Source organism: Miscanthus floridulus, chromosome 2, assembly GCF_019320115.1.
Source record: "Miscanthus floridulus cultivar M001 chromosome 2, ASM1932011v1, whole genome shotgun sequence".
In the NCBI taxonomy this organism is placed as follows: Eukaryota; Viridiplantae; Streptophyta; class Magnoliopsida; order Poales; family Poaceae; genus Miscanthus; species Miscanthus floridulus.
This window is the reverse complement of record NC_089581.1, coordinates 153,160,154-153,232,242: the sequence shown is the minus strand read 5'-3', so window position 1 is coordinate 153,232,242 and position 72,089 is coordinate 153,160,154. Positions and strand designations below refer to the sequence as shown.

The 72,089-nt window shown below is 47.8% G+C and overlaps 1 protein-coding gene and 1 pseudogene across 2 annotated transcripts; both read left to right on the top strand.

Annotated features, from left to right (window-relative positions):
- Nucleotides 1-38,115: 38,115 nt before the first annotated feature.
- Nucleotides 38,116-42,083, top strand: LOC136537284 (alpha-thujene synthase, chloroplastic-like; annotated as a pseudogene).
- A 6,510-nt stretch (nucleotides 42,084-48,593) lies between these two features.
- On the top strand, nucleotides 48,594-53,377 carry LOC136540163 (uncharacterized). Of its 2 annotated transcripts, XM_066532164.1 has the most exons (10): nucleotides 48,594-49,228; nucleotides 49,356-49,451; nucleotides 50,914-50,998; nucleotides 51,408-51,529; nucleotides 51,651-51,675; nucleotides 51,750-51,833; nucleotides 51,937-51,966; nucleotides 52,058-52,163; nucleotides 52,266-52,330; nucleotides 52,778-53,344. In XM_066532164.1, exons 1-9 carry the CDS (start codon nucleotides 49,136-49,138, stop codon nucleotides 52,327-52,329), a joined length of 705 nt encoding a protein of 234 aa, XP_066388261.1. In that variant the 5' UTR covers nucleotides 48,594-49,135; the 3' UTR covers nucleotide 52,330; nucleotides 52,778-53,344. The 2 variants fall into 2 exon arrangements, with proteins under 2 accessions (XP_066388261.1, XP_066388262.1); XM_066532165.1 differs by lacking the exons at nucleotides 48,594-49,228; nucleotides 49,356-49,451 and adding an exon at nucleotides 49,466-49,963 and having other exon boundaries at nucleotides 52,778-53,377.
- Nucleotides 53,378-72,089: the final 18,712 nt, after the last annotated feature.

Sequence of the window (72,089 nt, the reverse complement as noted above, 5' to 3'; positions counted from 1 at the left end):
CGACGCGGTGCCGGCTGGCTCTCCTCCGGCCGAAAGAAGCAACCTGTGCGTGGTGTTTTATTGTACCGTGGGGTGGTGCATTGTTCCGGATCGGAGGTAGCTCGAGTCGATCTATTGCGTGCTCAGAGAGTATGGCCGTGCTCTAGCGTCTAGCGATCACAGAACGGCGACGGTACGATGTCGTCTCGTCTGCTACTATGTCCGATTTTTTTTTGGAAGAAATACTCATGTCCGAATTGGAGTCACCGTCTCGATGATCGTCTGTGGCCTACTTCTCCTTCTCATGCTTCCTGTGGTTTGTGTGCCTTGCATGCCTACTCTCATCCCGTCACCCGGCCCAGCTTTTGTTCTCTTGTCAACATAACACTGAGGCAGTGACGGTGAGATACAGATATCGAGGGTGTCAATATGGCGGAGTCGAGGGCTGGGTGAACCTTGCTGCGGGCCTGCGGCTGTGCTGCAGCAGCAGCTGCAGTTGGCCTAGGGCCTTGTTTAGATGCCATCTAAATTCCAAGTTTTTTCACTTTCTCTTCATCACATCAATTTTTAGCCGTTTGCATGGAGTATTAAATGTAGGTAAAAAAATAACTAATTACACAGTTTAGTTGAAAATCACGAGATGAATCTTTTGAGCCTAGTTGATCCACGATTGGATAATATTTGCCAAATAAGACGAAAATGATACTATTCATCGGTTTGAAATTTTTTTTTGCAAAGTGAACCCTGCCTAGAGACAATATACCGTCGATGGCAGTATAATTGGCTTGCAGCTGCAGCCGGAATGGCTGCAGTTAATCACTACCGAACTACGTCGGGCATCATTTGCCACGCCTAAGCTTCGTCGGCCACAGGAAAAAAATAAGGAGCTGTTTTGCTGGCACTTAATCTTTGGCATGCCACATAAATTTCAGATCATTTGGAGATGTTTTCTCGCCACAACAATAGTACTATTTAATTACAAATATAATTATATCAAGTTCATGTTACCATAATTTAAAATAATCAATTAAATTATTGATTAATGATTTTAAAGTTTGAATCTGGATATACGTGCATGTTCCATAAAATAGAACGGAGGTAGCACTACGTGGCACAGGCATCAAAAGCTATACTTCTTTGGTACTCTTTAAAACCCAGCAGCACTAGCGCCCCGGACGTCCCGACGCCTGCATCTATCTGGACATCCGCAACTGCTCCGCCCCGTCCGCTCAGATTCGGGCGCCGCTCGCGCCAGCTCCTTTTCCCACGCTTGCATCTGAACCACCCGCTTTAGATCCGCTACCCATGCTGCTCGGATGACTCACCCCGCCTCTTTCCACACTGGTGCGGTGCCCGTCTCTTCCAGGACGCCCGGAAGACTCGTCCCCACCTCATCCACAACAACACCGCGTTGCCTGCGCCTCCTCCACACGTTGGTGGCTGCGGCTTGGCCCAGCCTGCCCTCATGGACATACACTTGAAACAGATGAAATATTTAGGACATACACTTGCAACATGTGTGTGAAACATATGTAACATCCAGATAAAACAATTGCAACATGAAAAAACACTTACCGTGCCAGGTTTATAAACCCGGGGTCCCTCATGGACCGGCTTCCCAGCGAAGGCTCGGCCCAGCAGACAACGTTGTGAACCAACGTGCAACTCTTGGGCTGGCCCAAGTACCTAAACGACAGATCAGAAGGGCGATCCAATCTCCGACTGGAAGGCCTGGCCGAGAAGGAACGGCGTCCGCTTCTGACTCTAGCCCGCCTCTCCGATCAGAGCGCTCGCTTCGGTCTCCAGCCCGCCTCCGGACGGCCTCTCCGACCGGAAGGCCTGGCCAAAACACCACTTCCGACTCCAACCCGCTTCTCCGACCGGGAAAACACCGAACCCCTACTTACAGCTCCTCTTCGATTAGCGCAATTAGAACCGATTGGGACCAACCGACCTGGGGCGCTCGCTCGGTAAGGACCAGTAAACGGACGGAGAAAGTAAGACAAGGCACTCAAGTCAACCGCAATACCAAGGACCATACCCTGTACACCTGCAGGACCATACCCTATGACTTGCTTGGCATGATAGGACCGAAGCAGTGTTGTGGGCGCCATCAACTCCCATACCAGACAAATACGATAAAGGCTCCACATGCCTTTGGGGCATCAACAGTGTTGTGGGCGCCGGTATTTATTATACCAGGCGAACATGGTAAAAACCCTTGCATGCCTCTAGGTATCAACAATGTGGCAGGCACTGACATCTGCCATACCCGAAGAAGACGACACAACCTCCCACGTGCATCTAACACTAAAACAATATTGTGGGCGCCTACCATCATCTTGTACCCATCGGCGTGGGCAACAAGACTTAGTAAGCATACACACTCTCTCCCTCTCACTTATAAGGCCGTCCCCTTCATCTATAAAAGGGGATGCACTCTCTCCAACACAACCCAGTTCATTCAGATCGATCAAGTTCACTAGTACACAACAACAGAACCACCAGGTTCAAACATCGAGCACATGCTCGAACAGATAGCACATAGCGGAGCTCCCATTGCTCTCGGCCCCTCTGACCAGAGTCCGACCGGACCTCTTGTACCCCCATCTTTCTCCTTCTTGTTTGAAACCCCACTACAAACTTCGAGCGCCTAGGCTCAGGAATAAAGTCACTGACCGACTCAAACTGGACATAGGGCACGTTGCCTGAACCAGTATAAACCCTGTGTCATTGAGTGCTAGGCCGCCTTCGATCACAACATACGACAAAACTACAAATATTTACGTGTTGGTCACTTTCTGCATCGACAGTTAGCGCCATTCGTGGGGAAGACGTTGTACGTTCAACACTTTTTGGTCATCGGATGGCCCACTTTTCTGCCACCTTCGCCATGGTGGGCTCGAGCAACATGACTCGCTTGGCCTCACTAGAGTTTCCCGCACTCCCACCTGTTGGGATGTGGGTCCCAGCTATCTTTAAGCCATCCTAGGCCTTCCTCTTTGGAAGCATGGACTACGTCGCTGACTGGCTCAGCGCGCTACACCTCCGTGAGGAGGCACTTGTTCCGGCGCCCGTCGGAGGGGCGCCATCCCTCGGCTCTAGGACGCATGACAACTTCAACGACGAGGCGCCTGCGCTTCATTCCGAGCAAACTCTCTGCTTAAACCCCGCTATGAGTAATGTACATACTATTATTTACTCACTATTTGCTATCTTCCACCGATTATCCAAAGGGACCCCGTTGCCCCTATCGTGACCGCCATGTGACCCGCTGTCCCTACGGCCTCGCGTCCCCCATGGATGCGTACGCTCAGGGGCTCCAAAGGATGCCAGCGCCGCCGCCTCTCGCATCTGAATTTGTGGGGATGGTGAGCTATGCTCCCACTTGTTTCCTCGACCTCATGGATGACGATGTTGAGAGTGACGGCTCCAGCATCAGCGACGTGGCACCTAGCCACCGTTTGTCCCGAGAGTGCGCTATGACGGACGCCCCGGGACAGCCGCCGGTGGTAGCGGAGCCCTTGCAGACTCATACCCCTCCGGACCCTCGTACAGGGACCCCCGTGCTCACACAGGAGCATGGCGAGGAGCTACGACAACAGTGGCTGAACCAGCCGCCGCCTACACCAACGCGCTCGGCGCACCACACTGCGCCCCGTGCACATAAACCGCCGAGCAGTGCCCGGGGTCGCGCCCGCTAGGTCTAGCACAACATCATGGACGGGGGGAACGACCCCCATAGTTCACTCGGGCTGACCAGAACATTGCCGCCGCAGTAATGCTTTTGCGTGGCCTTCCTGAGCCAAACGACCCCTAGGAACAGGCGATCCACCGAAACCTCTAGGCACTGGTGGAAACCGCCGCCGTTCAACAGGCGAAGAGATCCGCATCACAACACCGACTCGTGGCCTCTCTCCCCACCAGGGGTGTGGGGACGCACCAGACAAATCACTCCACCTGCTCACCGCTACAGCCGCCGAGCGCGGCACAGGAGGCTACATCTGTGCCCCAGACTGACCTAGCGCCTGCTCCACACCGACCGCCTATACACGAGCGGCTCGGGCCAAACCAAGACACTCGTAGTGTCATCAGCAACCGGCGTCGGTCCCAGCATGACGATGGCATCCAACAAGCGGTAGTGATGGCATGCGACACAGACCCTGACCAGACCATCGCGAGGAGTGGTGAAATGCAACCCAAGCGCGACTGCCGGCCAAACGTCTGAAGTCCTAGCCCGGATGGCCTAGGACCACGGCCCTTTGCCCGACGCAATCCAGAGAGCGTCGCTCCCGCAGCGCTTCAACGGTGGCCGAGCTAAAGGCAAGGCCAAGCGCCAGGATCAGGATGGGGGCCCCTCCACGCAGAGGGGCAAAAAAGAACAAAGAAGATCGTCGCTGACTGACCAACTTCGTGTTGGTCGCCATGACTAATCACATGGACAAGCAGCCCCAGCAGGGCCTTCCGGACCACTTCAACGAGCTCATAGAGAGCCCGTGCACCAACCACACCTACCCCATCAAACTATACATGGCTAACTGGGCTGCCCAGCACGGCACTAGCACGAGCACGGTCAGGCACGGCACGGCACTATGCGGCACGGTGGTTTAACCGTGCCGTGCTTGATAGTGCCGCCGTGCCGAGACCTCGGCCTAGGCATGGCCCTATGGGCGGTTAGCCGTGCCATGCCATGCTGTCGAGCACGACAGCCCGGCGTGCCCTTGCTGCCTAGGCACTGTAGCTCCACGCAAGGAGCGACCTCACCGTCGCAGTCATCGCTGTCGTTCCCGTGGCCTCGTGTCGCCGTCTGATAGGAGGACGCCATCACTGGTAGCTTCGGCGAGCAAGAGAGGGCCGAGGGAGCGAGAGAGAGAGAGAAAGTGAAGCGACCTGATTTCCATGAAGGGAAATCCACAGAGTCGAAGTGTAATAAGACCGTTGTAGATCATATTACCCAAATTTCCAGTCGAATACCACATCCATACAACGATAATATCAGAGTACAAATAGTGCGGAATTACATAATTTATTACATAGCCGTATTGGCGGAATCACAAGTAGCATTCATTCAGAACAACTTGAAGATAAGATCGCCAAACTCGAGCGTAGGAACGAACCCCTCAACCGTCAAACTCCTCGGAGCTATACTCCTCAGTAGAACCTGTGTGCCAAAATTTATCAGTACGATTTGTACTGGCCACTCCCACCCTATGAGCATTGCTTTGTGGAAATTGGATGCAAGTTGGGTATAATCAAAAGGAACCTATAAAGCTGGGGTTTCCTATGTATTAGCATATCAAGTATATAATAATAGTTGGTCAGGTTTTAACACCATTCCCACACACATTCCATCCCATTCCCATCCAGAGCCAGGTTTTGATCCAGAGATCGATATACCACCATCTCCACACCATCACCACATCACTACCATACCATCGCTCAGTCGATAGGCCGACTCCCTCTCGGCACTGTCTCAAGGCCCATAGCCCCTGGCTACGACCGACACTCTCTCACGAGGAAAGAAGAGAAGGACTCATCTCATTATCTAGTTTAAGCAAAACCCAGGAAAGGTCCATAGTCGACAAGTCGGCACATGTATCGATCGATCAACCATACACTCTACAGAGGTTTTACATATCCACAAGATCTGCCTTCTTCGCCAACCGTCGTCAACTGGGCTGATTCTAGCCGCTTGCTAGCCTAGGATAATGCCACTCTACCATTCAGCCCTGGTACACCCCAAGTCTAGTCTAGGGTGGCTGAAACTGTGAGTCATGAGCCGGGTCCACAAGGTCTCCATGAAGTCTTGGAAGGGTGTGGGGGAATCCTCCATGCCCCGTACCTCCTTACACTGTCCGCTATCAACCTAGCAGTAGTGGCAATATCCTACCAAGTAGTCCGGCCGTCCCGTACCATATAGGGCGAGTGGTACATAAGGCTTCCCAATGAATCTGAGTACTAGTAAGTCCTTAGGGATGACCAAGCTAGAATGTCTTCATCAGGGTTTCCATTTACCGTGCCACCACAGCACCTCCATCCTGGGCTCCTCCCATCATAGGTTCACACCTAGGACCACCTCATATACCATTTACCCACCACATGTATCCATTCCAGGGGTGCCCAGGTAGCACCCCACGGCAAGACTTGCCCTAGGCTTGTCGTATACTCCAACTTGGTCGACACAACCCTCACCCTCCACACACCCAAGTCACACACGCAGCACTCTCCCCATAGTCCAGATAACACTAGTTTCCACCACGCATTAATGTAGTTTAAGCGTAGTAGAAGTGTAAGCAATGATATATAGCAGTAAGCGTGTGTCTAGCCTAATAGCAGGGTATGCAGGGGTAAGGTTGCGTCAAGGTAAAGGCCATCAAGTAAGCATACTACCATGCAAGTCCTATCATTGTATGATTATAACAGTAAGTAAAGCAATAGCAGTTCTATATTAGCCATGCGTAATAGGTGCTACGAGATTGGGTGGGATGTGGCACCTTCAGTGTAGTCATCTCTGTACTCCTCACGGTACTCACGATCCTCGTTCGTCTGGTTCTCCTCCGAGTCTTCATACGTTCGAATTATAGTTGCATTAGCGACGTCTATAGATTAGCACAAAGAAGCAATAAAAATTCAAAAGAGTCAAATGCACTCAAACATGGGTTCATTGCGTAAAGCTCGATTTTAGATGAATTTTGGTCCTAGTTTCGTATTTTTCTGAGGTCATATGATTTAGTTATGAATTTCCGAAGTTTTAATCATTTCAGAAAATGGGAAAATGCTGAATTAATCCTGGGCTAACACGTGTCACGCTGTGACTGGTCCACGTGGCATGTTGACATCAGCATGACGTCAGCATGATGTCATCGTCTCGGTTCTTAGTACTGACAGGTGGGGTCCCGCATGACGTCATCGTGACGTCAGCATGACATCACTCAATGACAAGTGGGTCCAGCGGCGCTGTGTCGCTGACTTGTGGGCCCGGTCATCGGTCAGCGTTGACCGGTCAATGGCCAATACAGGCTAGGCCTCGACTGGGCTGGTTGGGCCTAGATACGGGCTGGGCTTTGGCTCACCATGTGGTGCGCGCTGGTGTGGCCATGTCGTCTTACTAGGCCACTAACGGGCCATGGTCCACGGGCGCAGGTGAGACGCGGTTCATGGTGAACCCGCCTGTGTTGGTCCATAGGCCACAGAGCCGGTCTATGAAGGACTTGGTCCACTTACTCCTTCCCAAGGTTTGGTTCATGTGCACGACGTGGTCGTGGTTGGAGCTCGATGGAGCTGCTCGGGACGTGGTTGACGTGGTCATGGTCGGAGCTCGGCGGAGCTGCTCGGGACATGGTCGACATGGTCGTGGTCGGAGCTCGGTAGAGCTACTCGGGACGTGGTTGACGTGGTCGTGGTCGGAGCTCGATGGAGCTGCTCGGGACATGGTCGACGTGGTCGTGGTCGGAGCTCGGCGAAGCTGCTCGGGACGTGGTTGTCGAGGGGAAAAGCCCCTTCTCTTCCCCGACGGGGCTCCCGCCGGTGGTGAGGTCACCGACGAGCTTCTCGAGCGGTACTGGTGTGTGATTAAGGTAGCCAAAAGCATTGCCAAGCCTCGTAGAGTGCAGCGGTGGGGTCAAGATGGTGGTTGTGGCAGAACCTCCTAAGAAATTAGGCCCACGTGCACCTATCGTTGTCTTAACAGACCTCGGATAGCGTTCACGAGTTTCCAACAACTCAACAGGTCTGTCGGGTGTCCTCGGGAAACCCGAATCATCCATGATTCTCTTTTCAAACAGGATCCCAATCACAGACATTACAGATTACAACAGTTTATTCAAATATATATATTAGAGTAAAAGATAGCAGAAGTCTTAAGATAACATAGTTTACAAACCAGTTGTTTTCAAACTTACAATACCATAAGTGTCATACAACCATAGTAGCGGGATAATATTACATTAACATTATTTATCATACAAACTAGTGCCTTGTCCAAAGGCCATTCATCATTCCTCATCGTCATTGACTTCAAACACAGTCATGCAGCAGGGACCAAAACAAGCCTGCGCATGCGACTCACCTTCAACAAGGGTTAACAAACCCTAAGTACAAAAGTACTCAACAAGACTAACCCGACGTAAAGGGGGTGTAAGACTTTTAGAGATGCAGGGGTTTAGGGCAAGGTAAGGATGTAGCAAGATTCAAAGTCCTTTGCCAAAAGCTCACTATTCTTATCCTATTTTCAAGTTTTACCCCTAAGTCCTTTTAGTTCATTATCTCAAACTAAATGTACGTTTCCCATATTCCAGTCCTTCTCATTCCATTCTTTTCTCATATTTTAGTAATTCACCAGTCCTGCATTGCTTCTGTAATGAATTGAGTCTCCATATCCGCGGAGCACCGGCAATTCGAATTGATTCAAGTCCCAGCTGGGGATTCCTTATCACACGACATATGTAGAACTTAATCTTGCATATATCAACCTCGCTACCGGATCCTCCTATACTAAGCCATCTCCACACCACCCGAGAGTATAGCACACCTCAAATCCGGCCACATTCCAGCCACGAGGGTACACGCTACTCCTGCCATCTCTCCACTCCCAGTGTGTGGGCATTCATCTTAGTATCGGATTAGCCGAAGTAGGCTTACCGGGGTATGTGACCAGTACTACAAAGTGTATCGTTCAGAAGATCCACAATGAGTGGCCTTTAAGCGACATAGTCGGCAACATTACCCAACATTCAAGATAAGTCACCCGACTAGTCTCTAGTTCATTCTACCTTCTTTCTTTCTTTGGCCAGTATGCCATCTTTGATTGTATCGAAACTTTTACTTTGAAAGCCTACCATAAAGCATACTAAGCATTCTACGCCTTTGTAAATGAAAACATCTTCGAGGATGGTAAACAATTAACAAGGTAGGCAATGCATCAAGTAGGTAACATTTGAATTAATCAACTTAATGCAATAAGTAACATAGGTGATAAACATTTCAAAGTAAACAAGGTAATGGTTTAATGCATAAACCGGGGCTTGCCTTCGTTGATGATCTCAGGTTCTGGATCAGTACCACGATTACCGAATCCCGTGACAACCGGGGATTATTCTAGAACTTGCTCAACTAGAATCGTTTCACTCTCGGGTTCTACACGAAATGATAACATATGCTTTAACATAATGATAATGTAAACATGATGCTTTCATGGTACATGAAATATAAAAACACCCCGCAAATGATTTTCCTTCATGGTACAGTTGCAAGCCAACAAAACTAACTTGTAATCCTACCATCAAGAACCACACATGTAATTTGACCAAATGGATCTTGAAACCCTACTTGTCACAAAACATGACAAAAACAAGATTCAACACTAATAAAACACTTAGGGTTTGCTTTTATTTATTTTTGAATTAATTTGGAAATAAGCCCAAAGATGAACTTGTTCCAAATGACCTCAAAATTTTATGTAAGCTTTCCCATGACAAATTAGTGTACCAAAACAAATTTCATAATTTTTGGAATTATACAGTGGCCTACAAAAATCATGGAAATTGCATTTATTAATTAATGGACTGAATATTTGAACATTACAAATTTATTCAAATTTCAAGTTTAAAATTTTTAAACCATACTAGAGCATGTACAGAAGCTACACACAAAATTTCAGAATTTTTGGAGCTATGATTATTTTTCTACAAATTTCCAAAGATTCAACACTATTCAAATTCAGAAAATAGCAAAACATCACTGTTCTTCTCCTTCCTTCTCACTAACAACCCGACCCCACTCGTCAGTGACTCAGACAGGTCACGGCGGCACTGCCATCACTGGCCGACCCAAAATGCGCCGATGGTGACGCTCCGGCGAGGCAAACCGCACCCAAATGATCTACACACTCCTACGAACCCATCCCCGCCCTTTGAATGGCAGAAGGTGCACCGGAGAAGACTCCACGCCGGCCATGGCGGCTCGAGCATGTCGGCTCCCGGCGTAACCCCAGCAACGACGCAGTAGAGTCTAAAACAAAGTGAGTAACGCGTTCAGTATCTCACCACGATCACGCCGGTGCGGTTGGTGAAGACGGAGACGGTCTGGAACAGCCTGGCCACGTCGAGGCGATGGTGGTGGAGCTCAGCCGGTCTTGGGGAAGAAGACGTTGCGCCGGGCGATTCTGGCCAACCCAGGCGACGTGAGCAAGCCGTAGAGAAGCGCAAGACTGAGGCGATCGCGTTGGCGTAGCTGGGCACAACGGAGACTGCTCGACGGTGGCTACGGCGAGCGGCGGAGCTAGCTGGTGGCGGAGCAGAGCAGAAGGGGAAAACGGGGACGACGGTGGCGGCTGCTGCTATTTATAGCCGGGAAGGGGTTGCCCGACGTCGACAGCGCACGCACGGACCCGCCACGGTACCAGCTGCATGTCAAAGCACGAGGAAGCGGCGAAATCTGATCGGCAGTGACAACCGCGTGGCGCCGGCAGCAAGCAGAGAGGTGGCGCCGACTTTTCAAATTTTTAAATATTTACAGAATTACCACTGCGTTAATTTTGCAAATTACTCCCAATTTTTCTAAAGAAGTTGAAAATCTCCAAAAATGAAAGTTGCTCAATTTTTCAAACTCTACAACTTTGCCTCTAGGAACATTTTCAAATTCTGCCTCCATTTTGAAATTTGAATTTGTGGTGCATTTGAGTATTTGAATCATTTCAAAATTACTCCAAATTTTATATGTAAACTTGAAAAACTTTGAATACCAAAGTTGATCCTTATAAATTAATCTTCAACTTTGCTTTTTACCTCAACCCCAAATTCCACATAGATTTTGAATTAGACAAAAGGGGCAAAAAGGACTTTTGTGATTTGAATTTGAATTCAAATTTGATTTGTCTTCCTTTTACTTAAATTTTGATTTTTGACCAGTAACATGGCCCATTAGGGTTATTTGAGTCAAATGACACATGACCTCACATGATCACATGAATTTTGACCCTTGTAGTCATGATCTTTATTTAGGGTTTTGAATCACATCACACATAAAATAACAACCTACTAAATAAAGCTTATTTAGTGAATGCATTCAAAAATTTTCTACTTTATGAATGCTTTGCAATGCACATGATGACATGTCAAGTTTTAATGCTAGGTCAAAACACCAGAGGTGTTACAGTGGCTGGGGCTTCCTAGGGTTCCGGCCATGGTGAACGGCGGCGTGGGTTCGTCGGCGTGCATGGACAGGGCTGCAGTGGTAGCGAGAGCCCAGTTGGAGGAGCGTGTGAGCTCTATGGTGCTTCTACGGCCATAGTGGGCATGTTGAAGGAGCTCCTGGTGCTCCCAGTGGCTCCAGCCATGGTGGTGGGGGCAAAGCGGAGGTGGTGGTGCTCCGACGAGGTGCGGTGCGACAACGCAGGGCTCCGGTGGGCTTCTTCCTTGGCTAAGGTGAGCGCAGTGTGTCTCTCGTCATGGTGGAACCAGTCGGGTGTCAACGTTGCCTTTACCACAACGTAGAAGATGCGGTGGTCTCACCATGGTTGTGCTCTCGGCCATGGTGAGTGTGCCTGTGTATGTGCGCTCCTGCTCCGATGTACAACGTCGTGGCTGGGGTCCTCCTTTTGGCTGATGGCAACGCGCATGGCGCATCCTAGGTCTCGGCAAGCATGGCCATGGTGGTCTCCCTAGCTAACCAGTGGGCTAGGCTGGAGCTCGAAGCTTCAACAAGGTTTCGATCATGGCTGTGCACGTTCCATTTGGCTAGGGAGGTGGTCTTAGCAAGATGGCTCACCGCAGGGTTCGTGGCGGTAGGATGGCGGTGCAGTGGCGAGGCGAGGCCGTGATGAGGCGATGTAGTGCCATGCTGAGCAGCTACGTCGTTGTAGCTGATTGGGGTAGCGCTCCTGGTTCCGGTGAGGTCCTCCCCGCAGCGGCTTCCTTCTCCACCTTGCTTCTCCCTCCTCCCTCTCTCTCGGCTTGATGCTGTGTGGTGTTGTGCCACCAGCAGCGGTGGTGAACGGGCTGAGGGTTAGGGCTCACAGATGTTGGCTTTTATAGCCGAGCTCCAAGGGCTCCAATGGCAGATGATGATCGGGCGGTGGTGATGCGTGCGGTGCATCCGACGGCTCGTGTGTGGTAGCGTAGGCGCGGCGCAAGGGGGAACAAGGTCATGCGATTTGCCTGACCCTAGGCCCACACCTGCTCCGCGGTCGGCTCCTGGTCGCGTGGTGGAGGGAGCATGGGGAAGACGACGATGCTATAGCTGGGCGGCTGATAGAGGGGGCCTGTTTGTCAGCTTGTCCTGATGCGGTGGCGTGTCGTGCACGACGGCTGACGGGCGGGTCCGACTCATCAGTGGCTTGTGCGCGCGCGGGCGGTAGGGTGATGTTGGGCTAGCTTCATGGGCCGCGTGAGCAAGTGGGAGGGCAGGCGGCTGGCTAGCTAGGCCGGTCGAGGCAGGCTGGGCTGCTGCTGTTCCCTCTTCTTTCCTATTTCCTTCTCTTTTATTTGTTGCCAATTTGGCTAGGGTTTGATTTATTTAGTTTCATGTACAAGTGTGCACCTTGATTAGGTGGTACTTAGGTGATTAATTTATTGCATAAATTAATTATAAGTGGTCACTTTTATTTGCACAACAAAAGATCAATAAAAGGCAACTCACTTGTTTAGAATTAAAATGCATGCAAGAATGTATGTGTTAGGGATTTTAAACACACACATATACAACAAGTGACATGCTATGCTTATGAGTTTGTTGGATTACGACTAATGCAATACTTAGGGTTAGCTCCTACAAATGTCACTCGTCATCACATAGGGTTTTAAAGAAAAAAATTTTGTAGTTGGGATTTTTGGTGTGTGGATTTTTGGGTTATTACAGTCCTACCCCCTTAACAGAATCTCGTCCCCGAGATTAAAGCGGAACGTACCCTTCGAACAGATAAGGATATTGTAGCTGAAGGTCAGACTCTTTCTCCCATGTTGCTTCTCTCTCTGTGTGATTGCTCCATTGGATCTTGCACATAGGAATAGTTTTGCTTCGGGTGTCTTTGGTATCTCTGCCCAGAATTCTAATAGGGTGTTCTTTATACTTAAGTGTATCTTGAATGTCAAGTGTATCAGTTGGAACTACTTCATCGGGCACTCTCAAACACTTGCGTAGCTGTGAGACATGGAACACGGGGTGCACACCCGCCAATTCCTCAGGTAGCTCAAGTTTGTAAGCGAGTTTTCCGATCCTTTTGCATATTTTGTATGGGCCAACAAATCTAGGGGCAAGCTTTCCTTTCACATGGAATCTGATAGTTCCACGTAGCGGGGATACCTTGAGATAGACGAAGTCTCCCACATTGAACTCAAGTTCTCTTCTCCTTTTGTCAGCATAGCTCTTGTATCGACTTTGAGCAATCCTCAAATTCTCCTTCACTTGAGCAACTCCTTCTTTTGCCTCTTGGATCTTAGCAGAATCAAAGAACGATCTTTCGCATGGTTGAGACCACATCAAAGGTGTCTTACAAGGTCTACCATACAAAGCTTCAAACGGCGACATCTTGATGCTGGCTTGGTAGCTGTTGTTGTAAGAGAATTCTGCATAGGGTAGGCATTTCTCCCAATCAGAGCCATAATTCAGTACACTAGTGCGAAGCATGTCTTCTAAGATCCGATTCACTCATTCAGTCTATCCATCTATCTGTGGGTGATAAGCGGTACTGAAATCAAGTTTGATTCCAATGGACTTATGCAGAGCTTCCTAGAATTAGGACACAAACTGAGGACCACGATCAGATACAATACTAGAGGGAGCTCCATGCAATCTGAGAATATGCTCAACATATAGATCTGCTAACTTTTCAGCATCGGTCTTGGTCCTAACTGGTACAAAGTGAGCAACCTTGGTCAAACGATCAACAATCACCCAAATGGAATCATTTCCTTTCTGTGAATGGGGCAATCCAACTATGAAATCCATGGATATGCTCTCCCATTTCCACTCAGGAACGTCAAGAGGCTTCAGCAATCCTACATGCTTTTGATGTTTAGCCTTGACTCTATTACTGGTGTCACATCATGCCACATGTCCTACAATGTCTGTCTTCATGCCTTCCCACCAAAAGTGTTTCTTCAAGACTTGATACATCTTTGAACCCCAGGGTGAATACAGTACTTGAAATTGTGAGCTTCTGATAGAATTTCCTCTTGTAGCACTGGGTCAGATGGAACACAGATTCTGTTCTTGAACTAGATGGTTCCTTGTTCATCTTCCTGGTGGTTGGTCTTGTAGCCTAGTTTCATCAGACTACGGAGATATTCGATCTCTTCACAACTTTTCTGAGCTTGACGGATACGATCTGTGAGATCATACTGTATGCAGAGCTCATTTAACAAGCCATGCGGTAGTATCTCAAGTTGGAAATCATCAATCTCTTCCTTGAGCTCCGGTGGTACGAATTCAGTTATCAAAGTGTGACAGTAACTCTTGCGACTAAGAGCGTCTACAACTACATTAGCTTTTCCCGGATGATAGTGAATTTCCAGGTCATAATCTTTGATCAACTCTAGCCATCGGCGTTGCCTCATATTTAGATTTTCCTGAGTGAAAAAGTACTTCAAGCTCTTGTGATTCGTATAGATATCACACTTGTTGCCTATCAAGTAGTGTCTCCAGATCTTCAAAGCATGCACAGCTGCTGCTAACTCAAGATCATGAGTTGGGTAATGGTTCTCGTGTTCTTTCAACTATCGAGACGCATATGCTATCACTCTTCTATCTTGCATCAGTACATAACCAAGTCCTTGACGGGATGCATCACAATAGACCATGAATTCTTTGCTGATATCAGGCAATGCTAGCACAGGAGTTGTGGTAAGCTTCTGTTTCAATTTCTGGAAGCTTTGTTCACACTCGGGTGTCCATTCGAACTCCTTAGTCTTCTTCAGAAGGTTGGTCATTAGATGGGCTATCTTGGAGAAGTTCTCAATGAATCAGCGATAATATCTAGCCAATCCCAATAAACTTCTAACCTCTATCACATTACAGGGTTGATCCCACTCTTTCATAGCTTTAATCTTGGCTGGGTCAACTGCGACACCTTCAGCTGATAGTACATGGCCTAGGAAGGCAACTTCCTGTAGCCAAAATTCACATTTGCTGAACTTTGCGTAGAGCTAATGTTGTGCTAATTTCTCAAGCACGGTTCTCAGATGATGTTCATGTTCTTCGGCGGTGGGTGAATAGACAAGGATGTCATCAATGAATACTACCACAAACTTATCCAGTTCATTCATGCAAACCTTATTCATCATGTTCATGAAGTATGCAGGAGCATTCGTGAGTCCAAAGGACACCACAGTGAACTCATACTGCCCATACCTAGTCACGAAAGCTGTCTTCGGAATGTCACTCTCTCGAATCTTCATCTGATGATAGCCAGATCTAAGATCAATCTTGGAGAAATACTTGGGACCTCGAAGCTGATCAAGCAGATCATCAATTCTTGGTAGAGGGTACTTGTTCTTGATGGTGATTGCGTTCAAGTTCCGGTAATCAATGCACATTCTTATTGAGCCATCCTTCTTCTTAACAAACAGAACAGGGGATCCCCAGGGTGAAGCACTGGGTCTGATATATTCCTTCGAGATGAGCTCATCAAACTATTTCTTGAGCTTGGCTAGTTCATCAACTGACATGCGATAGGGTCTCTTGGCAATGGGTCCTATTCCCGGCAAAAGATCAATGATGAACTCTACATCACGGTCTGGTGGCATACCCGGTAATTCTTCAGGGAATACATTGGGATAGTCTCTGACCACAGGCACATCATGAACTGTCTTCTCCTCTTTCTGCGATTCTGAACTCACTTTAAGGGCACACAAGATAGAAGTGGACTTTCTGGACTGAGGTTCACATCTAATAACTTGGCCCGATGGGTGGGTCACTTGGACGTATCTAGGTGAACATGATATGATACCTCGGTGACTGGTTAGCCAATCCATACCTAAGATAACATCTTGGTTTATGGAAGGTAACAGGGTTAGGTCGACTTTATAGATAAGACCCTCAATGGTAAGACTCACTCCCTTATAGATGTGGGTGCACTTCAGGCCTCCTAAAGGTGAGCTGGTGATGATAGGCTTTCCACATGGGGTTACAGGCAGGTCATGCTCTCATGCAAACTTGGATGATATGTATGAACAAGTTGCTCCAGAGTCAAATAGAACTGATGCAGTATTGCTATTAACTAAAAACATACCGTACACAACATCAGGGGTAGCTTGTGCTTCCTCAGCATCTAGATGGTTGAGATGTCCATGGGTAGCAGATCCCTAGAACTGAGACTTCTGAGTAGCTAAGTTCTGAGGACACTCAGCAGCTTTGTGACCCGGTTGGCCACAAGCAAAGCAGGTGAAAGGCGTACCGCCTGTAGGGGTTGGCGTGGGTGCCTTCCAGTTTCCAGTGCTTGGTGCGGAGCGGTTCTGTGCTGTGCGTTCATTCATAGAGCAGGAACGGTTGAAACGGTCCTGAGCGTTGCGGTCCTGAGCGTAACGGTCCCGGGTGTAACGATCCTGAGCAGGGCAGGAGTATTTGGCGGTGTAGCCTCCACTACCCCTACTTGATCCAGGGTTGTCATCCCTATTGTGGCAAGAGCGTTCCCTGGATAGTGCATCTCTGCGGAACCTCTTGCGATCACGTCCACGGAAGGACTCCTTAGGCTTACGCTTCCTCTCCCTATACTCCTCTCTAGCTTCAGCACGGTCCTTCTCGATCTGGATGCAGCGATCCACTAGAGCATGCAACGTGCTACTCTCAATACCGCCAAACTTCAGCTTGATGTGCGGGTTAAGTCCCTTGCGGTAATAGTACAACTTCTCCTTCTCAGAGTTCACAACATAGGAAGGTGCATAGCGCAGAAGATTGGTGAAACGAGTAGTGTACTCAGTCACCTTGTCCTTTCCCATCTTGATGTTGCGGAACTCCTCGGCTTTGGCCTCCATGATACCCTTAGGAATGTGATACTCAGTGAATGCTTTGGCAAACTCATCCCATGAGATGTTGGTAGGGTCCTCATGGGAATCACTAAATCTATCCCACCAGGCGCGTGCTGCACCTATGAGCTGGTGTGCGGCTGCTCCAACACACTCATCGTCGGTGAAAGTAGTGAGGTCAAGCTTCTTCTCCATCTCCTTGAGCCAGTCATCGACTACAAGTGGGTTAGGGTCGGTGCCATCATAGGTAGGTGGCCTTAGCTTCAGAAACCCTTCCAACTTCCTTTGGAAGTCATTCAGCTGACCTCCCTGGCGACGGTTTGCTCCATTAACAAGAGCTGCAAGAAGTTGGGTCTGTTGTGCCATCACTTCTGCCAGGTTCGGTGGTGGTGGTGGCAGAATGTTCTCCTCAGGTGGCAGGGTATTCTCCAGGTTGAAGGGTATCCCTCCATGTCCACGGCCATGGCCATGGCCACGGTTGTTGCCACCATGCCCCCCATTTGGTTCAACTGGTTCAGGGGTGGGCGCACGTCCACGATTCATTAGGCGATTAGATCGGCGGTTCGGCATCTGCAACACGGATCATAGAAATTTTAGTGTTTGTGCCATAAGTGCTTATAATTTAGTATGATTACATGATTTTGATGATTTAAAGAAAACATTTATTCTGTCCAACACTCATTACAAAGAAGCAATAAGATCCATAAGATGCAATAAGATCCAAAACATTCATTACATGGGTTTTATTACATAGCATCATCTCCAGTAGCTACACTTGGAGACTCGCGAGAATCGTTCTACGCATAGTGTCTCATATTACATCTCATAAGGGGTACATCATGGGGTACAACTTATGGAAGCCACTGACATGACTCATGACCATGCAGGGTCATCTACTCTAACTCGTACACCACAGCTGGGTTACGACTGTTCTCGATCTCGATCTCCTCGTCAAACTTGTGAAGTCGGGACACGTACTTCAAGGCCTCGGCGAGCTCCTCAGCAGGCTTGGCTCCAGGTAGGGTAGGGTAGGCGTTTAGGTTGAGGCAAGTCGGGGCTAACTCAAACTCCTCTATCCTAGGCTTCGTCTTGCTATGAATCTCCTTGGGTAGCTGATCCCACATACCCTTCATCTCCCTGAGGCGCTTCTTATCAGACTTCTACCAAGCCTGCCATGTCCTTTCACACTTGTCCTGTAAGTACTTGTTCTGCCTGAGTACCTCGATCAGGTGACCCTGGTTGCGAACGGCCTTCTTCCTGAACTCCTCTAGATCCTGAGTCATGGTCTTGTTCCGAGACTGGATTTCAGCATATCAATCCCCTTGGACCTTTCTCTGTCTCCTCTATGGTTGAACTCAGCCTTCTTGTCGTCCAACTCTCTCTGCAACTCCAAGACCTTGCTGTTGAGGTAGAAGTTCCTGTTGCCTAAGTCGATGGCTTTGTCCTGTAAGTCTACGACCTTGGTTCTATGGACTTCTTCATGACGGTTGAGCTCGTCCTGTAGCTTGGCAACTGTCCCAAGTAGACTAGCTCGCTCTTGTGCTCCCTACGAGTCTCGCTCCTAGTACTCCCACAGAAGGGCCTGGTCCTGACGTCTCCTCTGCTCTAGCTAGGTCACGTACCTGTCCTGCTCTAGTAGGTGAATAGCTAAGACACGAAGGCATCTGTCCTTCTCGGCAAAGATAACTCTGCCGGCTGCGAAACTCTACTCACTAGGGGTAAGGCTGGGGTCGAGGGCCTGGGGAAGTAGACAAAACTCGGTCATCTTCAGGTGCTCGTAGTGGTCCCTCATCACTCTGCGAAGTGCCTTGTGTGAGATAGCTTGTAGTCCCTCCTCGACTGTGTCCTCTACAGTCATCTCGGTGAAAGCTGGGATAGAAGGTAAGGTAGTGCTAGCTGGGAACTCGACTGAGGTGACAATCGGTCATTCGATTCCTCCTTCCTAAGCTGGCTTCCTGGTGCAGGTGACCTTAACAAGCTCATCGGGGACTCCTAACGTGACGAGAACTCGACAGAGGTTCTATGCAAAACCCCCGAGCTCACGTAGGTCGAAGGTAAGCTTGGCATGGTTCAGAGGTAGCGGTCCTAGAGGCGGCCAGTCGACGTTTGTTGCCATCTGCATGTTTTTAAGAAACAGGTGTTAGCAGGTCAATAATAGATAAGCCTTGCATAAAAGTAAATGCAGGGTCAGTATATAACCGAAAGAAGGGCTGTCCACGTCCTATTCTATCGTCCATTTCTGAGGGTTTCGTCCTATAGTCAAGTATGGCTCTGATACCAACTGAAGCGACCTGATTTCCATGAAGGGAAATCCACAGAGTCGAAGTGTAATAAGACCGTTGTAGATCATATTACCCAAATTTCCAGTCAAATACCACATCCATACAATGATAATATCAGAGTACAAATAGTACGGAATTACATAATTTATTACATCGCCGCATTGGCGGAATCACAAGTAGCATTCATTCAGAACAGCTTGAAGATAAGATTGTCAAACTCGAGCGTAGGAACGAACCCCTCAAACGTCAAACTCCTCGGAGCTATACTCCTCAGTAGAACCTATGTGCCGAAATTTATTAGTATGATTTGTACTGGCCACTCCCACCCTATGAGCATTGCTTTGTGGAAATTGGATGCAAGTTGGGTATAATCAAAAGGAACCTATAAAGCTAGGGTTTCCTATGTATTAGCATATCAAGTGTATAATAATAGTTGGTCAGGTTTTAACATCATTTCCACACACATTCCATCACATTCCCATCTAGAGCCAGGTTTCGATCCAGAGATCGATATACCACCATCTCCACACTATCACCACATCACTACCATACCATCACTCAGTCAACAGGCCAACTCCCTCTTGGCACTGTCTCAAGGCTCGTAGCCCCTGGCTACGACCGACACTCTCTCACAGGGAAAGAAGAGAAGGACTCATCTCATTATCTAGTTTAAGCGAAACCTAGGAAAGGTCCATAGCCGACAAGTCGGCACATGTATCGATCGATCAACCATACACTCTGCAGAGGTTTTACATATCCACAAGATCTGCCTTCTTCGCTGACCGTCGTCAACTGGGCTAATTTCGGCCGCTTGCTAGCCTAGGATAATGCCACTCTACCATTCAGCCCTGGTACACCCCAAGTCTAGTCTGGGGTGGCTGAAACTGTGAGTCATGAGCCGTGTCCACAAGGTATCCATGAAGTCTTGGAAGGGTGTGGGGCAATCCTCCGTGTCCATACCTCCTTACACTGTCCGCTATCAACCTAGCAGTAGTGGCAATATCCTACCAAGTAGTTCGGCCGTCCCACACCATATAGGGCGAGTGGTACGCAAGGCTTCCCGGTGAATCTGAGTACTAGTAAGTCCTTAGGGATGACCAAGCCAGAATGTCTTTATCAGGGTTTCCATTTACCGTGCCACCACAACACCTCCATCCCGGGTTCCTCCCATCATAGGTTCACACACAGGACCACCTCATATACCATTTACCCACCATAGGTATCCATTCTAGGGATGCCTAGGTAGCACCCCGCGGCAAGACTTGCCCCAGGCTCGTCGTATACTCCAACTTGGTCGACACAACCCTCACCCTCCACACACCCAAGTCACACACGCAGCACTCTCCCCATAGTCCAGATAACACTAGTTTCTACCACGCATTAATGTAGTATAAGCGTAGTAGAAGTGTAAGCAATGATATATAGCAGTAAGCGTGTGTCTAGCCTAATAGCAGGGTATGCAGGGGTAAGGTTGCGTTAAGGTAAAGGCCATCAAGTAAGCATACTACCATGCAAGTCCTATCATTGTATGATTATAACAATAAGTAAAGCAATAGCAGTTCTATATTAGCCATGTGTAATAGGTGCTACGAGATTGGGTGGGATGTGGCACCTTCAGTGTAGTCATCTCCATACTCCTCATGGTACTCACGATCCTTGTCCGTCTGGTTCTCCTCCGAGTCTGCATACGTTCGAATTATAGTCGCGTTTACGACGTCTATAGATTAGTACAAAGAAGCAATGAAAATTCAAAAGAGCCAAATGCACTCAAACATGGGTTCATTGCGTAAAGCTCAATTTTAGATGAATTTTGGTCCTAGTTTTGTATTTTTCTGAGGTCATCTGATTTTGTTATGAATTTCCAAAGTTTTAATCATTTCAGAAAATGGGAAAAGGCTGAATTAATCCTGGGCTGACACGTGTCACGCTGTGACTGGTCCATGTGGCATGCTGACATCAGCATGATGTCATCATCTCGGTTCTTAGTACTGACAGGTGGGGTCCCGCATGACGTCATCGTGATGTCAGCATGACATCACTCAATGACAAGTGGGTCCAGCGGCCCTGTGTCGCTGACTTGTGGGCTCGGTCATCGGTCAGCGTTGACCGGTCAATGGCCAATACAGGCTGTTCCTCGACTGGGCTGGTTGGGCCTAGATATGGGCTGGGCTTTGGCTCACCATGTGGCGCGCGCTGGTGCGGCCACGTTGTCTTACTAGGCCACTAACGGGCCATGGTCCACGGGCGCAGGTGAGACGCGGTTCATGGTGAACCCGCCTGTGTTGGTCCATAGGCCACAGAGCTGGTCTATGAAGGACTTGGTCCACTTACTCCTTCCTAGGGTTTGGTTCACGTGCACGACGTGGTCATGGTCGGAGCTCGGCGGAGCAGCTCAAGATGTGGTCGATGTGGTCGTGGTCGGAGCTCGGCGGTGCTACTCGAGACATGGTCGACGTGGTCGTGGTCGGAGCTTGGCGGAGCAGCTCAGGATGTGGTCGACGTGGTCATGGTCAGAGCTCGGCGGAGCTGCTCGAGACGTGGTCGATGTGGTCATGGTCGGAGCTCGGCGGAGCTGCTCGGGACATGGTTGACGTGGTCGTGGTTGAAGCTCGGCGGAGCTGCTTGGGACATGGTCGACGTGGTCATGGTCGGAGCTCGGTGGAGCTGCTCGGGACGTGGTCGTTGAGGGGAAAAGCCCCTTCTCTTCCCCGACGGGGCTCCCACCGGTGGTGAGGTCTCCGACGAGCTTCTCGGGCGGTACTGGTGCGCGATTAAGGTAGCCAAAAGCGTCACCAAGCCTCGGCGAGTGCAGCGGTGGGGTCAAGATGGTGACTCGGGCTTCCTAGGGTTCTGTCCATGGTGAACGGCGGCGTGGGTTCGTCGGCGTGCATGGATAGGGCTATAGTGGTAGCGAGAGCCCAGTTGGAGGAGCATGTGAGCTCTATGGTGCTTCTACGACCACGGTGGGCGTGTTGAAGGAGCTCCTGGTGCTCCTAGTGGCTCCAGCCACGGTGGTGGGGGCAAAGCGGAGGTGGTGGCACTCCGATGAGGTGCGGTGCGGCAACGTAGGGCTCCGGTGGGCTTCTTCCTCGGCTAAGGTGAGCGCAGTGCATCTCTCGTCATGGTGGAACCAGTCAGGTGTCAACGTTGCCTTTACCGCAACGTAGAAGACGCGGTGGTCTCACCATGGTTGTGCTCTCAGCCATGGTGAGCGTGCCCGTGTATGTGCGCTCCTGCTCCGATGTACAACATCGTGGCTAGGGTCCTCCTTTTAGCTGATGGCAGTGCGCACGGCGCATCCTAGGTCTCGGCAAGCATGGCCATGGCTGTCTCCCTTGCTAACTAGTGGGCTAGGCTGGAGCTCGAAGCTTCAGCAAAGTTTCGATCATGGCGGTGCACGTTCCATTTGGCTAGGGAGGTGGTCTTAGCAAGATGGCTCACCGCAGGGTTCGTGGCGGTAGGATGGCGGTGTAGTGGTGAGGCGAGGCCGTGATGAGGCGATGTAGTGCCGTGCCGAGCAGCTACGTCGTTGTAGCTGATCGGGGTGGCGCTCCTAGTTCCGGCGAGGTCCTCCCCGCAGCGGCTTCCATCTCCACCTTGCTTCTCCCTCCTCCCTCCCTCTCGGCTTGACACTGTGTGGTGCTGTGCCACCAGCGGTGGCGGTGAACGGGCTGAGGGTTAGGGCTCATGGACGTTGGCTTTTATAGCCGAGCTCTAAGGGCTCCAATGGCGGACGGCGATCGGGCGGTGGTGATGCGTGCGGTGCATCCGACAGCTCGCGTGCGGTAGCATAGGCGCGGCGCAAGGGGGAACAAGGTCATGTGATTTGCGTGACCCTGGGCCCACACCTGCTCCGCAGTCGGCTCCCGATCGCATGGTGGAGGGAGCGTGGGGAAGACAACGACGCTGTAGCTAGGCGGCTGATAGAGGGGGGCCGTTTGTCAGCTTGTCCTGATGCGGCGGCGTGCCGTGCGCGACGGCTGACGGGCGGGTCCGACTCGTCAGCGGCTTGTGCACGCGCGGGTGGTAGGGTGATGCTGGCTAGCTTCGTGGGCCGCGTGAGCGAGTGGGAGGGCAGGCGGCTGGCTAGCTGGGCCGACCGAGGCAGGCTGGGCTGCTGCTGTTCCCTCTTCTTTCCTATTTCCTTCTCTTTTATTTGTTGCCAATTTGGCTATGGTTTGATTTATTTAGTTTCATGTACAAGTGTGCACCTTGATTAGGTGGTACTTAGGTGATTAATTTATTGCATAAATTAATTATAAGTGGTCACTTTTATTTGCACAACAAAAGATCAATAAAAGGCAACTCACTTGTTTAGAATTAAAATGCATGCAAGAATGTATGTGTTAGGGATTTTAAACACACACATATACAACAAGTGACATGCTATGCTTATGAGTTTGTTTAGTTGGATTATGACTAATGCAATACTTAGGGTTAGCTCCGACAAATGTCACTCATCATCACATAGGGTTTTAAAGAAAAAAATTTTGTAGTTGGGATTTTTGGTGTGTGGATTTTTGGGTTATTACTGAAAGGAAGTCCGCTATTCGGGAGCAGCAACTGGCGTTCGGGTAGCGAGCGAGGGGGAGGTGGTGGCGGCCTGCCCTGGTGACCAGCCTCTAACGCGACAAGAGAGAGGCCACCGGCCTGCTAGGGAAGCGAGCAAGAAAGAGGAGCATCCGGAGTCTGGAGAGCGAGAGAAAGCGGCGTGGGGGCTGCCTCTGCGCGAGCGAGTGATAGCGGTGCAGGGAGGGATGGCTGGATGGGAGGAGTGGTCAGCTGGCCGGCTAGGATGTTTTTATTCTAGGGTTTTCCAATCGAGTACATCCAACGGCTTAGGAAGAATATCAAACATCCAACGGTTCATACGAATCGGGCCAGTATAGTGCCGGCCCAATTTTTGTGCCATGCCCGGGCCGGCACTACGGGCCAGTGAGGTAGCCCAGGCATGGGCATGACATCAGGCTAGGCCAGGCACGGGCACGAGGCCTACCGTGCCTCACCGGGCTAGGGCCGTGCTTTTTCGCACCGGTCCCATGCTGGCCCAGCGGGCCTGGCTCGTTTGGACAACTATACGTCAAACACCTCTACAAGGACTGTGAGCTCCTCAAGCGCCTTCTACAATAGTCCGGCGGCTCGAAGGAAGGAAAAGGCAAAGAAGCAGTGGCCAAGAAAGGAGGCATAGCGGGCAAGGATCCGGACGACTGAAGTTCCATATATGGCGACCGAGGTGATCCGACTGGGCTCTTACCGACTGAAAGATGACAACGACAACGTTCTCACCAACACTTATAACAGCGAACAACTACATCATTTCTTCCTCTAAAATTCAGTCTTATCATTTTTACTTAACGTTCGCTCCTGTAAAGCGCCCCGACCCAAACACTTTTGGCCCGGGTCGCTCGGGGGCCCCACGGGGATGCAACGTCACCCCTCTTTTTACTTTCACATGATAAATACATTTTTTCCTGAACGAAAGGCAGTCCATTCCGTCAATTTCCTTACGTAACTTTGCTTAAAATATTCCGATTGATCATGCCCACCTCTACCTATGGTTATGAGCGACTTAGCCTCACGGGCCACGCTCGGGCTCTTAAAGTCGTAGCCTACGGTGCGAATGGGTAGGTGTGAAAAAGAAGAGAATAAAAAACCAAGGTTATGCTAAGGTAAAAATCAGGAACAGACGGAATAAGCTTCCCCAAACGGAGTAGTTCCATCACAAAAACAAACTTACTGTATTCATAAATACACAAAAATGCTTTACACAGGGGCTCCCCCACGGCATTATCTTCTAACAATTGCTAAAGTATTTCTACTAATTCTACTACAGCTCTACGGCAGCATCGACCACTGGCTCGACTGGTGAGGGAAGGGGCTGCTCGTCCACCGACTAGGCAACATTTGGCTCGGTCGAAGGTAGGGCGATGCCCACTTCCAACCTAGGCTCCACGCCATTCGTAGGCTAGGCAACGTCCTCCCGACGCACGCTTCTGACCATGTCCTCATAGCAAGCATCCATCACCCACTGCGTGGAGACTTGCTCGGCCAACAACTTTACATGTGGCAGCAAGCTCGCCCCGAGTGACTAGATGTCCTCTGTGCTACAGTCATCGGCATACCCACTGCAGATGGTGGCAAAGTCCCGGTTCGGGTGGTATGTTGCCACCAAAGTCAACACCCTCGACGCTCCATAGAACAGCCCATGGGTGATGAGGGCCCAGACCTCATTCGAAACCTCTGCTAGCCAGATGGTGGGCACATTGGTAGTTGGCGCCGACCCAAAGACCTCTGAGATGACAAGCTGGGCAACATTACGGATCTGGTCAAGTTCCCCCTCGAGAGCACGTCGCTATTCAAGGGACTTGGCCAGCGCCTCCGCATTCCGGCCAAACATCGCCTTGGCCGTCTCCAGGTCCTACTCCAACGACTCCACCTTTCCGCCCAGCTCTGGAAGAATGATGACAAGCTCAGAAGCAAGCTAAAGGAAGAAACCAACATGACAAAAAATAGAAAAGGTACGTACCAAGGATGGAGTTCTCAAGGATGGAGAGTCCCTCCGCCTGCCGGGTCACCTCCTCGCGCAGCTGGGCGTTCGCCTCCTCCATCCCCATCACCCAGCCTCGAAGCGTGAGCACTTCTTGGTCAGCTGTAAGGAAAATGGACCCTAGGCCCATTTACTTTGGATTTTGGTGTTTGATGACCAACACAACCAAATTGGACTAATGAATTTGCAAGTGTTTGTTTTGTAGTTCAATAGGGTGCAAAACGTAACTTGGACGAAGGCGACATGATGATCCGATGATCAACACCTCAAGCAAGACCTTAGGAGCACAAAAGAAGACCCAAGAGATCAAGCAAAGTCCAAGCATAAAGATTGGAACCAAGCCGCACGCAAGATCGTGAAGAAACAAGCTCGCAGAGGCAACCAGACGCTAGACCGGACGCTGGTGGCTCGGCAGTCAGGACGACCGGACGCTGGACCGGTGGCTCGGCAGTCGGGACAACCGAACACTGGTGGGTTGGCAGTCAGGACGATCGGACGCTGGACCGGTGGCTCTACAGTTGGGACGACCGGACGCGGGCGGCGAAACCGACCGGACGCAGGGAAGCAGCGTCCGATCGAGTACAGAGAGGTTCCAGAGCGGCAAATCTACGACCAGACGCGTCCAGTGGTAGGCGACTGGACGCTGGCCAGCGTCCGATCAGTATATTGCTGGCTCAACGGTCAGGACGACCGGGCGCGTCCGGTCAGGATGATTCAGCGTCCGGTCAGTAGCAGTTTCGTGGGAATTCGACCCCAACGGCTACTTTCTCAGTGGGGCTTATAAATACAATCCCCAACTAGCCATTTGAGAAGTGTGGAGCTGAGGAAACATACCAAGGGTGTTGATACACTATTTTAGTGATCTCCACTTGCATAGTGCTTAGAGATTCATCAGGTGATTAGCGTAGGTGCTTTGCGAAGTGCTTAGGTTGATTAGACCACTGCTTATACGCTTGCTCTAGGTTTAGGCCTAGTGTTTAGTGAGGTTTGCATACCTCTTACCACCCAGTGCTTACGAGCACCATTGTTGTACATCGGAGGGGCTTGAAGTCTTGCGAGATCATACCAACCGCGTTTGTGGTGTGGCCGCCACCGTGTATCGGAGGGAACAAGGCCCGCGGCGTTTTGGCCAGAAGCTTGATAGTGAAGACGGCGGGGAGCATCCAGGAGAGGCTTGCCAGAAGGCACGTCAGAGACCCACTTGCGCGTGGGGAAGGCCTGAGGCTATCCACGGAGTTACCCTACCGGGAGCTTGGCCCTTGCGAGAGATTCCTTGCGAGGGGCTCCAACGAGGACTAGGGGGAAGCTTGCGCGTTTCTGGATACCTCGGTAAAAATACTGAAGTCATCGATGGGAGTTTGCATATCTCTACCTTGCTCTTTAGCTTCCGCATTTACATTGATTACTTTACTACATTTGCGGTAGAGATAGCAATACACTAGCAAAACCATAGTTGCATATCTAGATAGTTTATCTATTGCATAGGTTTTGCTAGGGTTAGAAAAAGAGGCCATAGTTTAGAGATAGAATTTCTAAGTTGCCTAATTCACCCCCCCCTCTTAGGCATCATGGTCCCTTCAATTGGTATCAGAGCCAGTTGGCTCAATTTGGACTTTTGGCTTAACCACCGTTGAGCCGATGCTATTTAGAGTGGTTGGGATGGATACCGCTAGGCCTTCGCACTTTGACGGCACTAACTTCCCATACTATAAAGCTAGAATGGCTTGCCACCTTGAGGCGGTTGATTTGGGTGTATGGAGAGTCACTCGTGACGGGATGAAACCCATCAAGAATCCCGAAAAACCCACAAAGAGTGATGAAAAAGAAATGCACTTCAATGCTAGAGCTAAAAATTGCTTGTTTGAATCACTTAGTATGGATGTTTTTAACTAAGTATTCACTTTAAATACGGCACATGAAATTTGGTTAAAACTCCAAGAGCTCCATGACGGCACAAGCAATGTCCGTGAGCAAAAACATTGTCTAGCAAAGCAAAACTATAATTCCTTTACTATGAATGATGATGAGCTTGTTCGTGATATGTATTCTTGTTTGAATCTAATTATCAATAAGCTCCATTCTATAGGATTATTAAAGCTAGATGATGCGGACATCATGAGGAAGATCATCTCTGTGCTACCATAAAAGAAATATGCAAGCATCATCACCATCCTTCACAACATGGAGGACTTGAGCAACATGACCCCAGGCATAGTCATTGGCAAGTTAGTGGCATTTGAAATGTCACGTAAGATGGGTCAAGAAGAAGCTTCTTCATCAAGCAAAGGCAAAGCTCTCGCTTGTAGCGAGAAAAAAAAGATGAATGGCAAGCAAGTTGAGACAAGCTCAAGCTTAAGTTCCTCAAGTGAAGATGAAGAAGAAGATGAGGACGATGATGATGATGATGAAGATTCAAGTGATGATCAATCTTCCTCCTCCACCTCCGATCTTGATGAAGAATCAATCAAAGTGATCAACAAGGTGGAGAAGATGATCCAAAGGCTCAATGTCAAGGGTGTGCCCATCCAAATTCAAGATTTTATTTTCACAAATCAAAGAAATGAGTAAAGAAAGAGAGGATGCTATGCATGCGGCGAATTGGGGCACTTTGTGGAAATTTGTCCAAACAAGCCCACACCCAAGACAAAGAAGAAGGCATGCAAGAACCAAGCCCTCACATCAATAAGATCATGGGATGATTCTTCAAGTGAAGAAGAACCCCATCACAAGAGGCGAGGCCGCAAGCACTCATCATCAAGCTCTTCTCGTGTGTGCCTTATGGCACAAGGTAACGAAAGCTCTTCCTCTAGTGAGAGTGATAGTGATGATGATTTGCCTTCTTATCATGAAATTGTGCAAAAAAATCTTAATTATGCTAAAGCTTGCATTAGTCAACAAAAGAAGCTCAAAAGTTTAAAAGAAAAGCTAGATAGTTCACAAAAAGCATACAAAACCTTGCTTGAACAATATAAGAACTTTGCTAATCTCAATGTTGAACTATCTACTAAAATTGAGAAACTTGAGGCTAGTGCAACAACAAATGCATACACAATCAATGATGAGCAACTTGAAAAGAAAAAAGAAAAATTAAAAGAAAAGTTAGTTAGCTCACAAGAAGCATATAATAGTTTGCTTGCTAAAATGGAAACCATGTGCAAACATTGTGATGAGCTAACTAATAAAGTTGCTAATCTTGAAGCCGTTAGCACAACCCCCACCAAGGCATCTAAAAAGAAAAGTTCTATCTTTAACATGTCTAAAAAGGATGCCTCTACTTCTTGCAATGATTTATGTTTAGACTCACCTTTGTGCAACCAAGTTTGTGTTGAGAAAGTTGTTGTAGATACATGCACACAAGAGGTTGCAAAGGAGAATGAGCAACTCAAGCAAGAAGTAGCTCGCCTCACCAAGGACTTGACTCAAGTGAAAGGCAAGGCGAAGCAAACCCAACTTCATCAAGATAACACCGTCAAGGGAGTGAAGAAGCTTGATGAAGGACAAACTGTGGTTTGTTACGTGTGCCACAAGGAAGGTCACAAGTCCTATGAGTGCAAGGTGAAGAATGGGGGAGGAGCAAAGAAGAAAGAGAAAAAGGAAACAAGCAAGCTCTCCAACACCTACACCAACAAGGTGGACAAGAAGGCCTCCACACCTTATCTCTTGAAGAAGAAGAAAAATGATAAGGTGGTGGCCATCAAGGTGAACAAGCAAGCCAACAATGGGGTCAAACGCTTTTGGGTGCCAAAGGAAATCATTTCAAACATGAAGAGCACCAAGAAGGTTTGGATCCCGAAAGGGAAGTGAGAAGTTCGTTGGACTTTGGGGGAATTTGGAGACTTAGCAAAGTATGGGTGCATTTCATTGGGTGCATCATGATGGACAAAATCATTGCCAAGTGGGTTAGTGAATACTATGGACCCAAATTCCCCTTCCCATGTTAGGTAACTAGATATCATTACTTTCAATTGATATTTCCTTCAAGCGGTATATCTTTCAATTGGTATCTTAAGCATCTAGTTATCTTTCATGCCTATGTTTGCATTTACATGCTTAAATCTTTTGTCATGCATTCAATAGGTATATCTTATGGTAGGCTTGCTCTGTCTCATTTTTAACCTTTGTAGCAAACCTACATGGTTTAAAATTGCTTAGAAGCACGGCACATAGCTTGTCTTACTTTTGTTTATCTAATATGTGCCAAAGTCCAAAATGTAGATAATCTTTTCCAAATATCATTTTTAAAAAATGATTCTCACATTCATGAGATGTCATCTTTCAAGTGGTATTTTGATTCTAAAATCAATGTGCATGATTCCTACAAAGTGTTCCACATTTGTGTGCACATATATAGGGGGAGTAATTCTACAACTTGGATGCATTGAGACTAACACTTTTTCAAACGGTATCAATTTTTTCAAACCTATCACATGTGTAGTAGTCTCATTGTAAGGAAATTGGAGTCCCCGGAGTTAAGCATCATTCTTCAATTGGCATCATCATGTTGATTTCATTTCATTTTTATATGCTTTCTCCATGCATTATATAGATTAAACTCTCTTGTACAATAAATTGCTAATTATGCATATGCTTTGCTTTCTACCATATGTATGCATATATTTAGGGGGAGCTTAGTCTATATAATGTGAGAGTCAAATTTTGTGATCCATTTCACTCTCTACACAAAGGATCACGAAATTTGACCCTCCCTTGTGCTACTAATGTCTTCCTTTTCAGTGTTTGATGCCAAAGGGGGAGAATTTGAAGGACCAAAGGCAAGCATCAAGTTGATGTCTACAAGTGGTAATGGTCCAAGAAAAGGGAGGAAAGTGGATTATGGATTAGTCTAAGTAATGGTAAAATTTGTAGGAATCCATAATGCCACATGGGGATTTTTGCAAGGGCAAGATAAGCTTTCATTTAGTTTTAATTGGTATCTTACAATTGACTTCAATTGGTATCCCTTAATATCATATATGATTTCAATTGGTATCTTTAAGTATCAAATAAACTTGCCCTTTGCATTGCATCCTAGCAAGTAGGTAGTTTTTAACTTCCAAATTCTTATTATTTGCTTGCTTTGGTCATGTTGGCATCAATCACCAAAAAGGGGAAGATTGTAAGGAAAATGGACCCTAGGCTCATTTACTTTGGATTTTGGTGTTTGATGACCAACACAACCAAATTGGACTAATGAATTTGCAAGTGTTTGTTTTGTAGTTCAATAGGGTGCAAGACGTAACTTGGACAAAGGCGACGTGATGATCCGATGATCAACACCTCAAGCAAGACCTTAGGAGCACAAGAGAAGACCCAAGAGATCAAGCAAAGTCCAAGCATGAAGATTGGAACCAAGCCGTACGCAAGATCACGAAGAAACGAGCTCGCAGAGGCAATCGGACGCTGGACCGGACGCTGGTGGCTCGGTAGTCGGGACGACCGGACGCTGGACCGGTGGCTCGGCAGTCGGGACGACCGAACGCTGGACCGGTGGCTCTGCAGTCGGGACGATTGGACGTGGGCGGCGAAACCGACCGAATGCAGGGAAGCAATGTCTGATCGAGTACAGAGAGGTTCTAGAGTGGCAAATCTGCGACCAGACACATTTGGTGGCAGGTGACTGAACGCTGGCCAGTGTCCGGTCAGTATATTGCTGGCTCAACGGTCGAGACGACCGGACGCGTCCGGTCAGGACGATTCAGCGTCCGGTCAGTAGCAGTTTCGCAGGAATTCGACCCCAATGGCTACTTTCTCAGTGGGACTTATAAATACAACCCCCAACCAGCCATTTGAGAAGTGTGGAGATGAGGAAACATACCAAGGGTGTTTATACACCATTTTCGTGATCTCCACTTGCATAGTGCTTAGAGATTCATCAGGTAATTAGCATAGGTGCTTTGCGAAGTGCTTAGGTTGATTAGACCACTGCTTATGCACTTGCTCTAGGTTTAGGCCTAGTGTTTAGTGAGGTTTGCATACCTCTTACCACCCAGTGCTTGCGAGCACCATTGTTGTACATCGGAGGGGCTTGAAGTCTTGCGAGATTACACCAACCGCGTTTGTGGTGTGGCCACCACCATGTACCGGCGGCTTGCTCTGCCGCGCCCGCGATAGGCGGGGACGAGACCAACGACGCCACTGAAGGGTGCAGTGACCATGTCCACTTTGCCTCCCGTTCGCCAATGGTGTCCGCACTCGCGACACGCTTCCTCAGCACGGGAACATTGCCACACCTCTTTGCCTCCTGCTCGCCGCCAGTGGACGCAACCATAGGATCACGATGCTCCGCTGAGGTCACAATGACCTTGTGGCTTTCCTCCTCCTCAGAGAAGATCATGTCATCCCCCACCTTTGTGGGTCCCCTGACTCGACGTCACTCCTATTTTCCCTAGCCCGCACGCGTCGGGTGATCCCCTTCTCCTTCTCATGCTTCCGCCGAGCCTCCTCGGCTTTCTTCTTCTTCCTAGCATCCGCCGCCTCCTTCTAGGCGGCCTATCGAGCCACACCCTCTGGCTCCTTTGGAAGGTGCGGCCAGGACTTATAAACTCAAGTCCCTACAAAACTGGCGAATCAATCAAATATAGGAGAACAAAGGGGAAAAGAACATGGAGTAAAGAAATGGGAGCATACTAGTTTGGACACCACTGAGGAGTTGAGAGGTCCGGGCTTTCCATTGATGTTCTCCTTGGGCTTCAGCTATAGCACCCGGTCGAGGTGACTCTAGACGTCGTCGTTTGGCAGTGCCTCTGGCAACACGCGGTCGGGGTTCGTCGGGCTGCTGTACTTCCACATCGGCCGTGTTCCCTCCTCTAATGGAGCAACCTAATGGCGGAAGAGGGTGTGGAAGACCTGCACCCCATCAAGGCCACGCCGCATGAGCTTCTTAAGCTTCACCTTGATAATTGACACCTTATGCTTCTACCAGCTGGCGGGGCCCCACGACTAGCTGTCCAGCCTCTTCGGTCTCCTATCGATGAAAGGAGGGAACGGTGCCTCCGTCGGGTTCCTAATGTAGAACCATTCCCCGTGCCACCCCAATTGGAATTGCAGGGGATATACATGGGGTACGAGCCCCCCATGCTCGGTTTCTTCTGTAGGGCGAAGCCCCTCACTGGCGCGACCTCGGGCGGATTCCCCACCGACAAAGTTCGCCTAGAGAACATCCGTCAAAAGAAGTCCATGTGTGGCTCCATCCTAAGGAAGGCCTCGCACACGGTGATGAAGCCAGCGATATGCAGCACCCCTGTTGGATTGAGGTGCTGCAGCTCCAAACCCACTCGTTGAGGAGCCCACGTAGGAACCAGTGCGTGGGGTATCCTAGCCCATGCTCGTGGAAGGCAAGGAAGGAAACCACCTCGCCGGGCCAAGGTTGCAGGAAATCCTCCCTCCTAGGAGCCCTCTAGCGCGCCACCTCCTTCAGCGTCAGAAACCCCTTCTCGGCGAAGGCCTCCAACACTGGCTCCCTCACAACGGATGACCTCCAGCCCAACATTTCGCTCTGGGTTCATGAATGGATTTGTGAGTTTTCTCCTCTCCCTCGCTCTCTCCCTTTTCTCTCCTAGGAACCGCCGCGGCACTTAGACACTCTTGGTGAGAAGGAAGAAAGAGAAGAGATGGCAGATGAGGAATAGGCGAAGGAACGAGGCAAAATCCCTCTCCCTTCTACTTAAAGAAAAGGGCATAGCAGTTGGGGAAGGTGCGGTGATTGGGGAAAGGCGAAACGATAGGGACAAAAAACCCTCTCCCATCCCCATTTAATGCAGATGGGATATGATGGGACGCGCCCTGACTGATGAGATGCACCCTGCCCGACAGAACGGCGCCTGATCAGACAGGACATGGCTTGGGTATGACCCACCACTACCACACGACCGGGCATGAAAAACAAAGCGCCACTACGTGCAGGCGGCTCTCTGCCTCCCTAGGCGGGACTTGGAAAAACCCAAACAAACAGGATCTCCACCAGGAGAGACCATCAGGCTTCCTAAGTCAATCGAACAGCTCAAGAAAACACTGAGAGACAAGTAAGGAGCAAAGGGACGCCCCATGTAGGCCATGCCGGCTCTATCACAAACAACGAGCGTGGGTCCCGGTCAGACATTTTCGATTAGAGCTCTTCAAACCCCGTCGCTCAAGTCATCAAGGTAACATTACCGACCCCCCACTATTTCTTTATATAATCATTCATACATCCATACACGCATTCATTCCATACGCCCACGCCATCCGGGCGATTCTACCCGAATCGCCTAGAGGCTCGAGAACTAAAGGCATCGCACATGCGGCTAAATGCGTCACAACGCTCCATGTTGCGTCACGAAGCGACAGTTGTCTCATTCGACATGAGCAATGATCGACCGAGGTTTGAAGGCCGGCCCACGAAGGGATCGAGGCCACCTCGTATCAAATAGAGCCAGGGGAGAAACGCAGATGAGCCACGTGCGGCCCTCGCCCAGTCTACCCTGAAGCGGACAGGGTCATTTCAACCTTCTCGTTCGATCCTAAACCTCTGCCAAACCCATGAATCTCCATCGAGGGAAGGCCAGCGGGCCACCCTGGTTAGTCTCTGGAACGATCCAGGCATCTGCCGGGTTGTAGGTAAAGGAGCAATGGAACGTCACAAGAGGGCTCTGCCGACCCCGTCACAAACGACAGACCTGGATTCCACTAGATCATACCCGTTAGCGAGCTCATCGAGCGCGTCACTCAAGCTTGAGCGATCGAGGCAAGCGACAATGCTTAGCCCCTCCGGTTGTGAGAAATCAAGGATGGGGTAACGCACAAAATTCAAACTGACCCCTACCAAGACCAACGGGGCTCAAGGGCTTAAGATCCCTAAACTAACTACCTCAGCTGTGCGGGCTGCACCGACGCCAGGATCCACGAGCTCCGTCTTGCCCGATCCCTAAACTAACTGCCTTGACAGCGCGGGCTGCACCGACACCAGGATCCACGAGCTCTATCTCGCCTGATCCCTAAACTAACTGCCTCAGCTACATGGGCTACACCGACGCTAGGATCCACGAGCTCTGTCTCGCCCGATCCCTAAACTAACTGCCTCAGCTGTGCGGGCTGCACCGACGCTAGGATCCATGAGCTCCGTCTCGTCCGATCCCTAAACTAACTGCCTTGGCTACGCGGGCTACACTGACGCTAGGATCTACGAGCTCCATCTCGCCCGATCCCTAAACTACCTCGGCTACGCAGGCTGCACCGATGCCAGGATCCGCGATCTCCGTCTCGCCCGATCCCTAAACTAATTGCCTCAGTTGCGCGGGCGGCACCGACACCAGGACGACTCTATCTCGACTAAAATGCACGCTCACACACCCGCTGACAAACCCTCCTAGATGATTCTACCTGAATCGCCCGGGGGCTACACCCGCGGGTGCGCTCGCGCGCACCCACTGATGAAATAAAACGTCCCCCGCTGGCAAGACGAAAAACTCCCTAGACGATTCTGCCCGAATCGCTCGGGGGCTCAAGGGCTACACCCGTGGATGCGCTCGCGCGCACTCGCCGTCAAAGACAAAAATTCCCTAGACGATTCTACCTGAATCGCCCAGGGGCTCCTATCGGGTTCATAAACCCGGGGTCCCTCGTGGATCGGCTTCCTAGCAAAGGCTCAGCCCAGTAGACAACGTTGCAAACCAACGCACAACTCTTGGGCCAGCCCAAGTACCTAAACGACAGGCCGGAAGGGCGATCCAATCTCCGACCGGAAGGCCTAGCCGAGGAGGAACGACGCCCGCTTCTGACTCTGGCCCGTCTCTCCGACCGGAGCGCTCGCTTCGGTCTCCAGCCCCCCTCCAGACGGCCTCTCTGACTGGAAGGCCTAGCCAAAACACCACTTTCGACTCCAACCCGCTTCTCCGACCGGGAAAACACCGAACCCCTGCTTATAGCTCCTCTCCGACTGGCGCAATCTGAATCGACTGGGACCAACCGACCTAGGACATCCGCTCGGTAAGGACCAGTAAACGAACGAAGAAAGTAAGGCATGACACTCAAGTCAACTACAATACTAATGACCATACCCTGTACACCTGTAGGACCGTACCCTACGACCTATCTAGCATGATAGAACCGAAGCAGTGTTGTGGACACCATCAACTCCTATACCAGACGAATACAGTAAGACTCCACATGCCTCTGGGGCATCAACAGTGTTGTGGGCGCCGATATTTACCGTACCAGGCGAACATGGTAAACCCCCTTGCATGCCTCTGGGTATCAACTAGGCACCGACATCTGCCATACCTAAAGAAGACGACACAACCTCCCACGTGCATCTGACACTAAAATAGTATTGTGGGCGCCTACCATTATCTTATACCCGTCGGTGTGGGCAACAAGACTTAGTAAGCATACGCACTCTCTCCCTCTCACTTGTAAGGCGATCCTCTTCATCTATAAAAGAGGATGCGCTCTCTCCAACACAACTCAATTCATTCAGATCGATCAAGTTCACTAGTACACAACAACAGAACTACTAGGTTCAAACCTCGAGCACACGCTCGAACAGATAGACATAGCGGAGCTCCCATCGCTCTCGGCCCCTCTGACCAGAGTCCGACCGGACCTTTTGTACCCCCCATCTTTCTCCTTCTCATTTGTAACCCCACTGCAAACTTCGAGCACCTAGGCTCAGGAATAAAGTCACCGACCGATTCAAACTGGACGTAGGGCACGTTGCCTGAACCAGTATAAACCTTGTGTCATTGAGTGTTAGGCCACCTCCGATCACAACGCATGGCAAAACTATAAATATTTACGTGTTGATCACTTTCTGCACCGACGACCGCAACATAAGACTGAAAATAGTTGAAACATTTGGAACATACTATTGCAACATATGTGTGAAAACATATGCAACATCTAGATAAAAAATGATTGCAGCATACGTCTGGAAACAGATAAAACATTTTGAACGAATGCTTACCACATGATTCTGAAAACACTTGCAACATGTGCAACATCCCCCGATCTAGTTTTGCAACATCCATAAGAAACAACTGCAACATACCTTTGAAACGACTGAAACACCTAAAATATACATTTGCAACAAAGGGAAGGGGAAGCCTGGGCTGGTCGATTCCAGCCATTGAGGTCGGAGCCGGCGGCGAGCAGCGGCGCACGAGCACCACCGCCACCAACACCGCCAGTACTGGGCCTAGCTCGGCAGCGATGGTGGGGGATGGGGGGCGAGGAGCGCCATGGTCGCCGGGGTGGGGGAGCTTGATCGTCGGGGTGAAAGGGGGTGTCGCCGGGGGTGGGGAGGGTGTCGCGCCAGGGTGGAGGAGAGCCGCCCACTCCCCTGCAACACCACCGCGCCACCTCCATGGATCTCGCCGGAGGTGAGTGGATTTCGCTCATGCTCTATGGATCTCGCCGGGGTGGGGAGAGGGTCGCCGGATCTGCGGACGTCGGGGCTCCCGGTTGGGGAGGACGCCGAGCGTTGGTGCGCTACGTTAGGGGATGATGAGCGTGGAAGGGGTAAAGTCGGGAGTGGAGCGAGGCGTGCAGAAGTTGATTTTGATTTTTTTGGCAAGCGACGTCGACAGTGTGTAAAGCAAGACATCCACCCTTCCGAACGTCTTAATGCACCCTTCCGAACGTCTTAATGGTACCATTACCGTTTAAAACCAGGCCCTAGATAGACAAGGAGCAGTGGCGCGGGGCTTTCCTTTTGAGTGGACTGGGCCAGCTGTATATGAAGCTGGATAAGTAGCGGATCTTTTCTTCTTTTTATCACAAGTGGATCTTTAATTGTTTTGCCAAGTGGATCTACAAAAACCCGAAAAATGGATTATGGAAAAGGTCTTGCAAGTTGTGGGCTGTATTGACATCACATGCCGCGGTCAGCAGCGATGGGCATGGGCACGTGCTGACGGGGCTAGCTCTTAAGTAACAAGTGGATTGCATCGGTTAAGGGTTACTCAGCAAACTAAACCCACACACGGACACGAAATGGCAACAATGCAGCTATATATATGACGATAGATGGGGCCACTTTACTTGCAATGCAATAATATATTGGGGCTCGGTCGCCAATTTGGTGTAAACAAACTCCATTATCATCTATTATCTTGGAGATGGTCAGATGGGCTGTGAATCCTGTGATGTGTGGCCGTGTGGCGTGTGGGTGTTCCCATATAACGCAAGTTGCGGCTGTATATAGCAAAAATAACGACCCAGAGGTCGTCTAGCTCGACTGGCACCATATCGCGAGAGTATAAAAAAAAAGGAGGGAGGTGCTGTCTGTCTGCTGTGCTAAACTGACTATAAATACACTATCGGCTCTCGCTATCCATTCCACAATCCATTAACAACAACAACAACAACAGCCCACATGTATATCAGTAGTGCGTGCGCATGCGCGGAGCTAGGGGCAGCGACGCCCAAATGGGTTCAGCGGCGGCCGTGCGCGCCGGCTGCACGTCGTGCTGCGGCCGGGTACACGCCGGTGAGGTGCTCCTCGTTGCCCGTGGGACCGCCGCCGCCTATACGGCGGTCGGCGAACTACCAACCCAACAGTTGGAACTACGGCTACATGGAGTCATTAGCGGCTGGCAACAACAATAAGCGTGATCGTAGACTGGTGGGGTTTGACTTGTATTTATGTACAACTCATGCATTATATCACTTTTGGTTCGTGTTTCTCGTTTAAGAAAGATATGATAAACGATCTTATATATATTTGTTGACATCTTCTAGACAACAAAATTATGCAAAACACAATTCAAATAAAATATTTTGATTTATTTAAACTTGTTTGCCTATTATATTCGGATACGTTTGATGAAATTTTAGATTTTACTGAATACATACTTATGTTTTATTATATTCTATATTTTATGGGATGCATGGTAACAATTTAGTGGTTATCAATATTTTATTGTTATAAAGCTTATTGAACGATACTATTACGATATGTGGACATTCTTTTTTTTTTAAAGAATTACACCAGTATAACGTAGACGCCCACAACTCGCAGATACTCGTGTGTGTGTGTGTGTGTGTATAAGCTCAGCCATATGAACAAACACACATCCTACCCCATTATGAGCACTTCTCAAACTAAGCCGGTAGATTTTGAAATTATCACCACATGTGTCATGCTATCGACATACACGATTGCCTACTACAACGAGAACATAATTATTAGATCGTCGGATACTAAAATAAATTCAGATAAATAGGAACAATACGACTAACCCAAATGGACATGTTCCACCATCGCGAATATCGTCTAGCCGCCCAAACTTCTCATCCCACCACTAACCCCTCCCCCCATTTGGACTCGGCCACGCCGCCACAGCCCGTGGACCTAGCTACGCCCCCATTCCAGGCCAAGCGGAAGATGGGCAGACCACCAAAGAGGAAGGATTACGCAGGGCGTCTTGTCCGCCACCTTGTCCCCGCAGTGCCTTCCTCCAACTTTTCTGCTGCGCTGGCTGCTTCACCACAAGCTAGCCCACATATCTTTGTGTTGCACTCTCCACAGCCACCCCGACATTGTCTTCCATCTCTGGGCCTGCCTTCTCCAGCAACGATCTCTTGGTTGCCCGCCGTGGCGGGCACTTCATCGGTGAGCCCAACATGGGGACACAGAGGTTGCGAGAGAGAAGGGAGGGAAAGAGAAGAAAGAGGTGGGGCCCACCTAAATCAGTGGGAGAGAGAGACAGGAAAATAGGTTAGCCGTCATGTGCACAATTCCATATCAGCAAAAACCATATTAGGAAGCACTTTGTATCGGTTCGGGGTTCCTCCAATTTTGATAATTGAAGAGTGTATGGTACCCGATCTCCTACTCTAGAGTAGAAAATCAGATTGCTGTGCAAGTTGGAGCTTGAAAAATGCACTTTATCCGGTCAAATATCAAGACATGTCTTCTCGTGTATGTATAGTGTTACTATGTGCTGTGATTTTTTTTTTAATTCTTGTGGTGCAAGGGGACCCATCTAGCTTTGACAAGTTAAAGTTTCGCATAAGGCATCTACTTCTCCAGCAGGAAGTAGAACTGCTGCCAAAGCTTAGAGTCATTGACAGGGTTCAACGGCTCGGTGTTGCCTACCATTTCGACAATGAGACCAGTGCCATACTCAACTCCGTGTCAATGGAGAGACGAGACATCGATCGCATGGACGATGTTCGTCTCATGACCTTATCCTTTAGATTGCTTAGGCAGAACAATTATCCCGTTTCTCCAGGTAACCAATTTCAGAAAACTCTTCATCCCATCGAAGTAATAGGACGCAAAGCATTGTTTTAACCTTCTGTAGCATTTGGCCTATCTGAAATACACACATAATTGCTAGAGTACCAACTGATTGCTAAGAAAATTTAACTGGCAAACAAAATCGCAACAGAAGTACTATTGCGAAGCCTGAAGGATGGAAGAGTTAACTTCAAGAAAACGCTTCAGAAAGATACAGAGGGTCTTCTATCCCTCTACGAGGCTTCACATCTTGCATTTGAAGGCGAATATCTCCTGGATGAAGCAAGGGTGTTTTCTACAGAGGCTCTAAGAGAACTCAGGCCGTCCATGCATCCACATCTAAGGAGCTCTGTGGATAATGCTTTGGCCGTCCCACTGCACTGGGCGGCCCCACGGTTGCAAGCGAGATGGTTCATCAACCACTATGCAAGAGATAGTCAAGCGGATTCGTCGTTGCTTCATTTTGCCAAGCTTGACTTCAACAATGTGCAGAAACTATAGCAGCAAGAACTTTCAAGGATAACACTGTAATCTAAGAAATAATAACTAGACTAGTCTCATGGTTGCATATGTGATGTTGTTCCCATTTTGTAGCTGGTGGAGGAACGCCAATCTGAGTGAAAGTCTGCCATTTGCGAGGGATCGTCTGATGGAGTGCTTCTATTTTGCTACCGGTGTTGCTCCTGAACCTAGTCTCGAGGCATGTCGAGAAGTGGTCGCTAAAACTTTTGCTCTGATTGTGCTCTTAGACGATATCTACGATATCTACGGGACCCTGGATGAGCTTGTGATGTTCACCGATGCCATTGAAAGGTAAGCTTTGAAATGCACCTACCTCAAGGCTGGAGCCGATAAAGTTGACTACAATAAATACATTTATCGATGGAAATTTCATGCAAGTTTGGAAATAGTATAAAAACTAGTAGTACTTTTAATTTGTTTCTGTCATATATAATATATTATTATAGTACTAAAACCAATGTCATAATGTATTACTCCCTCTGTTCCAAATTATAAGTCATTTTCAATAAAAAAAAATTATAAGTCCCTTTCTTTTTTTTTAGTTCATCTATTTTATTATGTATATAGACATATTATTATATCTAGATACATAGCAAAATATATGTAAAAAAAGTCAAAACGACTTATAATTTAGAACGGAGGGAGTACATTACAACATGAATAAGCAATGAATATTTCTCCACAGATAGGAGGCATCCGCAAGCGAATAACTCCCTGCGTATATGAAAGCAATCTACCTCACTATCGTCAGCACATCAAATGAGGTGGCTGAGCAAGTGCTTAGGCAAGAAGGATGCGACGCGAGGTTTCTTCTTAAGAAAGCGGTAAGTACAAACCACAAGTAGACAAATACTACCATTAATTCTTTGACTGACAAAATACAACAACAGTTTATGAATGACGAAGCTAACACGTACAACTACTTACTGTCTCAGTGGCATGACCTCTGCAAGGCATTCCTAATGGAAGCAAAGTGGCATTACAGCAATTACAAACCAACCCTCCATGAGTATTTGGAGAACGGGTGGATCTCTGTCTCTGGGCCACTAATGTTAATTCATGTTTTCCCCATGATCGAGAAGAAGGGTGTTGTTACCCCAAACTCCATACAGCAACTTGAGAGTTATCCAAAATTGGTACAGATGGTGTCCAAAATATTCCGCCTCTGCAACGACTCCGCAACACATTCTGTAAGAACACCGTACGTTTATTCTTGAACTAAATTTGTTAGATCCAAACAAGCCCTTGTTGAGATTTCTTTCCTGCATGTAAATGTAGGAAGAGCTAAAGAGAGGAGATGCGCCATCTTCTATAGCCATTTACATGTCAGAGAACAGAGCCACGGAGCATGACGCTCGCAAGGCCATGCGAGATCTGACCATGGAGACCTGGAAAATGGTCAACCAGGTGCGTTCAGTAACTGCCGATTCCCTCTTCCTTTCGCAAATGCCTGTGTGAATATGGCGCGCATCGCCCACTGCATCTACCGGGGTGGAGATGGTATTAGTGCACCAGACGATGAGAAACGGATGGAAATCAAGAAGCTGTTCTTGGAGCCATTCAAAGAGGAGAAATGAAGGTGCATGCAATGCAGCTTGCTTATTGCTAGTAACTCTCCAGGTCCACACAGTCCACCGAGACATTGTGGCGAAAATTAGAATGGTGTAAAACTGCATTCCATGCATTTCAATAAATCACATGTATTTCAACAACCTTTATATATTTATATTCGTTTTTAAGCCTACGCCTGTGCAAGCATTATTGTCTACCGAATCATTTCAATTTCTATAATTTAGTCTGGTTAAAGATAAATACTGCCCTACATTCGGTTAAACACGGAAATACGTCAACGCCAGTCGTCTGATAAACACTCGTCTGTTTTTTTTTTTTTTTTTTTTTTTTTTTTTGAGAAACCGATAAACACTATGAGGGAGCTTTTATCGAGCCTTTGATAGTATATGTTGGGCTGAGTCGTTGCTTTCATGTTTTGTACGCATTCGGCCCAAAGCTATCCGGCCTATCTGCCCATCTGACTTTTTATGGCTGCTGGCTGTATCATGGGTTTGCTACTTTTGTTCAATAGATAGAATAGAGAAAGCAAAGGAGGAAAAATGGGGATAAAGTAGAAAAATCATACGTCCACGCTCTTGGAACAGACTAGCACGATGCTAGGTTGGTCCAGTCCGTGACTGTAATCTTGTAGATCTCTTAGTACGCTCGTTAGAAACGCGTTGTATTGAACTTTTGCGTAAAAAAAACATGGAGAACCTTCCTGCTGAAGCGAAAGATCACGTCAAATCCAAAACGCGGCTAGAAACGCGCATTAAAGCGTGCGTTCTTTTCACGGACGGTGCGTCTCGACTCGATGTGGAGGGAAGCGGAAGAAGCGGTGGAGATCTCGTGTCCCGGGAGTTGAGGGCATATTAGACACTTTGCGCGTGGTCAGTGATCCACCGAAATCTTGACACGACACACCACAACCGAACCCATCTGCGGGACACCATGATCCGGCGACCCCCCGGACGACAGTGACGCAGGACCTGCACAAAATCATGAGCCGTGTTAAGCCCACGCAAGCAAAGCCTCAACTTCGGTAGTGTACGGCGAAACTATGAGCGTGCTCCTAGGCCTACTTTGGCAGCAGGGAATCCCTCCGGGATCCCGGCGTTTTCCCAGGGCGAGAAGCCCACGCGGAAACTGGTCACGAGCCAGATTACGGCGCCGTTTGGAAGCCAACGCGGAGGGGGAGGGCAGCCCGACCCACGCATTTTCCCCGGGGCGCCGCCCCACGTCTCAAGACACCAGGCACGGTTCCCTGTCCGCTCGCGGGTCGCTCTGTCTATCTTTTGACGCGAGGAGGCGAGGACCGAGGAGGCGCTGCGCCGTCGCCGCTCGTCATCCCTTCGACGCGAGGAGGCACTGCGCCACTACCATCCGCCACAGGTCTCCGCCGCGCCATCCCTTCGACAACCTCTCGCGTCCGGCGACTCTTCGTGGCAGGGATTCCACAGACCACCACCGCCTCGCTTCACCTCCACCACCCTTCCCCGCTGATCCTCTGTGTTTCCGTCGCCGTTGCCTCGGATAGCGGCACCAGCAGCTCTACTTCCGCCTTCGCATGTGAGTTCTCCTCCAAACGTATCTCCTTCCCCGTTTCTTGATCCGCTAGGGTTTCATCCGCAACTTTGCATATATGTGCTCCTTTTTGATGAAGCAACGGTACTGCTTCTGTTGTAAATGGAGGAAGCAGAGATTCGAAAGCCCATACTAGCTAGTTGTTCAGGACTCATAGTAGGGGAAAGCAGAGATCGAGTAAGCCCCGTAGCTAGAAAATGCCTGCGGTGCCTGAAAATTCAGGTCAATGGTCTGTTGTGTCTGCTTGCCAGCACATACTAAAGATTTAGCTACTTAAGGTTCAATCTTTGTTCAATGTTTGGTGTTTGCTATCTGTTGCAATGCATTCAGCTCATTTCTTTAGTAGTAGACTCTTATATAAATATTACAGGCACTTATGGTGTTGAATGCGGCAATAATTGGATATGTTGTACTAGCAATTGAAAATTGGAAACGTCAGCGCTTGGCATAATCTCTGCTTAATTTTCCCAAAGTAGCTAGGCACTAATTAGGGAAAGGGTAGTAATGGTGATTGCTGTTCCATCTTACCAGCGCTAGTAGGTAGTGATGCACTATTGTCGAAAGGAGGCAAATTGGCCTTTGTGTGATTCTATTGGTACTTCTGCAGTTCTGTGTCATCAACATCGCCTCTGGTTTGTAGGAAAAATTAACAATTTCTTGAGCAATAGTTACCTCATCCTCAGGGTCAGGTTAGCTTCAATCCTTTACTTGGATGTTTGCTTCCTCTATTGGTGCTTTAGGAAACCTGCTTGTTGGCTTTGCTCAGCTATTTTTCTCCCAAAATCGTGTTTTCCCCCAATCCTTCTCGTGCTCCAGTTCTTCACAAGTGTGGCTATAGCTAAGAGCTCCCTCAAACTCCAAATGGCAGCTACCAATATCAGCAACCACTAGCATTCGTAAGCAAGTCAAATAGATGCAATGCATCCTTTCTGTACCTGAATATTTTGATCAATAAAATAGGGAGCAGATATGTACATGCATGCGTGCTACATTGCTACCATTTGTTCATGTATGTACTTATCTGATTGATTGATAGCTTCTGGTCGACTCACTCAGAAACACTTTTTGGGTTCAGCTTATTGATTATGTGAACTCAGAGGTTGAAGTGATCCTAAATAACGTGATATTAGTCGCAATGGATTGAGTATATGGGAATGACCTTTTTAAGGCAGCCAAGTTTGCTGAAGTATAAATTATGTGAACATGTCTACTGGGGTTATTGATGTAAGGAGATGTAGGGCTAAATCAACTGTTCTGTAATAATCTTGAATAAAATTATCGGTTACTAAAGTCTTTCTAGTCTGATATGAACGAATAGTTATTGATCTATTCATAAGTGAAACCATATATAACTTCAAATAGGTGATGGTCACATGCAAGTAAATTGTACTGTGTTTACTACACATATAATGATTGTACTTGTGTGTTTCCTAGGGTCCACATACTACTAGTTGAGCTATTCTTTGTTCTTGGGAGGAGCATGCTAGGAATTTTCTCAAAGTCAGCCCTTGACTTTTAGAAAGTTCCTAGCGTGTTCCTTCTAAGAGCATGCTCTCTCTAGTGCTCTGTTTTGCCAATTGTGGTTTTGGATTTGTGGTACTTAGCAGTTTTTTATATATATGTTTTATATATATATGTAATAATATAATTTCATATATGTAACACTAGATGGCTTCTTGGGAAGAGCTTGCTAGGAATTTTTTGTTGGAAGAGGAAGAAGAAGATGATGAGCTATTCTTTGTTCTTCTCCCTGCTGTAATGCCCTTTCTCGACGAAGAGAAAACACCTGAGCATACCTCTTCTCTTTCTGGTGCTAAAAAGGTTAAAGAGATCCTCGAAGGACACAAGAATTGGTGCAAGGAAGAATTTAGGACGGAGGCTGGAATATTTAGAACTATAGCAAACTTTCTCAGGGCCGAGAACTTGCTGCGTGACACAGTGGTATGAAGATTGAGGAGCAACTTGGTCTTTTTATGTTCATGCTCTCTCATAATGCAAGCACAGAGAGGCTAAAGAAGGAGTTTCAACATAGTGGTGAGACAGTGCATAGGAAAATAAATGATGTCTTCAATATCATTCCAACATTAACCCCAAAATTCATCAGACTTTCGAATCCAAGCTACACACACATGAAGATTACATATGACCCTAGATTTATGCCATTCTTTTAGGTCGGTTAATACATACAGTACATTTTTCTTAATACCATTCCTAAATACAATCCAAATCTTTAGTAAATTTTCTTACCTGCAGAACTGCATCGGCGCTATCGATGGTACGCATGTCCCAATCACAATTGGACAAGACAAGGCCAGTCCCTATAGAAATAGGAAGAGGACACTATCGTAGAATGTTATGTTTGCCTGTGACTTCGACTTGAAGTTCACTTTCATCTCATCTGGTTGGGAAGGATCTGCATCTGATGCAGGAGTGTTGCGGTCTGCTCTTGACAAGGGATTTACTGTGCCAGCAGGCAAATTCTATCTTGTAGACGGTGGATATGCAAATACACCATCATTCCTTGCTCCCTACCGAGGAGTTAAGTATCATCTCAGTGAGTTCAGGAGACGTGGCCAGAGGGGAAATGCATATGTCAACTACAAGGAATTGTTCAATTATCGACATGCGATTCTTTGAAATCACATTGAGAGGGCCTTTGGGGTTCTCAAAAAACAGTTTCCAATTCTAAAAGTGGAGACACATTACCCAATTGAATCTCAAGTTATGATTCCAGCAGCTGCTGCTGTGTTTCACAACATCATTAGAGGGTTGAATGGGAGTGAAGAGTGGCTAGACATCCTACCTGATAATATCAACCCATCAAATTATGTCGACATGTCAGAGGGAGACACTAACTACCCAAGTGAGATGGAATCAAACCATGAAAATACCCTACGAGACCAGATAGCCCATCAGATGTGGGCTGCCTAAAATGTGTAGGATAGTAGTGTTTGGAATGTAATTTATGAGTTATGTATTTCTGTAATACATTATGTGATGCAACATTCTATAATAAATTCTCCAATACATTCTATAATATGTTATGAGTTATGTATTTCTGTGTGATGCAATATTCTATAATAAATTCTTCAATACATTCTATAATATTTTATGAGTTATGTATTTCTGTAATTATTTCTTGCAGCAATGTCGAAGGCAAGGGCTACATGGAACTCTAGATATGAGAAAGGGCTTGTTGACATCAAAGGATAACGAAGATGTTGATGAGCACAAGAATATAGCATGGCAATGGGAGTTCAGTGGCGACCCAACCATCAAAGGATTCTTTTAGCAGTCATCAAAGCTATGAGATTTTTTTTTGTGAATCATGAATTGGCATATATGAGCAGTCATGAATTGGCATATATGAGTAGGAGCAGTCATTTTTTTGTGAATCATGAATTGGTAGCTATGAGATAGTTCATATCCGTTTTTGTGATTAATTCAGTACATATCTTTTTTGTTTACATTTAAATGACTTTCAGTGAACTGAGTTATCATCTACTGTTTGACTGTGTTAGCATGTACTGATTTTCAGATATTGATTACTTTCAGTGAATAAGATTTTTATACGATGATGCAGTCAACTTATATCTTGATATTGACTACAATTGTTGACACTAATCTATGATCATCCTCAAATTAATTGATGTTTCCCTTAACTAGATTTGTCATGCAACACATTGTTTCTGTGTTCCTGTTAGCCTAGGTTGGCACTTGTTATTTATCTAAGCATCTATGTAGTTCTGAGCACTTTCCTTCCCTGAGCCAGCAACCTTTTCTTCCTTATACAAAGTTATGCAATTTCATTTTAGCAAAGTTTACTAATAAATTAGGGTATGGTATTCATCAATGTTTTGAGCACTTACCTATGAATTAGTCCTGTAGGCTTGTAGTTGCAAGCTATTTTACCTATGAATACTATTGTGCGTAGTAATAACAGTATTTGATGTGGCATGCCACATGTTTACCCTTGGTTCAAGTTGATGTATCCTAGCAGCACTAGATTAGTTTACTTTAGGTATGTCTCTAGCTACTAATGTTTTTCTTTGTTTACCTGCAGGGCTCTTGGTGTGGAAGCAAATGCATGATTTGAGAAAAAAATGTTTTTACTAGCTGCAGTGCCTATGTGAGAAGCTTAAGCAAAGGAGTTCTTTTTTTTCTCTCTCGAACACTGCTTATGAAAGGAGTTAAACCATAATTTTTTTTGATTATATGTCTTGGATATCTGGATGGATTTGATCTGTGATTTGGTGACGAATGGATTAGCTAGGTTGAATTTGCCACTTGAATTAAATTTTCTATGTATTGAACTATGTTAAAAAAAATTATCATTCCATATTCTTGATGCGGGCTTCTCATGTTACTCAATTATTTGCATTATTTTGGTTTTTGTGATTTTCCATGCATTATTTTCATAAAAATATTGTGGTTGACATTAGTCTGTGGTGGATTCCTCATATTATTCAAAAAAATTCTGACTTTTCTTGATTTTCTAAGACATCAATGCAAACCTGTTGCAAAGTTGACATCGATCTGTGATAACATCAACGCAAAGTGACATCGATCTAATGAATATCGGTATTGTTTCTGGTTCCACAAAATCAGAGAAAGTGGGAAACATTCATGATATTGTGCTGCCAACAGCGATAGGAAAACTCCCCCACAGATGGTAATCTTCCCTGGGGCAGAGGCAGGAATAAAAAATCCAAATAATTCCACGTGCAGGGTTATCTGCCCAGGGTTAATTGGCCTCCGCTGCCAAAGCAAGCCCTAGTGTTGGCAAAATGGCAAACAAGTATGGTAAAAAAAATGGCAAACAAGTTCCATCCAGTTCGAGACGAAAAAGATGGGTGAAAATGAAATGGAAGGAACCGCCGGGACCCGGGAGGAAGGAAAAGTCGGTAAGCTCCATTGGCGAGACGCGGTTGCATAGAAGTAGTGGAGCAGACCGGCCAACGCGGAGCCCCAACCACCGTGCCTACCCCGTCCTCTCCTCCAGTCGTCCTGGACACCTGGACCTGGAGTCACTACGATGACTCGAGTCCCCGCCCGAAATGGTCGTCTCCTTCGCCGGATTGCCCCCACCAACCGGAGGCCGGGTTTAGCATCGCTTGCTTTGTTTAGCTGCCATTATTGGGAGCGCCACCGCCGGTGGTGGCCACGTAATCCGGTGTCCGCTCGTTAACCACAAACGTCCAATTGTCAGCGCGCGCCGACCTGGCGTCGGCTGGCTGGCTGCGCGGCCTGCGGGGCCTCACTGGAGCAAAATCTCTCGGCCCATACGCGCCGCGGACACACACGCCCACACCCGCCCGCCCATCTCTCTCCCGGTTCCTGCGCCCGCAGCCCTGCACGTTTCCAGTTCGACCGAGCCAGAGAGCCCCGGGCAGTTTCCATTCGCTGCTGCCGTGCCGCGCTCCTCCTCCTGCACAATCCCCTCCCCCGAATTCGAGCCGGAGGGCCGGAGTAGATCTGCGGCGGCGACCAGAGGATGGCCGTCAACTGGGAGCTGCAGGGCTGCTGCGACCACGACCAGAGGATCTTCATCGCCGCCGTCGGCGTCTCCACCGTCGTCATCCTCCTCGTGAGTACCACATCCCCGACGCCTTCTCATTTGCTCTCGGTCTCTCTCTCTGGTTGTATGATTCTCCTCGCCGCGCCGATAGGGGGCTTCCTGACTCACCCGCCGCGATGTGTGGTGCTTTTTGCAGCTCTGGAGGACGTTCCTGCTCACGCCGTTCAAGCTCATCACCGTCTTCCTCCACGAGACCAGCCACGCGCTCGCCTGCAAGCTCACCTGCGGCGATGTAAGCCATAAACCCTTACTCGTTCCAGCACTCGCTTTGGGAAGGGGAAGAGAAAAAAAATCCGCTGCGCTGCGACCTGCGATGGTGACGCATTGAGATTGGGGTACCGGCGAGCGAGGTCGGATTTTAGTCTCTAAATGGGGGCGGATAGGTTTCGCCCATCATTTTGTGCTGGTGGGTGGGAAAAGTAGGCGCCGTATGAGTGGGGATCATGGATTCCAATATCCCATAGTGCGGGTGCGCTTTTTATGCCTTTGCTGCTATTCACGGGAGCAGAATATACCGTGCATCTTTGCAATTCTTCTGCATAAAGGGATTTTATTTCATTTCATCAAGGATTGCTGGACTGGAGTCCTGGATTAGTTGCTGTCTCCTATCGGCAAGTATCCCTTGACTCTTGCTGCAGTTGTACTGTTCTTCAGCGTTCAACTCAGGGATTCTGGTCAATGAATGTCAACTGTCTGCAACAATGTGCACTCCTTGGCATTCTGGGATGCTCCTCCACCCACCTGGTAATGCAAACCAGCAATGGCTCTTTGTTAGGGTACCTTAGAAGATCGTGCTGTATGTACACTGTGCAGTGTAAATGGGAAGTAACACATGCTTTTGGAGTCCGCAATTACATCGACAACCACATGATCAAGGGTGAAACCGTTGGAGGTGAATCACCATTGGTTTATAATAAAGGAGTAGCAAACACTTGCTTGTGATATGTTTATTGCAGAGTGCATGGGTGGTGCGAAATTCTTTGCTTTTGTTTCTTTCCTTTTCTCCCCATGTTAATCAGTTGCTCAGATAGGTAGTGCGGTTAATTATTAGCTAGCCTTGATTGCATCTTTAGTTTACCCTTTGGTTTTAAATAAATTCGTCGAAAACTGTAGTTTTTCGATGTGCATGGAGTTGGATATTTGTTACTTCTCCCCATGCCAAACAAATTGACTGTTGGATAGCCCTGATTCTGAATGTACCTGAGGGCAATCCTGTGCGATGAAATGTTTCAGACATTTCAAAACATCTTCTGATATGCTTATCTGCAGTGGCGGATCCAGGCATTAGCTGTGGGGCCACTTGGCCCTACAGCTTTTGCCAAAATACATTAAACCTCTCTATAAATTTTGCAATTATATATGTTGATGATGCTAATTAGCTTAAAATCATCAAGACTTGGTCCCCCCTGGTTTTTAATCCTAGATCCGCCACTGCTTATCTGGGTCTGTGCTTTTTGTCGTACAATTTATTGGTCTGTCTTTAAAAATCACAGTGTTTTGATTTTGACCGGATTTTGCCTTTTGATTCATGTGGAGTTTGGCATTTGGTGCATTGCTTAGACATAATATTTTGGCCAGCTTCTGCCAACTTACCATATCAAGACATATATCTACTCAGTGTTGATGCCAGATAAGATATCGCCTCAAATATTCATTAGACATATTACTGATTTCAATTTGATTGGCTTCTTCAGGTAGAAGGCATGCAGGTCCATGCGAATGAGGGCGGCGTTACTCAAACTCGGGGTGGCATATATTGGATAATCTTGCCCGCTGGATGTATATCACTTGTCCCTCCCATATCCTTCTTTCTTATATGATTTGTCAGAAGAATGCGAATAAAAACACAATATCTTATTTTCTATTACTCAGCGAGTCAGCCTCCTATTTTTGTGTTCTCTCTGATATTTTAATGCATGGGATCTAAACTGTTGATTCTATAAACATTTTAAACCTAATTGCCAAGAAGTAAATTTATGATGAATTTATTCATGGGATTCATCTGTTTGTGTAACCTTGCCTAGTTCTTTTTAAGTAACCTTACATTCTTTTAACATCTAACAACCATAACAAACCATCTCTATGGACTAGATTTGTTGTTCTAATCCCTCTAAATTTTATGTTCCCCTGTTCAAGCAATTTGCGTTTGGTCCTTTTCTTGATGCTAATGTTTTGTTTTGAATTGCAGATCTGGGTTCATCATTTTGGGGAATGGTCTTCATACTTGCATCCACAAATCTCCTAGCAACAAGAATTGCAGCGGGTTGTTTCATACTTGCATTGTTTATTGTTCTTTTTGTTGCAGAAAATGTAAGTTAACTATTTATTTATTTATTTTGGAACTTATGACTTCATTTGTCTTTTCCACTTGCACATACAGTAATCATGATCATTTAGCTAAGCGTTATTATCTCTTGTTTGAATTGTGCAGTGGTTTCTTCGCTGGCTCTGCCTTGGTATGCATCAACATGACTTGGTCTCCATTTAAGATCTTACTCTGCAGCATGCCACTTACGATGTTGTTATCCAGGATTCATTGTGTTCATTGCTGTTGTTTGGGTCATACAAGAATTTACATCTTTCCATATTCTGAAATATGTGATCTTATTCATAGGTGAGACTGAAGACATCCTACAATCATGTTCTCTTTATTTTAATTTCTGGAATGCAAATTATATGGTTGAAAATTAATGTTTAGGTTTACTTATGTGCAACAGGTGTGATGAACAGCTTATTTTCAGTTTATGGTAAGAAGCAAAAAGCCTTTTCCTTGTTATTCCATGCTAGAATAATCCATGAGTTACTATCTTCTGAATCAAATGTTCTCAAATGATATAGATATTTATGATGACTTGATATCCCGAAGAGTTAATACAAGTGATGCTGAGAAGTTTGCTGAAATCTGCCCTTGCCCTTGCAATGGTTTTGCATGGGGTGTTATATGGTCTGCTCCCAATTTCAATAGTTATATTTTTTCAGTACCTTGATTTGTATTAAGATAATCCTGATGGTAAAGGCACCATGCTAATATTTGCTGTTCTTTCAGGGGATTCATCTCGTTTATCTTTCTCTGCGCTTCAATATACATTGGACTGGTCATATTGTCTTGAGGTGATTCCTATGTTTTCATATTACCACACTTTATTCTCCTTTTGACATGCTCATTCACTATTGCACTGCAACACAGAACACAATCACACAGGTGCTATTAACTTAGTTGTTAGGAAGATATGTCCCAGAACCAAACATAGCATCACAAGATTTACCGGACGGTAGGAAACTAAGGAATGTCTGCCTTGTGCATCGTAAATTGCGAAACAGTACTTCCCTCATTGGTAAAAAAGACGAGTGTCTAGGGAAATGGGGCATAAGACTAGTTCAGTCACACAATCCTAATTTCAATGGCCTTCGGTCTGAAGACTGATATGATCATCAGATCATGTACTGCTATCTTTCTAACAAATAAATTTGTTGATCAAATGACAGTGCGTTGCAGCCCTACCCTTTTTCCACATATGATTTATATAAGCTCATACTTACTCTGATTGGCTTTTTCAGGATTCCAACCTCGCGCATGCCATTTTGATCTGACAACCAACTCTGATTGGCTTTTGCAGAGTTTTCCTTGCTCTAGATTTTGGTTCAAACTTACATTGTTCTGGTGGTTGTACAGTAGACATGTAGGTTAAACATGTATATCCATTGGAGTTAAATTGGTGGGGATTATTCATGTGATTCTTCGATTTTAGTGGTTCTATAGATACCATTTTACTTACCAGTTGTATTTATGGTCAGTAGCCTCTTCTATTTATGTACCTGTATATCATATTACCTTGCCTTATTGCTCATTTAACCAATTCAAAACATATTCAGGAATGCAACATTGTGCATTTTATCTGGCACCGTTTTGCCATAATGATTGACGGGCTGATTTGCTACCACTAGCAGGAGCTAGTGCCCAGTGTAGTTTAGTTTATCCTGGTACTTTGAGGCCCTCTAATCCGCTCTTTTTGACGGATGGAACTGTCTCGTGTTAACTAACTCTGTATCTTGTCGCCATGTCGGTTCGACGCAAAATATTGGTAGTTGGGCTGCTGTTGCAAATTGCTGGAGGGCTCGCTGTACAGTAAGGTGAGTGGCTTTATTGCATTCCGTGGCGGGAAGGGCCTCTTGTGCTCCCGGCTAGCTTCGCCGCATCACCTAACGTGCTCAGTTGTCGCTGTCCGGGATCCGGACTTCCAGACGCTGAGACTCAAGTTAGATGGTGCGTAAAAGTATGCTAAATAAAAGGTGCTTGTTGTCGCGGCACCATTTTGCCGGTAATGTTAATTAATGGTCCTACAAGAGGATATTAAGCCACTGGTTTCTCAAGTCTTTAAATAAAAAATGTACAAATATGGATCGAGCAGGTGTAATGACCCTGCTTCTTGGTAGACACCCTTGCTTGTACTCGAACACATGTGACATGTACTTCGGATCATATCGAGACACGCTCGCTGTCTCTGCTTCCAGTTCTGAAGCCAAGTGACCGGGGTGAAGTAGGCTTATAGCCCTGCTGAAGCGGTGGTTGTTAGGTTGATCTCTTCATCAAGATTGGCCCAACGGCCAACTTGGGCCTTGATCCCGTGTCCTGATTGGGGGCGTCCAACCCTACATAGTTGTTGGGCTCCCGTCGTACTGCGCTTCATTAAGCAAGTTTCATGAAGTTTGAAATCAAGAAGTCACATGAAATGATAAGTTACATTTTGCTTAAATTGCTTTATTAAGCAAATGGAAACATGGGATGTCGACCAAACCTTGCCACCTTTCCCAAATGACTCTAACTGAACTCTACAACAAAAGTCATGACGGGTTTATGTTGAGCAAATGTCGAGAAAATGCCTCAATCGGTCTAAAACTCTAATTTAGGGTTTATCGTGATGCTGCTTTGACCTAGGTCAAATAATAGTGTGGAAACAAGTTATGAAGTTTGACCTTAAATAAATGTTGTAGCTTGAGTTATGTACAACAAACTTTGTTTAAGGGTCAAGAACTAGTTTGGTCCCTAACTTAGTCAAACTGAGGCCTCAAAACTAAACCCAGTGCAGTTTTGGATCTCAAAATTTTGGCTAAGTCTGAGATTACAATGTTGGTGATGGTTGGCATTTCGTGTTCTCGGATTTTTGTTAAGCAACTCAAGTTGAGCCAAATATAAAAGTTGGAGTTTACATCTTGGATATGAGCATGTAAAAAGTTGGACTTAGTATGACCAACTTTGACCTCCCGAAGATAACGAAAACCGAACTCTACCTTAATCCTCATTTTGCTTTGATAGTGTCAACTCAGGACTTAATTATCTCCTAATCCATAGATCTAATGGCTCGACACCCTTAATGAAAGTTGTAGAGCAGTTCGTGGGCTGCAACTTTGCTTTTGGTCCTAAGGTCCAATTCGGCCCATAACTGGTCCAAAAACGCATCCCACGCTGGGCACTCCATTGCTCGCCAGGTGTTTGTCGAAATGTCCACGCGCCCGTCATGCACTTGCCGCGCCCCCACCATGGATGCCACGCGCCCCTGCCTTCTCCTCGTGTCGGTGTGAATGCCGAGCCCTAGCTCCGTGACCCAGGCTCCCAGACGCTCCCTCCTCACTCGCCTCGCCCTTCCCATCCCCTTCTTCGCTCTCCGACGCCTACACATGCGCGCAGAGCGCGGACGCCGCCATGGCCGCTGACCGAGCTCCGCGGACACCGTCCTCACTCGTCCTTCGAGCCTCGCTGCGCCCTCTGCTAGCTCCACCAGCTGCGCCGACTCACTACCAGCGTCGTGCACACGCTTGCCGAGAAGCTCCATCGCCGAGCCGCCATCGCCGCCGAGCCGTGCCTCTGGTGTCGCGTGGCCACGCCGACCTGGCCCTCCTTAGGCCAAGCCAGGTAGCCCCGTGGGTGCGCTCAGGCCCCTAGGTGCTCCCCGACGCTGTCGGCCCCTGCTGGCCAAGGCCGTCCGACCCCGAGCCCGTCCTCGTCGGTCGTCGGGCCACTCCTGCCGTGGCCGAGCCACCTCCATCCACCATGGGGCAAGACACGAGTGTCTGCTAGTGCGTGTGGGCCCCTGGCACTCCACCGCCGCCGCTCATCGCCGGAGGTCGACCACCTCGCCGAAAAATCGAGCCGCCGTCGACTTTCTCTGCTCCAACTCGCGTCGGGAACCTCACGCTCAAATAGGAAGAAAGGGAAGGGCCTAACTACAAAGCTATTGATTCATGTGAACAGTGCCTAGAAGGACCTTTTTGCTGGAATCTGCTTTCGTGAAAGTTCGGGGTCCTCAATGCAAATGTGTTTTTCTTTTATGGCAAAAACTTTGGAAAATCATAGTAAATCGTAGAAAATCGTAAAATAGCAAATGAACATGTTTTGGAATCCTTGTGAGTAGATCTACGTAGTAGTGCCATAATATGATATATGTTAGTAGAAAGTTTCTGCTGTTTTTATTTATTTTTGTAAAGTGCTTTTAAAAATGCTTTTAAGTTGGACAGATGCATATCTTGAGTTATAGAAGTCCAAAAATATTAATTCTAGTTGTGTTAATCTTATGATGACATGCTCCAGCTAATAAAAATATTAAACATGCTAATTGTATACTGTTTTTATAATGTTTTGACTTAATCTTGTTAAATAGGCAATTTTAGCTTGTTTTGCTTGTTATTCTCATATCTAAAGTTGTAGTGCTCCAAATGGCATGCAATTTTAATTGTAGGATATATATGTGATACATGAGCTCTAGTTAAAATTTCATGATTTTTGGTGCATGCATTACTGAGTTATTAATTTATCTTGCTAGGTGCTTGATAAGTAGTTGTAAATGCTTGATAAATATCATAAAGGTGTAAAAATAGAAAATGTTGTTCCATTGCCTTTGCATGGTGTGGTGGTAACCTAAGTAAACCTAATTTGGTCATGTGTTTACAGAAAATGTGGAGGTTTAGATTTGTCTTACTCTCATATGCTTATTTGCAATTAAAACTTGTTTTGCATGAAATACTTAATTTATAAAACTTGAGCAAGTAAAATTTGTACAGTGTGGTAGAACCGTCTAATCCAATGCCTCCCAGGAGTACTCGTCTTCTATTAGACACTAAGTATTCAAGGGAGGACACCAAATTGCGCGGTCCCGTCGAGCACACTCCAAGGGAGAACCCAAAAATCCATATTTTTTCATCAGTATCACAAATGAGAGAATAAAACTTACATCATTCTTAACCATTTCTTACATCACTTTTAATACCACATCAGAGTATAATATTTATTGTTATAATAACGAAATGTAATTATATTAGCAGAGTTATGAACAATTTAATTGAACAGCGAAATATAAGCATGTGAACAGAGTTATAACAGAAATAAACATCTATTTATGATGTGATAAAATATTGATATATAAACTACGACAACAGATTATAAAACTTCCATTTAATAAAATATTTGGTGAGAGTTATAAATAAAAACTATGATCGCAGCGTAAAAGAAATCCTCTCTGAGCCCACCAGAGAAATCAACACACAAAGGTCAGCTCTAGTCTCCACCTATCACCTGCAACAGGAAAAATAAAACTCTGAGTACTCAATTGTACTCAGCAAGACTTACCCAACAGGAGAAAAAAAATACTCTAATGATATGCAAGGCTATCTGGCTTGTGGGTTTATTGCATCTACAGGAGCATTACTAAAAGTGCATCCTTATATTCGATTTTTATTAGCAGTGCATTAGTTCATTAACTAACCATTCGATGTAAGCACCTATGATACTTTCAAGCAGGTGGTATATAATCAGATTTTCTTTTTCCATCTTTCATCTTCTAGTTCTTACTACGGTGCTAGACCATCGACAAGCCGTACCGGATTGTCCGGCGATTCACGAATCAATGCCCCTAGCTGGGTACCTCGAAAACACACGCCCTGCTTATACCCCAGGCACAGGCAGGACCAACCCATCACCCTCCTATCAGGGGGTCCAGGTCTTCATCCAAACTTAGACTCCAAGCCCCCGCTCCTAAGTCCCAGACTTAGTGTGGTGCAAGGATCTCCGCCATCTCCGCCTCCAATCAGTCGGTCCGGAAAGAGTCGGAACCTACAACAAGAGAGCAACAAGTCTTCCAAGCGCACATATCCAAGTATGTGCGTGGGATAATAAGTCTGTGACTTGCCTAGAGTCTTATGCAATGGTCGGTCCTTAACCGACATAGACATGGAAAGCAGTGTAACCAAGCTATGCCACGCGGCCGCAGGACACAACCTCTTACACCCACCAATACCCAAACCATATCCTTGCCCGGTGTAACACCTCTGGTGTTACGATCTTATTTAGCATCATAATTTAGGCCTAAGAAAAATTACCGATCCGATTTTCTCGAATTTTAAAATTTAAAAACCAGTTTTTCGCGTCAACGGTAAAAATCAGAAATTATATTTTAAATTGCTAATTGTGGCGAATTGTTTTGCGCAAAATAATTACATAGCACATAATATTTTGTTCTATGGCTGGGTATGGAGTAGGAGCTGTCGCGTGAAATGTTTAGGGATGGTGGTCTATAGGATTTAAATCTTTTGGAGTGCCGACGACGTATCGCTGTTCACGTTTGCGTCGCACCGCATCGTCGAGTCCCGTCGTCGTGCTGTTGCTCCATCTCCCTCGCTTGCGTCGCGTCCGATATTTTTATGTGAGCGCCACCGTTTGACTGCCCATTTCACCGCGTCGTCTCTGCTACAATGAAGGCTATGGTCTTATCCGTGCCAACCGACACGCCCTGCCGGCCATGTTGGGCCAGGACATCCTGCCATCGTGTTTAAGAAGTAACCAAGCCCGCATGTGTCTCCTTGCTTATTCGTCTTGAGCTAGTCTGTCTCTGCTTGTCCTTCCTGCCTGCCTTGCTTGACTTGCTGTCGAGCCTCGCGCTGCTTTCCTCCCTCTATTTTTTTGCGGTCTCGGTCTTGTCCTTGCCTACCCTGTTTGCTACGGTCCTAGTCTTGTCTGTGTCAAACTACATGTCATGCCGGCCATGTTGGGTCACGTTAGGCCGAGTCAGTCCTGTCTCCCCCTCCCTTTTTCTTCTCTGTTGCCATGGGGAGCCGTCCTAGCTCTGCTCGTCCTTCTCGCTCTACTCTCCCTTCCCTATTTTCCTCCCATCGTAGAGTCCACGCTAGAGCCATTCGTGCCGGCGCTGGCTTTTCCCCTGCGCGTGCCCTCGGCCCCATGCTGGGCCTGCTGCCCTCGGCGTGCCGTGCTGCAGCACCTTGCCGCCCTCCCACGCCATCAGCGCCGAAGCCATCGTGGCTGCTGCAGCGCCACTGCTAGGCCACCGCGCACGAGTGCACTCCCAGCGCCGTGTCCTGTCGTGGCCGCACGACTGCCGCGCCCGACCCGACCGTGACCCCGCGCTGCACCACCCCGCCAAGGTTGCGCCGCTGGAGCCACCCTGCCGCGCTGGAGCCGCTGTTCTGCCCCCGGCACCGCCCCTCCCAGGCACTGTCACCGCCCCGCCGTCATCTGTGCCGGCCCGCCTGCTACCCTAAGCTGGTGGTGCGCCCTATCACCGTAGCGGCCCGCATCTATAGCCGTGACGGCCCCAGCACCATGCCGCCCCCATGACCCGCTCCACCTCCGTGCGTGAACTGCCCCAGCCTCGCCACCGGGGCACCCTCACTGTGGTGTCGCCCGGTCCCGGGCGTCAGTGCACGTGGCTGGGGCACCTTGCTTCTGCTCTGGCCGAGCCGCGTCCTCTGGCGGGTGCTTCCGACATTGGGCAAGCCGTGAAGCCGCTTCCCCACCGCCGTCGACGAGCGCATGACCCGATTCTACCACCGGCCGGTTGTCCCCTGCCATGCTCTGTTTTGAAGGAGATAAGGGTGAGATGGTGAGAATAAAATATTTCCAGGGTGCTCTATGCAAAGTCAGTGACTCACATGAATAGTGACTAGAGTAACAAGGGTTAAATTTAAGATTGTCTAGGGTCCGTTTCACAAATTGTCGTCACCACTGCTGCCTAGGCCGCACACGTGCCTATTGGGCCATGTCGCGCTAGGCCGCTCGTGCCCATCCCTGCGATGGGCCACGCGCGTCCCCGCCTGGGCCTCTGGCCGCGCTCGCGCCTGTGCTGGGCCGGTCTACCGCCGCTGCCTGGGCCACACGTGCCTATGGGCCACCCGTTGTCTGCGCGCCCATGCGCCGTTAGGCCGAGGTCGTGCCGTCGACCTTTTTTATTTCTAGGGCGATTTCTCATTTGGTTTATACGGTAAATTTGTAAAAGCAATATAAAATGGTATAGGGATCCAAAAATTATGAAACCCATTTTGTTAAGTTCCTAAAATCATGATCTACCTGTTAGTATATTTTATTCACATAGTTTGATAATATTCTTGGAAGCTATATAATTAATTTAAGGTACTTAATATTGTAAAAATATAAACTTGTAGGAATTTCCGTGATAAATTGGTAATAGTGTTGGATCTAAAATTTCTACTGTAGGTTCCTAGCAATATTAGGTACTTACTATAATTTTTATAGCTCAATAATAATTAGTTTGCTAGGTAGATAATGATGCCCTATTTCAAATAATGATTAAATCGATAGAATGAAATAAAAAAATAACTTGAGTTTATGTAACTAAAATAATTGTTGAGAAATAGCGCCTTATTCGACAACATGGATATGTAGCCTAAGTACGGTCATCGTTAGAAGTAGCTCGTTAACTTGAGAGGCATAAATCGTATTTTACAAGTCACGATTGTAGTAGATTAATTACGTCTTTATATTGCATCACATTGCATACCATATAGGTACGATGATGGATCAACGGATCAATTAAAGGATAATTGGGAATCCAAAGATGGTGCAATGATATTCTCTCCAGGAGATGATGCAATGGGATTTCTATTCAGTTGATGGTGGATTTTCTGAAGATGCAAATACTAACTTTTGGTTACATTTTACCTAGGCAAGCCATGGTGCATAACCCCTACTTTTCTGCAGTTTAAATTATATTTGTGCATTAAGTTTTAAGGAGTTGAATGAAACCCACTTGCATATATATCTTTATCCTATGAGTCTTACTAGTATGACAGGATCATGTAGAATGCTATGCTACAGGACTCTAGTAAAAGTCGAGTGATTGTCTGTCACTCGCGAGAAATAGGAAATATATTATTGGATTATTATCACTGGAAAATATAAAAATGGTGGAAAAGAAAATGGTGACCGGGCAGAGATATGGTTTGGGTATTGGTGGGTGTAACAGGTTGTGTCGCCGTGGACGCGGGGCATGGCTTTGTTACACTGCTTTCCCTGTCTGTGTCGGTTAAGGACCGGTCGTTGCATAAGGCATCATGGGCAAGTCACAGATTTATTATCCCAAGGACATACTTGTGTATAGGCGCTTCAAAGGCTTGTTGCTCTCTTGTCGTGGGTTTTGGCTCTTTTCGGACCGACTGTCAGGGTTTCTTTTTGGTGGAGGAGGTCCTTGCACCGTACTGAGTCCGGGACTCAAGGGCGGGGGCTTGGAGTTCTAGTTTGGATAGAGACCTAAGACCCTAGGATAGGAGAGTGATGGGTTGGTCCTGCTTGTGCCCGAGGTACAAGCAGGGCATGTGTTTTTAGGGTACCCAGCTAGGGGCATTGATTCGTGAATCGCCGAGCAATCTGGTGTGGCTTGTTTTGTGTCTAGCACCGTATTAAGAATTGGAAGATGAAAGATAGAAAGAAAATGAATTCTAATTGCTTACCACCTGCTTGAAAGTAGTACAGGTACTTACATAGAATGGTTAGTTAATGAACCAATGCGGCTATTAATAAAAATCGAATATAAGGACACACGCTTAGTAATGCTTCCTGCAAATGCAATAAACCCACATGCCAGATAGCCTTGCATATCCTTGGAGTCTTTTCTTTCCTCCTATCGGGTAAGTCTTGCTGAGTATAATTGAGTACTTAGGGTTTCATTCCCCCTATTGCAGGTGATAGGTGGATGCTAGAGCTGACCCTTGTGTGTGGATACCTCCTAGTGGGCTCAGCGAGGATTTCTTTACGCTGCGATCGTAGTTTTTATTTATAACTCTCACTAAATGTTTTTATGAATGAAAGTATTATAATATGTTGTCATAGTTTATATATCAATGCTTCGTCCTTTCATGAATAGGTATTTATTTCTGTTGTAATTCTGATCACATGTTTATATTTCGCAGTTAAATTAAATTGTTCATAACTTTGATAATATGATTACATTCCACTGTTAAATAATAAATGTTATACTCTGATGTTGTATTAAAAGTGATGTAAAAAATGGTTAAGAATGATGTAAGCTTTATTCTCTCATTTGTGATCCTAATGACAAAAATATGAATTTTCGGGTTCTCCCACGGGGTGTACCCGACGGAACCGAGTAATTTAGTGTTCTCCTTTGGGTGCTTAGTGTCTAATGAAAGACAAGCACTCCTAGGAGGCATTAGATTAGGCGGTTCTGTCGCAGGAGGTATCAGAGCATAAATGGGAAAATAAAGCTTCGAAAACCTTTTCTAAAATAAAATTTGACAACAAATTCTTTTTAAAAGAATAGGACGTTTGCATACGAAGTTATATAAGTAGCCCTATTACTATGATTATGTATCCAGGATAGATGTCACTCTGCTGACTTAGATAAGCTTAATCAAGTTTTCTGCAGCTACACTGACTCGAGCATAGTCCGATAGTATCAACTAGCTACAGGGAGAGAACGATGTGTCAAAAATCTAAGAACGGTTGCCCAACAAGTTGGCAACAGTGAAAGGACGTATAGGATGTGCGTTCATGCATAACCTATTTATGCATTGTAGTGGTTGTATTCTTTGCAGATACGCCATCCATAGGTGTCACGCGTGTCGTATTGTGCACGACTGACTTGTTCCTGTTCCAGAGTTAGGTCTGCACTATGGCTTCATACTCCACGTTCGCCCGTGGTTCACGCTAGTCGTGACCCACGTCTCCCCGTAACCCTTTTTGTACTCTTGTTGGACCCTTGCCCTACAGTCGTATTAGTCAGTAATGGCATTGTACGTCGCTCACCTCGAACACGTGGAATTTGGTCGATTCATCATAGTGATCCTGTGCAGGAACCCTGGTGGACCATGCCAGGGCCTTTATAAGCAGAGCCTGGCTTAGCCAGTAGTATCATCACTCGGTGCATTTTAGCTCGCTTAGCTTTTCCTTTGAGCTAGCTTTTTGCTCATCCTTCCTCACAACCATCGCTATCGACAAAAGATGCTCGATAGTCCACCGAGGGGTATCCCACAATGGTAGATTTGTCGGTGGGGATGCGCGTAATCAGGAACCGGATGGTGACACAAGGCGCAGAGACAGCGATTTAGATAGGTTCGAGCCGTCTGATCGACGTAATACCCTACGTCCTGTGTCTTTGGTGTATTGTATTGAATACATGATGTCAAGTAGAGGACCCCTGCCTCTCCTTATATACTCTGGAGGGGCAGGGTTACAAGTAAAGTATCCTATTTGGTACTATACAATGTCTTGCGGTGCACGTCGAGCAGCACCGTGCATGTCTTGATCTTGTGGGCCGGGGCACCTCCGATGGTGTGGCTCACGTCTTGGGGGCCATACCCCCACAATTAGTCCCCGAGCCTGACAGTAGGTGACACAGTCACGTGGTGCCAGGGTCATAAAGTAGAAGACCAGCCGAGCAGGCAGCCAGTCCCCGGGCCTAGCCTCGAGATGAGAACAAGCACATTCACTGTAAGGTGAAGTGTGCCCACTTAGTCCCCGAGCCTGCTGGAAGATGAAGAATGAATCTTATAGCAGGGTCAAAAAAGTTTGAAAGCTTGCCAACGTCGTCTAACATGCACGTATCAAGACCCCAGACGTGCTGCCCAAGATCAGCACCCTGATCCGAACAGCATGGAGCAGCTTGATAGCACACCGATGAGATGTAGCAAGATCCGAGCAGCAAGGGAGTCCCCGGTGTCGCTGACGATGACCGAGCACCGAGGAGCGAGGAGTCCCCGGCATCGCTGGCGATGACCGAGCACCGAGGAGCGAGGAGTTCCCAGCGTCGCTGTCGATGACCAAGCACCGAGGAGCGAGGAGTCCCCGGCGTAGGCGGCGATGACCGAGCATCGAGGAGCGAGGAGTCCCCGACGTCGCTGGTGATGACGGCGTATGCGGTGATGTCCGACCACCGAGGAGCGAGGAGTCTCTGGCGTAGGCGACGATGACCAAGCATCGAGGAGCATGGAGTCCCCGACGTCACTGGCGATGACGGCGTATGCGGTGATGTCCGAGCACCGAGGAGCGAGGAGTCCCCGGCGTCGCTGGTGATGACCGAGCATCGAGGAGCGAGGAGTCCCCGGCGTAGGCGGTGATATCCGAGCACCGAGGAGCGAGGAGTCCACGACGTCGCTGGCGATGACCGAGCACCGAGACGCGAGGAGTCCCCGACGTAGGCAGCAAGGTTCGAGCACCGAGGAGTCCCCGACATAGGCGGCGATGTCCGAGCACCAAGGAGCGAGGAGCCCCCGGCGTCGTTGGCGATGACCAAGAATCGAGGAGTGAGGAGTCCCTGGCATAGGCGGCGAGGTCTGAGCACCGACGTCTGTGCGGTGAAGTGTGCCCACTTAGTCCTCGAGCATGAAGAATTCGAGGACCGAGGAGTAATCGGCGTAGCTGGCGATGAAGCACGAGCGGCAAACAGTCTGATCAACTGGTCGGCGACAGAGTCTATGAACCGAGTGGTCCGACCAGTTGATCAGTGGGGAAGCCTGAGCACCAGGTGATTCGAGCACCTGGACGATGATCCTATAATGCAAACATGTAAAACGGGTAGTACATGACGCACAAATAAATAAACTCCAGAGAAAAAATAATAATGGTGATGAAACAGCGTATGCAGTTCAGCGATCAGTTGGCGAGAAAATATATTTATGTTTAATATAAACCGCTCGAATAGTTAGTGTGTAGCTGAGTCTCCAGCCCTAGCTAGCCCATAGTCCATAACGTCGAGCGCGGAGCCCATGCACGCGTAGGAGGAACAAGCGTGACCAAGGAGCCACTACCGACCGCCCATAACGCAGAGCGTGGAGCCCGTAACACGTGTAGAGAGGATCTGGAGATAGGGCCATCTCTAGAGGCGTCTGAGCATCAACAGGACTGTTCGGGGGTTCGGAAAATCGTTTCGAGAGCAAATATGGAGAAAACAGTTCGGAGAAACATTATGACGATATACAGAGATTGGAGAATATTTAGAAGAATATTAAAACGTGACTTAGCTTTAGACAGAATGTCTAGTAAGCGGCGTATGGCGTTATCTGGCCGGTGACACAGGTAGCTCACTTAGCGGCTCGCTTGCAGCTCGGCGGTGACGAGGGATGTCGGTGAGGGCCGTTGAGTAATGACGATGAGACAACAGGGAGGGGCATCGGCAAAGGATGTCGGCGAAGGCCGCTGAGCGGTGACGACGAGTCGACGGCGAGGGACGTCGGCGAAAGATGTCGGTGAAGGCCACCGAGCGGTGACGACGAGTCGACAGTGAGGGACGTCGGCGAAGGCTGCCGAGCGGTGACGATGAGTCAATGGCGAGGGACATCGGCGAAGGATGTTGGCGAAGGCTGTCGGTGAAGGCTGTCGGCAAAGGCCACTGAGCGGTGACGACGAGTCGATGGCGAGGGACGTCGGTGAAAGATGTTGGCGAAGGCCGCCGAGCGGTGATGACGAGTCGACGGCGAGGGACGTCGGCAAAAGATGTCGACGAAGGCTATCGGTGAAGGCCACCGAGGGTAGCGGCGGCGAGTCGTCGATGAGGGACATCAGCGAAAGATGTCGGCAAGGGCTGTTGGTGAAGGCCATCGAGGGCAGCGGCGGCGAGTCATCGATGAGGGCAGCAGTGGTGAGTCGTCGACGAGGGCTGATGAGGGCAGCAGCGGCGAGTCGTCAATGAGGGCCAACCAGAGCAGCGGCGGCTAGTCATCGATGAGGGCTGACGAGAGCAGCGGCGGCGAGTTGTTGGTGAAGATGACCTCAGAGGTGGTTCCAAGATCAGATCTGCTATCGCAGGGGCCGGTGTAGCAGCGATGAATCGTCGTCGTGGACCGGGATGGATCTCCACGAGATTGACAATGAGAACGCGTTGTTGATTTGAGGTCCATCTGGCTCGCCATGGATCAAGCGCACACCCCTACCTGGCGCGCCACTATCGATGAAATATGGTCGGCAATCCACCGAGGGGGTGCCCGTGGTGGTAGATTGTCGGTAGACGGTGCGTGTAATCAGGAACCAGATGGTTACAGAGGCACAAGACACAAGATTTATACAGGTTCGGCCACCGTGTTGGCGTAATACCTATGTCCTATGTCTTATTATTCTGTATTGATTGAGGTTTAGATGGATTGTCCTCCCTGAGGGGGACCCCTGCCTCTCCTTATATAGTCTGGAGGAGGAGGGTTACAAGTAAAGTATCATATTTGGTACTATTACAATATCTAGTACAACTTGTAATCTTGTTGTGCACGCCTCGATCTTACGGGCCGGGCCACCTCGGATGGTGTGGCCCATGTACCATCTTGTGGTACCCGGGGGTATATCCCCCATAATCGCTAGGGATGGCAAGAGCCTGGGTTAGTAGTTGTTGCCTGAACGTTGAGGGTTTTCCCAAAATCCTGCATGCCACCCTGCAAAAGCTCGGAGTCAAAGATCATCTCGAGTATGAGGGCCATGACTCCATGAGTATGAGCATGGCACCGAGCGGTGTGAGGTTACCGTCTACATCAGGAACAGTGAAGAGTTCCCCGACCTCACTTAAAGCCTAGAGTGTGATTGCAACCGGGTTTTGCTTCGTCGATACCTACTAGGTTGTGGCCCACAAATCCTTGCGGTACCTTTGCCAAATCTATGAAGAGCCCATTGCCCGTACCCCTATGCGGTTCTTTCCACCTTTGGACAGGAATCAACGAGCATGGAGGGCTCGCATGGAGGCCTTGTAAGGGTGGGATGCGCAAGAGGATAGTCCAACCATGGTGCACTTGACCACATACCTACTTGCTTTGGATGAGCAGTATGATCGGTAAGCCTTGGAACTAAGGATCTGCCTCTGTCGAGCCAAGGAAGCCGGGATCTTCACCCGGATGCTTGAGGTGCAGCTCGCTGAAGCGCATGCTAGTGCTATAGCTGCTGAGAGCCAGGAGACTGCCATGTTGGAAGCTCTGAAGGAGGCTGAGGATCGGCATATCCATTAGCTACGGGAGGCCTATCTTGTCACCAGGGCCAAGCCAAGGATGTTGGCTACTGAAAGGCAGGATGCCCCGATCTTGGAAGGGATCCCTATCCACCCGCTAGAAAGAAGAAAAACTGGTGTTGCAGCACCGCTAGCACCTCCACCCTCGGAAGTGTAGTCGAGCCCTTGATTCCTCTCACTCAGCCATTGCCACGAGAAGATGTAGATTAGTTACCTTGGGATGCTGTACCCATAGTAGTAGTGTTTTTCGTTGCTGTCCTCCGGTATTGTACTCTTGCCGTTGATTTTGTCCATAGTTGTTAAGATCGTCCGACAGTAGATGAATGCTGTGTCATGAATGGGAGCCTGAATGGCTGTACGTTGTACCCGTATAAGACCGTTGGAATGTACATTTTGTTTATTTCGCTGTGTTTATTGTGTTTATCTATCTTAAGTTTTGTTAGATGTGCTTAAAGTTTTCAAGGGCGATGTTAGGTGGATTTCAAGAGAAGTTGCCATTCAGATATCAGCAAACCAGTTGTGATTGGAGAACATAGGACATTGTATCGACTAATTGTGGATGTCCCAGCAAAACACTTGAATCTCTTTAAATCAAATATGCCGTTGGATTTGAATTCCTTGTCCCTTGTTGTAAAGGTAACCTTTATTGTTTGAATTTTCCCTTGCAGTACTCCTCTTATTCCGTGGTCTATGACCCCATCGCCTTCATGGCGTGTAAATTGGTAGTAGTTGCCTGGTTAATAGCTTATGGTGTCGCAATGACACCGAGGGCTCCCTATGGAATAGCTACCACATGGTGACACTTCTCGGTACGCGCTGGTATCGAGGTTGTTGACCAAGTACGTTTACCAAGTTACACCGCCATACCACTTTTGCTACAAATATTTTCCTTGGAAATGTTTAGGTGTTCAAACAGGAAATCCACAATAGGTTAATGACATAGTATTCTCTCAAGGTAAGCAAGAGGAGGTGGTTTTGGAGGAAGAATGTATGACATGGTCTTAGTCTACATGAAAGACGGATGTGGTCGAGTAAAGGAAAGAAAAAGAAGAGTAGTAAGGGAAGTTAACCTTGGATAGTCAGAGTAATTGTAAAAGCCTAAGTGGATATCATGTCCCAAGCCCTGTGTTTAGTTAACCGTGCTACGCATGCTGGTTCATTTCGCTGTGTGCCTTGCGAACGCTATCTGTATCGGGAACTTAGCTCCCCATTCTCGTGTGGCCGCAGCATCATGCCGCACTCGCCATCCTTGTACACTGTATGCTTTTCCTTTTCCTAGCATCTGATTGGCTCTCGACCCCCACGCCTCATCCCTCGTATCGGACCCCTTTCCCTCTCCTTTCTTTCTTCTTTTGGGGACACGACCGCCTGCACACCTGCCTCATCGAGCAAACCACCTCTCCTCTCCTCTCCCTTATCTTCTGCCCGCTCACGTAGGAAGCACACCATGTCCGACCTTATGTCCACAGCATGACCCGTCTGTGTTCCCTTATCCATGCCCTCTCCACTTCCTATGTGTTGTGCCCCACCTCCATTCGCCTATATAAGATGCCCTTGGTCCTTGCTCTTCTTCTTCATCCCATGCTCCTCGCATTCGAAGTAGAGCTACGAAATCCAGTCGACGCTGTGGAGCTAGGGTCGTCAGTCTGAGGTGATGGTGTAATCTGAGAAGAAGAAAGGATCTGGTCTCCAAAGAAGTTCAAGTTCTCTTGGTTAGTTTGGTCTTGGGGTTCACAATGGTTGAGTTCTAAGAGTCCTGTTTCTGGATCTGTTGGTGCTACGCCATGTTTTGGATAATTATTATCTTGTTGTTTCTCCATTGCCCTCGTCTATCTTGACTTCTAGACTAAGTCTCAGTTATACTAGGTTGCTCTTAACCATGTATCCCTAAATCCCCATATGGTTTAGCATTCGAAGTCGTGTAATCTTTCGTGTAATCCCTGATCTACGGAATGTGATCGCGTTTTTTCCTCTTCTGGTTCTTGCTTCGAATCTCGAGATGGGATTCTTTTTTTAGGGGGGTTGGTTGTAACACCTCTGGTGTTACGATCTTGTTTAGCACTGTAGTTTAGGCCTAAGAAAAATTACCGAACCGATTTTCTCGGATTTTAAAATTTAAAAACCAGTTTTTCGTGTCAATGGTAAAAATCAGTACTTATATTTTAAATCGCTAATTGTGGCAAATAGTTTTGCACAAAATAATTACATAGCACCTAATATTTTGTTCTATGGTTGGGTATGGAGTAGGAGCTATCGCACGAAATGTTTAGGGATGGTGGTCGATAGGATTTAAATCTTTTGGAGTGCCGACGATGTATCGCTGTTCACGTTTGCGTCGCACCCCGTCATCGAGTCCCGTCGTCGTGCCGCTGCTCTCTCTCCCTCGCTTGCATCGCGTCCGATATTTTTATGTGAGTGCCACCATTCGACTGTTCGTTTCGTCATGTTGTCTCTACTGCAATGAAGGCCACGGTCTTGTCCATGACAACTGGCACGCCCTGCCGACCATGTTGGGTCAGGTCATCCTACCGTCGTGTTTAAGAAGTAACCGAGCCCGCATGCGTCTCCTTACTTGTTCGTCTTGAGCTAGTCTGTCTCTGCTTGTCCTTGTTGCCTGCCTTGCTTGACTTGTTGCCAAGCCTCGTGCTGCTTCCCTCCCTCTATTTTTCTGCGGTCTCGGTCTTGTCCTTGCCTACCATGTTTGCTACAGTCTCGGTCTTGTCCGTGTCAAACTACATGTCATGTCGGCCACGCTGGGTCATGTTAGGCCGAGTCAGTCCTGCCTTCCCCTCCCTTTTTCTTCTCTATTGCCATGGGGAGCCATCCCAGCTCTGCTCATCCTTCTCGCTCTGCTCTCCCTTCCCTGTTTTCCTCCCACCACAGCATCCACACTAGGGCCATCCACGCCGACGCCGGCTTTTCCCGTGCGCGTGCCCCTGGCCCCGCGCTAGGCCTGCTACCTTTGGTGTGCCGTGATGCAGCATCGTAGGCAAGTCATAGATTTATTATCCTGAGCACATACTTGTGTATGGGCGCTTGAAAGGCTTGTTGCTCTCTTATCATGGGTTCTGGCTGTTTCTAGACCGACTGTCAGGGTTTCTTTTTGGTGGAGGAGGTCCTTGCACCGCACTGAGTCTGGGACTCAGGGACGGGGGCTTGGAGTCCTAGTTTGGATGGGGACCTAGGACCCTAGGATAGGAGGGTGATGGGTTGGTCTTGCTAGTGCCTAGGGTACAAGCGGGGCATGTGTTTTTGGGGTATCCAGCTGGGGGTATTGATTCGCGAATCGTCGGACGATCTAATACGGCTTGTTTCGTGTCTAGCACCATAATAAGAACTGGAAGATGAAAGATGGAAAGAAAAGGAATTTTGATTGCTTACCACCTGCTTGAAAGTAGTATAGGTGCTTACATAGAATGATTAGTTAATGAACCAATGCGGATATTAATAAAAATAGAATATAAGGACGCACGCTTAGTAATGCTTCCTGCAAATGCAATAAACCCACAAGCCAGATAGTCTTGCATATCCTTAAAGTCTTTTCTTTTCTTCTATTGGGTAAGTCTTGCTGAGTACAATTGAGTACTCAGGGTTTTATTCCCCCTGTTGCAGGTGATAGGTAGATGCTAGAGCTGATCCTTGTGTGTGGATAACTCCTGGTGGATTCAGCGAGGATTCCTTTACGCTGCGATCATAGTTTTTATTTATAACTCTTACTAAACGTTTTTAGGAATGAAAGTATTATAATCTATTGTCATAGTTTATTTCTCAAAGCATCATCCTTTCATGAATAGGTATTTATTTCTGCTGTAATTCTGATCATATGTTTATATTCCGCTGTTAAATTAAATTGTTCATAACTCTAAAAATATGATTACATTCTACTATTAAATAATAAATGTTATGCTCTGATGTTGTATTAAAAGTGATGTAAGAAATGATTAAGAATGATGTAAGCTTTATTCTCTCATTTGTGATCCTGATGGCAAAAATATGGATTTTCGGGTTCTCCCACGGGGTGTGCCCGATGGAACCGAGTAATTTAGTGTTCTCCTTTGGATGCTTAGTGTCTAATGGAAGATAAGCACTCCTAGGAGGCATTAGATTAGGTGGTTCTGCCACAGGTGATATCAGAGCATAAATGAGAAGATAAAGCTTCGAAAACTGTGACTCATAAAATACGATTTACGTCTTTCAAGTTAATGAGCTAGTTCTAACGACTAACATACTAATCTACGTATCAACAACAACGAGAAAGATGTCATTTTCCCCCACAAGTGTTTTAGTTATACAATTACAGGGTATTTCTTTATTCCATTCTATCAATTTAATCTTTATTCGAAATATGGTATCATTATCTATGTAGCAAACTAATTATTCTGGCTACAAAAATTATAGTGAACAGATAATAATATTAGTAATTTACTGTAAAATTTTTAGAGTCAACACTGTCACTGATTTATCATAGAAATTCCTACAACTTCACCTATTAACAATATTAAGCATGTTAAAATAATTAGAGAAATCCTAAAAACATACTGAACCTAAGCAAACAAAATACACTATTAGGTGGATCATGATTTTAGAAACTTAAGAAAACTTTGTTTCATAATTTTTGGATCACTACACGATTTTATATTGATTTTTATAAGTTTATTCCCGAAACTAAATTAGCAATCGCTTTAGAAACTAAAGGGCCAGCAGCCATCAAATCAGCCCAGCGGCCCATTCGGCCTAGTCCACTGACCAGGCAGGGCGGGCACGCGCACAGGCGTGAGAGGCCCAGGCGCGGGTGGCAATAGGCCAGCCCAGCGGGGCACGCGCACGGCCATAGAGGAGGCCGGCGGTCCACGCGGGCGACAAGCACGGCCCAGCAAGCCGGCCCCGCGCGACGGCAGCCGACCGGCCCAGTGCGGCCTGCCAACAGACCTAGCGGTTATGCAAAAAGGACCCTACGTTTTCTCAAAACTAACCCATAGTCCAGCATGTACTATTTGTGTGAGTCACGTATTTTGCAATAAGCACCCTGTATTAGTTTCTACTTCACTTCTTACCCTTCTCTTCCTCTCGAAAAATAGAGCACAGGGTAGAGGAGCACTGGCCAGCGACCGATCTCGGCTGGGAAGGCACGACGGTGGCGGGAGGCCCGCCGGGGAGTTACACGAGAACCCGCCCGACCTCGGGCTGGCTACGACGAGACCTAAGTCGGTCCCCAGCAGCCTACCCACATGACTCTACTGCGGCGGCACAGGCAGAGTGGCTCCTCAGCAGCAGGCGGCATGGCACGAAGGCGAGGCAGTACGGAGCTCGGCGCGAGGCAAGCATGAGCCTAGGGTGCATGGCGTGGCCGGGGTGCGGGAAGCAGGCCAAGGCGATGTTGGCGCTAGCAGCAGGGCAACCTGACGGCCGGCGACGGGTAGGCTCCTTCGGCACCGGGCGACGTGGCGTGCTCACACGTGCGGGCGATGTTAGAAGTAAATGATGATGTGACCGCTGTGGGCGTGGCAGCGCTCACGAGAGAGGCAGGGCAACGACAGCTGAGACGCCATGGAGCAGCAGGGTAGCACTACGGGCATGGCGCATAGGAGGCAACGGTCTAAAGCGGATCGGGGGCTCACGCGTGGGGAAGA

What these genes read in the sequence shown, in the direction of transcription:
- LOC136540163 (XM_066532164.1), top strand. Translation starts at nt 49,136, where the DNA reads ATGGCCGTCAACTGGGAGCTGCAGGGCTGCTGCGACCACGACCAGAGG. An exon ending in CCACCGTCGTCATCCTCCTC is followed by an intron (nt 49,229 to 49,355) that starts GTGAGTACCACA and finishes TGCTTTTTGCAG; the next exon opens with CTCTGGAGGACGTTCCTGCT. An exon ending in GATAATCTTGCCCGCTGGAT is followed by an intron (nt 50,999 to 51,407) that starts GTATATCACTTG and finishes TTTGAATTGCAG; the next exon opens with ATCTGGGTTCATCATTTTGG.